At 46.9% G+C, this 62,500-nt stretch overlaps 4 protein-coding genes across 4 annotated transcripts; 3 read left to right on the top strand and 1 right to left on the bottom strand.

The window, feature by feature from the left end:
• The first annotated feature begins 2,124 nt into the window (after positions 1 to 2,124).
• LOC138367311 (putative uncharacterized protein ENSP00000383309) lies at positions 2,125 to 7,314 on the top strand. Its single transcript, XM_069328738.1, has 2 exons — positions 2,125 to 2,147; positions 6,423 to 7,314. Exons 1-2 carry the CDS (start codon positions 2,125 to 2,127, stop codon positions 7,312 to 7,314), a joined length of 915 nt encoding a protein of 304 aa, XP_069184839.1.
• Positions 7,315 to 27,339: 20,025 nt separating this feature from the next.
• On the top strand, positions 27,340 to 28,344 carry LOC123760701 (uncharacterized). The gene has a single exon (XM_045746485.2). It carries the CDS (start codon positions 27,340 to 27,342, stop codon positions 28,342 to 28,344), a length of 1,005 nt encoding a protein of 334 aa, XP_045602441.2.
• A 7,493-nt stretch (positions 28,345 to 35,837) lies between these two features.
• Positions 35,838 to 37,381, top strand: LOC123760703 (uncharacterized). Its single transcript, XM_069328737.1, has 2 exons — positions 35,838 to 36,217; positions 36,325 to 37,381. Exons 1-2 carry the CDS (start codon positions 35,838 to 35,840, stop codon positions 37,379 to 37,381), a joined length of 1,437 nt encoding a protein of 478 aa, XP_069184838.1.
• Positions 37,382 to 38,509: 1,128 nt separating this feature from the next.
• On the bottom strand, positions 38,510 to 39,217 carry LOC123760704 (streptococcal hemagglutinin-like). Its single transcript, XM_045746488.2, has one exon. The coding sequence runs from the start codon at positions 39,215 to 39,217 to the stop codon at positions 38,510 to 38,512; it is 708 nt and encodes a 235-aa protein (XP_045602444.2).
• Positions 39,218 to 62,500: the final 23,283 nt, after the last annotated feature.

Here is a 62,500-nt window from a genome sequence, read left to right as displayed (position 1 = left end):
CTAAATCATTTATTCGAATACCACTGACTATTTTCTGGGTGTTACTACTATGTGTGTTGAATGCCAGGAGTGCACCCTGCGAGTCACAGTACATAATTACACTGCCTTTGACTTCGGAAAAAGGAATGAGAGAGAGAGAGAGAGAGAGAGAGAGAGAGAGAGAGAGAGAGAGAGAGAGAGAGAGAGAGAGAGAGAGAGAGAGAGAGAGGGGGAGGGAGGAGAGGGGGGGGGGGAAGAGGAGCGAGTGAGGGGAGGTGGTGCTGGAGGTCTGAGGTCCGTCAGTTCAACCACAGGAAGCCGTCAAGCACTAACTGGTAATTTTCCTCCGTGACAAACCCCTGCCTTACCTGGTGGGGTTTCGCCCCCCACCTACCCACCACCCCTATCCATCCTAACTCACCCACCCTAACCTACCACTTCCATCCACCTTAACTCACCCACCACCCTAATCCATCGTCCAAACCAACACCCTCAACAGCCCCAACCTGCAACATAGGTCAGAAACAACACAATATTCTCGCAAGCGATGTTTGGGCTGTCTGCTATTGTCTGCCTCATGAGGTCTTCAGGCCTCTGGTCAGCGACCAGAGGCCTGAAGACTCTCACTTCTTCCTACGCAGCCTTACCACACGGCTGCAGCCTCGTTAAACACCGTAAAAAATGACGTTGTTGGTTATGTTGCGTTGTTGCTAACTAGCGGCTGTCCGGCCTTCCTCGATCATTGTGAATGGTCCTGTTCAACGTTGTTCAGATTAGCTGACGAAGCTCAGAAGAGGCCTAAGCTGCTTTTGTGTTAGACAGGCGGGTGTGATCCGGTAGACAGGCGGGAGTCAGGCGCGAGTCAGACGGTAGACAGGCGGGAGTCAGGCGGGAGTCAGACGGTAGACAGGCAGTAGACAGGCGGGTGTGAGGGGGTAGACAGGGAGGTGTCAGACGTTGGTTTAACGTGTCATATGATCATATATCTTAAAAGATAGTGTGTCGTTGGTCTGGGTCTTGACCAACGACACACAATGAGTCTCGTGCACACGTCACTGGAACGGTTTAATACAAGGAGGTGTTAGTGTGCTCGATCACACTCACCACATGTGTGGCAACATACACAACATACCACTTATAAACACTTACCCATCACAGCAATCACATATTTACGTGATAACATCACTATGTTTATGGGCAGCACAAAACGTGGACCAGACTGTGCGACACAGTGGTTGCCAGGACCAGGTTGGGTTACCGTTACCTGTGGCAGGTGGCTCCAGGTGACGGATCTCCCAATCCTGAGCACTCCAGGTGCAAACTCTGTGAGCAGGAACAGGGTCATGATCTCACTCCATTATTGCATGTCTAATCATTAGACCCTTGAGACCTGCTTGTATGAGGTACCTCGAGCTTTGTAATTACTTTATTAACTCTTGTGTTCTTGAGGATATCCTCATAATGCTCCCAGTGTGTGCCAGTGCTGGCTACACCAATCACATGCCCCTGTATGACTAAACAATCCTGCGAGATGGGGATGTTTTAGCGTCCCGTAGCTAGCTCATTCCACACACTGTGTATTTCATTCACTTGGGCTCTAGGAGACTCGAACCATGTACCCCACGCGTGTGAGGCAGAGACTATCCTACTGTGGCACTGTGTAACCCTTCACATTGTCTATGGTAGATACACAAGTGCGGATGGTCCTTGGCTAATAAAAACATGTATACAAAGGTGGCAAACATTTGTGTATGTATCAGGCACCTTGGCTCGGTAGTTTTCAACATGTTGTCATTACCTATGTTAGATAAGTACTAGGATATGTAGAATATGTAGAGAATATAAGTCCAGCAATATCAATAGACCTTAAAACACGGGAAGAGAGGACAAAACATAGAGGTCATGATCGCAACAGTCAAGAAACCGAGGGGGAATTAACAAGGTGGACAAAAACAATCTCTTTAAAGTGACAGAAAGTAGGACGAGATGACATAGGAAGATGGAAGCGCAAATGAGAAGAATATGTAAGATAATACTCGTAGCCTGTTCTGGTGGCCAACAAGTGGAATGCAGCACTGTAAGTTGTGGAAGCCACCTCCATCCACAACTCTAAGGCCAGAGTCGGCAAAGAATTCGAACGTGAAAATGGTTATATTATATCGCAAGAGGTACAAGAAGGCTAGTAGAAGGAGTATAAAAGAGCTATAGACCTCACATAATTGTAGTCATATAAGTAAATACCGATAGATAAGTAGCAGAGGCTCTTTCAATACTATCTACTCAACCTACGTCAGACCAATACTAGAGTAAGCAGTACTGGTAATCCGCACCAAGTAAATAAAAAAAGGAAAAATTCAAAGGTTTGATCAAAATTAGTGCACGAATTAAGAGACAGTGAGCAACTGGGACAGACGAAGGGAACTCAATATAAGACAGGCGAGAAGACGAAGCGGACGTAACCACGACATACAAGATACTGAGGGAATATATTGGGGGGGGGGGGAGCCTCTTTAAATTGAGAGAAAGAAGGGCATGAGGAGCTAGGTGGAAGCAGGAAACACGAAAGAGGATGAAAAGTAAGGAAATACTCGCAACCCACAATAACAACTATTGTCTATCTCCATTCACAAAGACTATTGAACATCCTTCCAAACAATATTAAACACGCATCCCAACACTATTAAACAACCATCAACCACCAACCCAACACTATTAAACAACCATCAACCACCATCCCAACACTATTAAACAACCATCAACCACCATCCCAACACTATTAAACAACCATCAACCACCAACCCAACACTATTAAACAATCATCAACCACCATCCCAACACTATTAAACAACCATCAACCACCAACCCAACACTATTAAACAACCATCAACCACCATCCCAACACTATTAAACAACCATCAACCACCAACCCAACACTATTAAACAACCATCAACCACCATCCCAACAGTATTAAACAACAACCATCCCAACACTATTAAACAACCATCAACCACCATCCCAACACTTTTAAACAACCATCAACCACCATCCCAACACTATTAAACAACCATCAACCACCATCCCAACACTATTAAACAACCATCAACCACCAACCCAACACTATTAAACAACCATCAACCACCATCCCAACACTATTAAACAACCATCAACCACCATCCCAACACTATTAAACAACCATCAACCACCATCCCAACACTATTAAACAACCATCAACCACCATCCCAACACTATTAAACAACCATCAACCACCAACCAAACACTATTAAACAACCATCAACCACCATCCCAACACTATTAAACAACCATCAACCACCAACCCAACACTATTAAACAACCATCAACCACCATCCCAACAGTATTAAACAACAACCATCCCAACACTATTAAACAACCATCAACCACCATCCCAACACTATTAAACAACCATCAACCACCATCCCAACACTATTAAACAACCATCAACCACCATCCCAACACTATTAAACAACCATCAACCACCATCCCAACACTATTAAACAACCATCAACCACCATCCCAACACTATTAAACAACCATCAACCACCATCCCAACACTATTAAACAACCATCAACCACCATCCCAACACTATTAAACAACCATCAACCACCATCCCAACACTATTAAACAACCATCAACCACCATCCCAACACTATTAAACAACCATCAACTACCATCCCAACACTATTAAACAACCATCAACCACCATCCCAACACTATTAAACAACCATCAACCACCATCCCAACAGCCATAGCTAAAAACAACTCTCCTGAAATATTTATTTGTTTATTCATTCCGTGTTGATGGTACTGTCGAGGTCAGATTTTCATAGGCGTGTTTATGTTATATTTTTTTTAGCTTTTAATCTTTAATTCCTTTATTTAGACAAAGGAATTTCTACAGTTATATTTTATTATTAGTATTATATCAAATAATAATGATAATTATTATTACTATTATTATTGAGTAAGTTGAGTGTCAGCTCTTGGCCTCAGGTTCAGATAATAATAAAAATGTCAACTTTTAAAATATATTATTAATGTAACACCACTCTAATGTACCACAACTATTATAATGGAACACCACAATGATGGATACTAAACAAATAATGTAAACACTACTTATCCTGATTAACACTTCCCCATCGGTTGCACTTGGTAACACTGTTATGAGCTGACATTCGATGGTTACACCGGAACTAAAAGGTACACTGCCAACAAGGAAATGCTAACACAGGATTAAATACGCTGCCACCATCTGCCTTTGACCATTGAGACTATATCAAGCAACGAGGCAAGAAACATTGCTTGACTTGGAGAGTACTTTCTATGACTGTCATTATGAAAACGGTTGTCAGCCACTATATCCAAAAGGCTAAGAGGATTCAACAATTGACACAGACGGGAAATTTAACATGAGTTTATTCAGACCAAAATTATGTCAATCACCACTTATAAATCCTACTCTAACACTGGCAAAAAGTTAAGAAATTTGGACATGGAACAAAACCTCAGAGATCACACACATTACCTTAAGACCTCTGTCTCTCCCCATGTTCTCCACAGCCCTCTCTGGACCCCGGTGTCCGGCACTCTGTTCCTACTAAGTCCCTACAGGACCTCTATATACAACTCAACAGGGGGGGGAGGGGGAGACTTTCTGTTGCTACCTACCCCAAGAATGTAAAAGATCGGCCACACGTGCACAAACACTTAAAAAATATTTCAATAAGCTTGTTTGACATTCACCATACACTCTTCAAGAGAGGAGTTATTAATTACGTGTGTGACTGACCTCTGACCTGGCCAAAAGGGGGAGATCCATGGATGTTTACACATGAGAATCTGGAACCTAATTCCATTGCAATCATGAAATATCACATACTTGAAACTATGCTGACTAAGACTAACCCAGGAATTTTTAATCAACATACAAGATGATCCAGAGGTCATCTGGGCTGACCTCTTGGAGAAGGCTTCCCTGAGTGAGAACTCTAAGGGGGGGGGGGGGGTCATGGGTGTTACAGCTCCCTTTCCCCGGAGTTAAGACAAAATCGGGTGTATGATAATTAAGCCCAATTTTGTCTTATCCTAACTCATCCAAAATACCACAACTAACCCTAAAAGAAAAAAAAATTGCCAGTGACATAATGATAAAAGTAAGCTAACTAAATTAACATGATGCAAAGTACATTATACAGTTACACTTCAGTAAGAACAACACATAAATGTACAATGAAAGAAACAAAAGTACAAAAAAAAATCTTGGCAAAAGTACAAGCAATGATACCGTCACACATGATACAATTCCCGCATCCTAATATGACAATAAGGTATATCAATGAAAAAAATGCAAATCCAGACTGCGCCCGAGGCAGTCCAGCAAGGCTCCCCCCGAAGGCTGGAAGACCAAAACAAAAATCGCCTTAAAACTAGCATGACATAAAAAAATAAAAAAAAAAAAATCCTAATGGAACAGGAAAATTACAAGTAACTAAAAAATAATATAATGTCAAAATACAAGAAATAACACAAGGCTACATAATACAACCCTGAATTACAATATATGGCAATAAAGACTACTATGAAACAATGACAAATTCTGCCTGCACACTAGGCAGGCTAGCCAGTCTTCCTCAGAAGGTCTGAAGAACAAAACATACAAAATAAAATGATCACCAACATGAAAAAATATATATAGAATATTCCTACTCAAACATTGGAATCTTAAGTAAATAAAGATAACAGGGAACGAAATAATCTAATTCAAGATAAGAAGCGCACAAGGCACAAGTCTCCCACGGGCCAGGTCTCAGCTGTTACCCAGATGCCCAAACTGTAAATAGTGCCCCCTCTCCCCTCCCCCTACCTCCCTTCACCGCGCCCCCCAGTTCCCCCAATTATCCTCCCCCACCATAAATATCCCCCCCCCCTTCCCCACACAGTGACAAATCATTGAGAAATCGATTTTGTAATCTTCAATATGTAACTGGGGGAAATAATAGCATAACATACAGAGTTCAGTCCTGTGTAGTGTCTTGTATTTAATGCCAGTGCCTTGAAACACAGGATGAACGAAATGTTTAGTCATCGTGGGTCCTGTGTATTGTGTATGCACACTGGTGTTTATTCACCGGACGACGTTACGGCGGAGTGATTGTATATACACCGGCGGTATTGTGAATTGACGGGGAAATGCTTTATTTGTACAATGATTGTTTATATACAATGGCAATGAACTGTTTTTTTTACGCTCTTTGTATATCGGACTGACTGTATGAATTCACTTTGTACACTGAACTAACTGTTTAAACATTGTGTTACATTGAACAAGCTGATTATTTAGTAAGATTTCCATGAATTGATTGAATAAACACTACTGATACACTGAATTAATTCGTGTATCAGTAGTGTTACCCGAATTAATGTGAGAGGTCCGACAACACTTCCCCCGACTCCGAGCTTACGGCACTTCCCCCGACTCCGAGCTTACGGCACTTCCCCCGACTCCGAGCTTACGGCACTTCCCCCGACTCCGAGCTTACGGCACTTCCCCCGACTCCGAGCTTACGGCACTTCCCCCGACTCCGAGCTTACGGCACTTCCCCCGACTCCGAGCTTACGGCACTTCCCCCGACTCCGAGCTTACGGCACTTCCCCCGACTCCGAGCTTACGGCACTTCCCCCGACTCCGAGCTTACGGCACTTCCCCCGACTCCGAGCTTACGGCACTTCCCCCGACTCCGAGCTTACGGCACTTCCCCCGACTCCGAGCTTACGGCACTTCCCCCGACTCCGAGCTTACGGCACTTCCCCCGACTCCGAGCTTACGGCACTTCCCCCGACTCCGAGCTTACGGCACTTCCCCCGACTCCGAGCTTACGGCACTTCCCCCGACTCCGAGCTTACGGCACTTCCCCCGACTCCGAGCTTACGGCACTTCCCCCGGCTCCGAGCTTACGGCACTTCCCCCGGCTCCGAGCTTACGGCACTTCCCCCGACTCCGAGCTTACGGCACTTCCCCCGACTCCGAGCTAACGGCACTTCCCCCGACTCCGAGCTAACGGCACTTCCCCCGACTCCGAGCTTACGGCACTTCCCCCGACTCCGAGCTTACGGCACTTCCCCGACTCCGAGCTTACGGCACTTCCCCGACTCCGAGCTTACGGCACTTCCCCGACTCCGAGCTTACGGCACTTCCCCGACTCCGAGCTTACGGCACTTCCCCGACTCCGAGCTTACGGCACTTCCCCGACTCCGAGCTTACGGCACTTTCCTAACGTCACAATATACTACTTAACCTGACCCATACACCAACAGCCTACTCATTACAAGTAGCCTGACCCGAATCACCAACCACAATAGTCTAACTATGGAATACTTGGACTCCGATAATGTAGGGACGGCGTCACTTCTCGAAGAGTGGCCTGTCTACTCCCAAATGGTGAAAGTGGTTGGGCACCGTTTCTTCGATCCGTCCACATACTAAGTGACGATGAGAGCGAATAACAGACATGAAAATTGATCAATTATGAGTATATATATATATATATATATATATATATATATATATATATATATATATATATATATATATATATATATATATATATATATATATAACGTGAACTTTGCATCATGACGGGGGGTATAAATGTGTGTGTGGGCACTACTGAGGTGGTGAGGGAGGAGGTGAAGGCGTTTTTTTATTATTATTATTTTCTACCACAGACGTGGCCACACATTTACAATGCTAACCAGCATATATACATTTTCTTCTGTCCTCCATGGACAGGGTTAGAGATGTGTTAAAACATATAGTTCAAGGGTTTATTGATCAACCACAGAAGGTGATTTGGTGCTTTTAAAATGCTAAGCTAACCTACATACGTAAATATGTAGATACACAGATTTACGTATGCCCTACATAAAGTGTTCGATGTGTCTTTTACACATCGAGGAGGAGGAGAGGAGGAGGAGGAGGAGGAGGGAGGGGGGGGTTGTAGGTAAAAGTGGTGGGGGAGGAGTAGGAGGAGTAGCAGGGAAGGGATGAAAAGATGGAGGTGGAGGAGACGAAGAAGGAAACGCTAGAGAAGGAAGGAGAAGAAAACGAAGAAGGAGAAAGCAAAGGCAAGCAAGGAGGGAGAGGAAGAAGGGGAATAACAAGAATAACAAGAAATAAGATGACGAGAAATAAAAACACGAGGAACAAAAATAAGAAAAGGAATAGAAACTAAATTAAATTAAATTATGAAGAACAGGGGTAGGAGGAGGAGGAGTGGGAGGAGGAGGAGGAGGAGGAGTGGGAGGAGGAGGAGGAGGAGTCGAACAGGAAGAGCAACAATGAGGATGATGATTCACAGTAGAGAGGTGACCCGTGTGCCAGTCACCATGTTCCCCCACCACTACCACAACCACCACCATCAACAACAATCACAACAGCAGCAACAACAACAATCACAGCAACAGCAACAGCAACTTCAACAGCTATAGTACCAGTACCAGCAACAACAACAGCAACTTCAACAGCTATAGTACCAGTACCAGCAACAACAACAGCAACTTCAACAGCTATAGTACCAGTACCAGCAACAACAACAGCAACAGTAGTAACAGTTGCAACAGAAAAACCCACCAATAATAGCAAAAAGCCACAGTAACAACTGCCACAGCAGCAGCAGCACAAAACAACAGCAACAACAGACGCCAGCAGCAGTTGCAGTACAGGCAGCAGCAGCAGCAGGAGGAGCATTCACAGCAGCAGAACCAGCTACAGAAGCAGTATTTGCTGCAGCTGTTGAAGTAGCATTAAAATCGGAGGCAACAGCAGCAGCAGCAGGAGCATTCACAGCAGCAGAATCAGCCACAGAAGCAGTATGTGCTGCAGCTGTTGAAGTAGCATTAAAATCGGAGGCAGCAGCAGCAGGAGCATTCACAACAGCAGAACCAGCTACAGAAGCAGTATGTGCTGCAGCTGTTGAAGTAGCATCAAAATCGGAGGCAGCAGCAGCAGCAACAGCAGCAGCAACAGCAACAGCAGCAGCAACAGCAACAGCAGCAACAGCAGCAGCAGGAGCAGGAGAAGCAGAAGCAGCAACAGCAACAGCAGCAGCAGCAGCAGCAACAGCAGCAGCAGCAGGAGCAGCAACAGCAGCAGCAGCAGCAACAGCAGCAGCAGGAGCAGCAGCAGCAGCAACAACAGCAACAGCAACAGCAGCAACAGCAGCAACAGCAGCAGCAGCAGGAGCAGCAACAGCAGTTGTACCCGCCGCAGCGGACGCTCATGATCGTTTCAAAAAAATAGGATAATATGACAGAACAAAATGGCGGTGCTGGCGGGGAGTGTTGATGGCTGGTTAGTGCTCTGACCTTTACCTCTTCTCTTCTTCCTTCTTTGTGTGTGATCTTCCTCCCTGTTTGGTGCCTTTCCGTCTGCCTTTATTGTTGCCCGAGTGACTTGAAAGGTTGTGTTATCAAGTGATAGTGGGATATAACTTCACACACACACACACACACACACACACACACACACACACACACACATGTCACTTATGTCGGGAGAATTGCCCAGTTGCTGGAAGGAGGCAAATGTCGTACCGATTTTCAAAAAGGGGGATAGGGAGGAGGCACTTAACTACAGACCCGTATCACTGACAAGCATCCCCTGCAAAATACTTGAAAGAATAATTAGGCTAAGACTTGTTGAGCACCTGGAGAGCATTGGGTTTGTAAACAAGCACCAACATGGGTTCTGGACAGGGAAATCATGCCTAACAAACCTTTTAGAATTCTATGATAAAGTAACAAGGATAAGGCAGGACAGAGAAGGCTGGGCAGACTGCATATTTCTTGACTGCCAAAAGGCCTTTGATACGGTACCGCACATGAGACTGCTATACAAACTTGAGAGGCAGGCAGGAGTAAGCGGAAAGGCCCTAGTATGGGTGAAGAACTACCTAACAGGAAGGAGCCAGAGGGTAATGGTAAGGGGCGAAAAGTCGGACTGGCGAACAGTAACAAGTGGAGTACCTCAAGGATCGGTGCTGGGACCAATCCTCTTTCTAATTTACGTAAATGATATGTTTACAGGAGTGGAATCATACATGTCAATGTTTGCAGATGACGCAAAATTAATGAGAAGAGTTGTGACAGACGAGGATTGTAGGATCCTCCAAGAGGACTTACACAGGCTGCAGAGATGGTCAGAGAAATGGCTACTGGAGTTTAACACCAGTAAATGTAAAGTTATGGAAATGGGATCAGGTGACAGGAGACCAAAGGGACAGTACACAATGAAGGGGAACAGCCTACCTGTAACGATTCGAGAAAGAGACCTGGGAGTGGATGTGACACCCAATCTAACTCCTGAGGCACATATAAATAGGATAACGACAGCAGCGTACTCTACACTGGCGAAAATTAGAACTTCATTCAGAAACCTAAATGAGGAAGCTTTTAGGGCGCTTTACACTGCCTACGTGAGACCCGTCTTAGAGTATGCCGCGCCATCATGGAGCCCCCACCTGAAGAAACACATAAAGAAACTGGAGAAGGTTCAGAGGTTTGCGACGAGGCTTGTCCCAGAGCTACGAGGGATGGGATATGAAGAGCGGCTGAAGGAACTGAACCTTACGACACTAGAGAAAAGAAGGGAGAGAGGAGATATGATAGGGACATATAAAATACTCAGGGGAATTGACAAAGTGGAAATAGATCAAATGTTCACACGTAATAATAACAGAACGAGGGGACATGGGTGGAAACTGGAAACTCAGATGAGTCACAGAGATGTTAGGAAGTTTTCTTTTAGCGTGAGAGTAGTAGAAAAATGGAATGCACTTGGGGAACAGGTTGTGGAAGCAAATACTATTCATACTTTTAAAACTAGGTATGATAGGGAAATGGGACAGGAGTCATTGCTGTAAACAACCGATAGCTAGAAAGGCGGGATCCAAGAGTCAATGCTCGATCCTGCAAGCACATATAGGTGAGTACATATAGGTGAGTACACACACACACACACACACACAGTTGATTGACAGTTGAGAGGCGGGACCAAAGAGCCAGAGCTCAACCCCCGCAAGCACAACTAGGTAAGTACACCCACACAAACAAAAATGGCTGAGAGCAAATTGGCTTCCTCTTATAGTTATGTCCTACCATCCTCAAGATGGAGACGGAACTGGCAGTTTATATCACACCAACTGTCCCGCCAGTCTGCGGAGCTTGATCACCTAGTCCCCTCCACCAGGTAACACTTGACCGCTTCTCATCCTGCACGGAATATATACTGTCACCTCTGCCACATTTGTCTTCATTTTCCTTTGCCTCCGAAGATGTTGAAGAGAGCTTCAGTGAAACATATCCCTTAGCGACTATACAATAATGTTGTGAGTGTATTTGGAGAGCTAATTTTTAACTTCCTTCCCAAATGAAGAACATCTATATCTCTAAAAGAGAATGTCTGTTTGTCCAAGGCTGGAGGCCAGACGCTTGGGGCTAATCTCACCCAACTTTTCAGGATGACACATGAGTGGTAGCGGACTGTCAAAGGCAGCTCAGTGTTAGTCCCTTAAGCAGAACCGGCACCAATTGCGACTCCTCTGCATTCTGAAGTGGTTTAATTCTCCAGAGAGCTTTTCATAAATTTTTCAATCGGGGCTGCAGTTAAGACTATATTGTTGCGAACCTTTAGGTCTGATTGGAGGGAAATTAGTCACCCAAACTGCTGAAAACTCTAGTGCACAAAGCTATGATTTGATAAAATCTGAATCCTATGTTTATGGGCAGCACAAAACGTGGACCAGACTGTGCGACACAGTGGTTGCCAGGATCAGGTTGGGTTACCGTTACCTGTGGCAGGTGGCTGCAGGTGACGGATCTCCTAATCCTGAACACTCCAGGTGCAAACTTTGTGAGCAGGAACTGCGGCATGATCTCCCACACTACATCACGGAATGCCCAGTTATCAGACCTTTCAGACCCGTTGGCACGAGGTACCTGAAGCTTTGCAATTACGTTATTTATTTAGTGTTCTTGATGTTTGAAACCTTATAAAGTTTGCTAGTGCACGCTACTGATAAAGCTCCATTTGCCGCTCCGTAAATAAAGCGACTGTCCAGGGTCTCTTCCGAAATGCAGATGTGCATGTTAATATTAATTAGTTTTTCATAATCATATACACAACCTCAACGTTTTTTAACGTTATTACAACGTTGCCACAAAGTGACAATATTACAAATAACGCTAAGTGTTTGCTGGGTGTATATACAGAGTGAGAGACCCGGGCCCCTACTGGTATACCATCTAGTGAGAGACCCGGGCACCTCCTGGTATACCATCTAGTGAGAGACCCTGGCACCTCCTGGTATACATCTAGTGAGAGACCCGGGCACCGCCTGGTATACCATCTAGTGAGAGAGACCCGGGCACCGCCGGGTATACCATCTAGAAAGATATATAGAGAAGATTGCTGTGTGAATCATTGATCTAATAAGGCCAGAATAGTCCCTTAAGGATTTGAACCAAAGCTGCCCACTTAGCAGCCCGGTACTATACCCACTCAGCCATCAATAACGTAAAAGTATTGAGAGTACTATAAAAAGTAGCAGCTCACAAATATTCACGTTTTCTATGAATCGTGTAGGTTAGGCTAGGTGGGTTGCTAAGGTTCGTGCGTTGCTAGTTAGTGGTTTGTATTTTGTATGTTCTAGCAAATCAAGAGAATGGACAGTGCTCAGACTCCCTCGGGTAATTTGCTCAAGATGACACTATTGATACCACCTTACCTTGCGATGATTTCGTGTCTCAACGTCCCCGCGGCCCGGTCCTCGACCAGGCCTCATGGTTGAGGACCTGGAGGCCTCTAAATAAAGGTAAAACCACAGATATCCCAGCTACACCAACAGGTGATTTTCCATTTTTTTTTTAAAGACAAACAAAACACTTCCTCTCCACAGAGACTGACTAGAGCTCTCAGGAGCCAATTCGAGGCAAGGGATCTCGCATCACGTAATCAAGCCCTCTGTTGATTGGTTGCTATTCCAACCATACACCAACCACAGCGAGCCTTAATATTACTTCTCCTTCTTTGCTTAAAAAAGTCACGTGACGCCAAAGTCTCGTTCAGCGCCATCTACAATTTGTCCTGGAAACTACATTTTTTTGTTTACATAGGGGAGCCGGTCGGCCGAGCGTACAGCACGCTGGACTTGTGATACTGTGGTCCTGGGTTCGATCCCAGGCGCCGGCGAGAAACAATGCGGCAGAGTTTCTTTCACTCTATGCCCCTGTTACCTAGCAGTAAAATAGGTACCTGGGTGTTAGTCAGCTGTCACGGGTTGCTTCCTGGGGGTGGAGGCCTGGTCGAGGACCGGGCCGCGGGGACACTAAAGCCCCGAAATCATCTCTCAAGATATAGGTTAGGATAAAGGCACTTTAATACGACCGTTTCTTGACGTTGGGGACGCTGGCGAGAACGGGCTGGGTTATTGGTTATGGATGACTCTCACGGGAGGAGGTGGGAGGCAGCGCCGAGGGTGGCAGTGATGAGAGGCAGCGCCGAGGGTGGCAGTGATGAGAGGCAGCGCCGAGGGTGGCAGTGATGAGAGGCAGCGCCGAGGGTGGCAGTGATGAGAGGCAGCGCCGAGGGTGGCAGTGATGAGAGGCAGCGCCGAGGGTGGCAGTGATGAGAGGCAGCGCCGAGGGTGGCAGTGATGAGAGGCAGCGCCGAGGGTGGCAGTGATGAGAGGCAGCGCCGAGGGTGGCAGTGATGAGAGGCAGCGCCGAGGGAGGCAGTGATGAGAGGCAGCGCCGAGGGTGGCAGTGATGAGAGGCAGCGCCGAGGGAGGCAGTGATGAGAGGCAGCGCCGAGGGTGGCAGTGATGAGAGGCAGCGCCGAGGGTGGCAGTGATGAGAGGCAGCGCTGAGGGTGGCAGTGATGAGAGGCAGCGCCGAGGGAGGCAGTGATGAGAGGCAGCGCCGAGGGAGGCAGTGATGAGAGGCAGCGCCGAGGGTGGCAGTGATGAGAGGCAGCGGTGGATCACGCGGGAAGGCCAGAGGAACCAACAAGGAGACACAGGAATAACACTGGCAGTAACGGCGATGGTGGGGGAAGAGAAAGTAAACAACAACACGAGGAAATACACAGTGTAAACACCGGTAATGTGCTGTTACGTTACCAACATCCTCCTCCTCCTCCTCCCTCCCTTCTTCCTTCCCTCGCTCACTCAAGCTCCCGTCCTCCACCTTCTTCCCATTTTCCTCACTCCTTCCCTCCTCCTCCTTCCTCATCTCCCTCTCTCCCTCCCTCCTATTCCATCTCACATCCTTCCTATCCTTGTCTGTCCATCTGCACCACCATCCGGCTCAACCCACGTTTCCCTCTACATTTATTTGCCTCCGCTTCCATCCGTCTCTTTCAACCTTCACTTCCCTCAACTGTCCCCTCCCCTCTCCACCCTCCTCCTCCTCCTCCTCCTCCTTCGCCTCCTCCTCCTCCTCCTTCGCCTCCTCCTCCTCCTTCGCCTCCTCCTCCTCCTCCTCCTCCTCAGGAGAACTACAATACGCTACACCGGTTATCCCTACAGACAAAAATCTGAAAATACAATTGACAATTTACTACAAAAACAAAAAAACGGCCAATTTACTCCTGAACACCTCCCCAGACACCCAACAGAACGCCCTGAAGGAAACCAACGTCGTCTTTACGCTATGCGTACTAGTGGCTTTCGGTAGTGCATGTACTAGCTCTATCTATAAATCCAACATTATCTTTGTAAAACAACTATCTATGTATTTTCCTGAATAAAATTTACTTTACTTTACTTTACATGCCCACTTGGGGACTGTAAGCCCCAAAGAACTCAGTATATAGGCAAGCCAACAACGTCTCTAAACGATTAACAGTGCACAAACAACAGGGCTCCACCAAAGAGCATATAATCTCCTCTCACAACCAGACCAACACCAGACACATCTTAACAAGCAACACTGAAATAATCGACAGGTATAACGGCAACAGAAGACTGGACACCAGCGAGGCGCTACACATCATAAAGTCAAGACCAGCAATCAACAACCAGTTAACACACAATTACATTCTACCCACTTCAAGACCCCGAACCAACACAGAGACAGTAGAAGCAAGAACATAAGCTGCTTATGTTCATGCATGTAATAGCCTATTAATATACATTATGTTTCATCCACTTGTTCATCTCAATCACGTCCTGTACCACCTTACTCCATGAGAATATAAGCACTTGCAAAAGCATGGTAAATTTGTCTTTGAAAATGTAAGGGGTGCCTTGCGAAACGCATCCCCTAGGCGTAAGAAAATAATTGTGAAAATGAACTTTGGAGAGTTAATTTGTCAACTTCCCTCGACGTGTATATTATATATATATATATATATATATATATATATATATATATATATATATATATATATATATATATATATATATATATTATATTTTTTTTTTAAACCTAGAAGGGGTATATATATATATATATATATATATATATATATATATATATTAAAGTTCATAAAGGAGTGAAAAAAATACCAAAGTAAAAAAAAAAAAACGCAAACAGAGGAAGTTACCAAAGTGTTGCTGCAACACAAAACAGATGGCAACACCTAACAACACAAGCGGGAGATAAAACGCATCTCAAGAGCAAACAACACAAAACAACAAACAAACAGGTGTAGTTTGCCTTAAGCAGCGGGGCTGTGTGTGTGTGTAATTAAATTTGTTACCGGATCCGAACGGCTTAAACTTCCCCATAAAAAAAATTATTCTTGATACTAACGCTTAACTTCCTCGTTGTTTGTGTCGGGTGCGTGACAGGTGAGGCGTATACTATTTTCGTGACGAATCTGACATCAGTAACACCTGAGCACGAGCGTTAACTATAAGACGAGAGTAAACAATAAAGAGGAACAAGCAATAGGAGACAAGTGCCAGCCTGATATACACACCTGCAAGCAATAGAAGACAAGTGTCAGCCTGACATACACACCTGTAAGCAATAGAAGACAAGTGCCAGCCTGACATACACACCTGTAAGCAACAGAAGACAAGTGCCAGCCTGACATACACACCTGTAAGCAATAGAAGACAAGTGCCAGCCTGACCAACACACCTGCAAGCAATCAAGACGATCAAGCACACACACACACACACACACACACACACACACACACACACACACACACACACACACTGGCACACAAGAGGCTAGTGCGAAAGTTGGAGATGCAGGCTGGAGTGAGAGGGAAGGTACTCCGGTGGATAGAGGAATACCTAAGCAACAGGAGACAACGAGTCTGTGTGAGGGGTGAGGCCTCAGATTGGCGAGACGTCACAAGTGGAGTCCCGCAGGGGTCAGTCCTTGGACCTATACTGTTTCTGGTATATGTAAATGATCTCCCAGAGGGTATAGATTCGTTCCTCTCAATGTTTGCCGACGATGCAAAAATTATGAGGAGGATTGAAACAGAGGATGATAGTAGGAGGCTACAAGATGACCTGGATAGACTGAGTGAATGGTCCAACAAATGGCTGTTGAAGTTCAACCCGAGTAAATGCAAAGTAATGAAACTAGGCAGTGGAAACAGGAGGCCAGGCACAGGATACAGAATAGGAGATGAAGTACTTAATGAAACAGACAGAGAGAAAGATCTAGGAGTTGATATCACACCAAACCTGTCTCCTGAAGCCCACATAAAGAGAATAACGTCTGCGGCATATGCGAGGCTGGCTAACATCAGAACGGCGTTCAGGAACCTGTGTAAGGAATCATTCAGAATCTTGTACACCACATATGTAAGACCAATCCTGGAGTATGCGGCCCCAGCATGGAGCCCGTATCTTGTCAAGCACAAGACGAAGCTGGAAAAAGTCCAGAGGTATGCTACTAGACTAGTCCCAGAACTAAGAGGCATGAGTTATGAGGAAAGGCTGCGGGAAATGCACCTCACGACACTGGAAGACAGAAGAGTAAGGGGGACATGATCACAACCTACAAAATCCTCAGGGGAATCGACCGGGTAAACAAGGATGAACTATTCAACACTGGTGGGACGCGAACAAGGGGACACAGGTGGAAGCTGAGTACCCAAATGAGCCACAGAGACGTTAGAAAGAACTTTTTCAGTGTCAGAGTGGTTAGTAAATGGAATGCATTAGGAAGTGATGTGGTGGAGGCTGACTCCATACACAGTTTCAAGTGTAGATATGATAGAGCCCAATAGGCTCAGGAATCTGTACACCAGTTGATTGACGGTTGAGAGGCGGGACCAAAGAGCCAGAGCTCAACCCCCGCAAGCACAATTAGGTGAGTACACACACACACACTGCTATGTCCAAGGAATCTCCACGAATTGAAGAAAGAAGTAAAAGAGGAGTTGAAAGTACCATGTACTTTCCCAAGTACATGTATTTTTCCATGTACCCCCACCATAACAAAGGAGTTTTTCAACTCCTTTGACCATGTCGTAGCTCAGTCGATTAAGGCAGCGTCTGGGATGCTCTCGGACGCAGGTTCGAATCCTCGTCACGGCCCTTGTGGATTTGTTCAAGTTAAAGAGGGCCACAGTTAACCGAACAATGCATACTGAAGCCATTAACAAAACAGCTACAGCAAAAGGTAAACGATTAGTTAAAACAGGAGTATTCCATCGTCCCCATCATTCTGCCGTTGTAACAGAAGCTCCTGTTACCCCTCTGTTGCTTCTCCGCATCCCTGTCGGCTTTCTGTCCCCACCCTTCTACTCCTCCCTAATACATGCTCTTAATAATTTAATCTTCTCAACCCTGACATAAACAGAGGGTAAACCCACCTTCCTCACATCCACCACAGCAGCCGATGACAAAGAAAATGTAAAACAAATTAAAACAGTGAAAAAAAGCCCAGGCATCAGAAAGTATGCAAATCGAAATGCAATTTATATCCCCAAGAAAAAAGGATCAAAATTAAGGGAAAACAATGATTCGAAAAATGTGGCGTGGTAAAAACAATAGATGGAGGGGGGGGGGGGGGGGAGAATATATATATAAAAAATCTGTTATTTACAGACAAAATTAATTAGATTATTTCATAAACTTATGGCGACTAGACACATTAATTAATATATAGTCAAAAGATTCACAGAAGTTATAGTTGACAAAAATCATAGATAATGGGCGAGGTTTGGGATAAACTGAGGAGAGAGAGAGAGAGAGAGAGAGAGAGAGAGAGAGAGAGAGAGAGAGAGAGAGAGAGAGAGAGAGAGAGGGGGGAAGATAAGAGAGCAGAGAGAGGATGGAGATAAGGAAGGAGAGAGGGAGAGAGAGAGAGAGAGAGAGAGAGAGAGAGAGAGAGAGAGAGAGAGAGAGAGAGAGAGAGAGAGAGAGAGAGAGAGAGAGAGAGAGAGAGAGAGAGGGGGGAAGATAAGAGAGCAGAGAGAGGATGGAGATAAGGAAGGAGAGAGGGAGAGAGAGAGAGAGAGAGAGAGAGAGAGAGAGAGAGAGAGAGAGAGAGAGAGAGAGAGAGAGAGAGAGAGAGAGAGAGAGAGAGAGAGAGGAAGATAAGAGAGCAGAGAGGATGGAGATAAGGAAGGAGAGAGAGAGAGAGAGAGAGAGAGAGAGAGAGAGAGAGAGAGAGAGAGAGAGAGAGAGAGAGAGAGAGAGAGAGAGAGAGAGAGAGAGGAGAAAGAGAGAGAGAGAGAGGGGGAAAGATAATAGAGCAGAGAGAGGGGAAGATAAGAGAGCAGAGAGAGAGAGAGAGAGAGAGAGAGAGAGAGAGAGAGAGAGAGAGAGAGAGAGAGAGAGAGAGAGAGAGAGAGAGAGAGAGAGAGAGAGGGTACACTAAGGACTGAAGCTTGTCGAGGCATTAACCCTCACGTCAAAGGAATACAAATCTATTCCCAACAAAGATATACATCATTTTACAGATTAAAAAGCTAAAAACATCATGAAACACGAATCCATAAAAAAAAGTCATTACAACAAGAAAAAAATAATATTAATGTGGCATGTCGTAAAATCTTTTCACCGAGAGCTTTTATTTATTATTTCCTAAGATTTATGGCGTATTAAACAAAATACATAAAAGCGTGACTGTTAAAAATATATGCAAATGGGGCAGCTGTTGGTCTTGGTAAACCTTTTACCAAGAGAAGTATTCTTATTCATATTATTTGTATCATTATTGTTATTTTAATTATATTTTATTTAATTATCTTTTAATTTATGAGTCCTGATATTATTATTATTATTATTATTATTTTTTAATAATTATTATATTATTATAAAATGAATCATTATTTAAGTAGTGGTATATCGTGTATTATTAATTAAAAAAATTATATATGTATTTTTTTTTTAATTTATGGGAGTTTGCTTTGAATTTTACAAGCTAGTCCAGCACTTTGTCGTTCAGATTTGTGTATTGTTTAAGCGTATGTTCTGGCCGACCCCCCCCCCCCCCAAGAATGTTCTGGGCGACCCCCCCCCCCCAAGAATGTTCTGGCCGACCCCCCCCCCCCCCCCAAGAATGTTCTGGGCGAAACCCCCCCCCCCCAAGAATGTTCTGGCCGAACCCCCCCCCCCCCCCCCCCAAGAATGTTCTAGCCGAACCCCCCCCCAAGAATGTTCTGGCCGAACCCCCCCCCCAAGAATGTTCTGGCCGAACCCCCCCCCCCCCACCAATGTATGTTCTGGCCGAACCCCTCCCACAGTCTTCCGTAAGGTGACGTATTTCGGGTGATAAGAACATTGCAAACGTGCAAGAGGCCACATCTGTCTACAAGTATAGAGCATGTCACAATACCGTACCTATTCTTCGGGAGGTTGTTATTGAGGCTTGTAGAGAAGCTAAATGGGATGGGTTTGTTGAATTTGTGAATTACACAGAATACTCACAGAATGCCTCCCACCTCCTTCACTCACCTTGTCTTCGAGTCACTTCCACAAATACCAAAGAGGAAGTGCTATAAGTGGCCAGACAGACGCTCCCTCTGCACGAACAGACCAACGTTGAAGACTTTATGACCCGCAATGTGCAGAAATATCAAACGCAGTTTAAAAACAAGTTGGCGATCAAAACATATTGTTGCTTCAACAAATACAAAATCTTGTAATTGTATGGCTGACAGCACACATTAGTATTCAATGGAAGTACAGAATTACATGTCTACAAATAACTGCAGGGAACATGCTCAGCTTTGGCTTGCGAAATTTAAACTTTAAAAAGTGAATTGAGAAAATAACTAACAATAACGAAACTAATAATGGTATTCTAACACAAATACACTCAAGCCCAACTACTTGGGCTGGACGGTAGATCGACGGGCTCGCTTCATGCAGGTCGGCGTTCAATCCCCTATCATCCAAGTGGTTGGGTACCAATTCTTCCCCCCCCCCCCCCTCCCCGGTCCCATCCCAAATCCCAATCCCTTCCCAATACTAAATAGTCGTAATGGCTTAGCGTTTTCCCCTGATAGTTCCATTCCCTTCTTCGTGATGAAATAGCATAACTAAGAGAATGCTCAATGATATTGGGGCCAGATTCACGAAGCAGTTACGCAAGCACTTACGAACCTGTGCATCTTTTCTCAATCTTTGGCGGTTTAGTTTACAATTATTAAACAGTTAATGAGCTCCGAAGCACCAGGAGGCTGTTTATAACAATAACAACAGTTGATTGGCAAGTTTTCATGCTTGTAAACTGTTTATTAAATGTAACCAAAGCTGTCAAAGATTGAGGACAGATGTACACGTTCGTAAGTGCTTGCGTAACTGCTTCCTGAATCTGGTCGTTTGGTTAGCAGCAAAAGTCCCGTCTTCCATTTTCTCTAAACGGTTGAGGATAGATGTACACGTTCGTAAGTACTTGCGTAACTGCTTCGTGAATCTGGCCGTTTGGTTAGCAGCAAAAGTCCCGTCTTCCGTTTTCTCTAAACGGCTCCCAATTTCCCTGAAACGTGTTTATAACCTGTCGTCACGGTAAAGACCAGACTACCGTCACCGGCCGCAGGTGAAAATGTCTGCACTAGGATATCAGAAACTAATTCACGTCTGCAATTTCAAAATATTCGGCATGAAAATCGTATTGAATGGACGCAGCTGTGAGACACGGTTACTGCAATGAGGCTAACAGTTTTTAAAAGCAAATCACTATACGTTTGTGTTTACTGTTGACCAACGCTGCAAGGTGATCCGTTGCACTCGTCCCTCTCCTGCTCTTTCCTCCGTTTACTTTGCGTTTTTTTGTTCTTGTTTTAAGCTGCGTTTTTCTTAATTTATGCTGCGTTTTTCCTGCTTTAAGTAGCGTTTTTCTTAATTTATAATTATATAATTATAATTTATAATTTTTTCTTGCTTTAAATAGCGTTTTTCTTAATTTATGTTGCGTTTCTTCTTACTTTAAGTGTTTTTTCTCAATTGCGTTTTTCTTCTTTGACTCTGCGTTCTTTATTGATTTTATCCAGAATTCGAACATACCGATTTTCCATATTTCATTCTAAATTAATTTATCTCTCAAATAATTTTAATATTAATAATCTCTCTCTCTCTTCTACTCTCTTTTCTTCACACCATCTTCCCACTCTTCTCCCCTCAACACCTTTTACCTATAACCTGAGCTTGTAAAAGCATCTTAATCTCCTTCAGTGGTTAAGTGTTTAATATCACACAAGTTTCTATAGACGCTATCTTACCCTGTCAAAGTAGGAGAGACATAGGTGTATATATATATATATATATATATATATATATATATATATATATATATATATATATATATATATATATATATATATATATATATATATAATGTGGATATGTGTATGTATATGTGTATATATGTATAAGGATGTGTATTTGTATACAGGATATGTGGAAGCTGTAAAAAGACACCTCGAACACTGTTAATGTAGGACAGACGTAAATCTGTGTATTTATGTATGTGGGTTAGATTAGCATGTTAAAATCATAACAATCACGTTTTGTGGTTGATTGTTTATTAAATCACTGAATTATATGTGTAACAGATCTCTAACCCTGTCCATGGAGGACAGAACAAAATGTGTAAATGCTGATTAGCATTGTAAATGTGTGGCCACGTCTGTGGTAGAAAAAACCTTCTTCTGCCCTCTCATCTTCTCTTCTTTCCCTCTCTCTTCCCCTCTTCCCTCCCTCCCTCTCTCTCTCCCTCCCTCCCTCTCTGTCTCACAACATGCAATATCTCGGTAAACTAATAATATAACCACAACGTTATTTTTACAATTACTTTATTGCAACATTGAAAAAAACGTAGTTAAACTCGTTACTAAAAGCGTTGTTACTCAGCTGTGTTACGAGGAGCCGAAAACTTGTCGAAAAACAAACGCCCATTTCATATTTCATAGGAGTCGTAATATGAGCCGATGATACTATTGAAAAATGTAGGGCACAAGGAGAGCCCCCGACCTGCCTATGACAATCACTTACCACCAATGTGTCATCCAGAAAAGTTGAGTTAAGTCTGAACAAATCCACAAGAGCCGTGACGAGGATTCGAACCTGCGTCCGGGAGCATCCCAGACGCTACCTTAATCGACTGAGCTACGACATGGTCAAAATGTTCATGTTCATTTGATGCATCACGTTATTGTGATTTCTGTGTGTAGTGAGTTAGGCCTCCAACCACGGACACACAAACAGTCCATCGAAGCTTGGCGGTAGAAAAAAGCACAATATGTTTAAGCTTCCTTCCAAACATAAATATATATATTTTCTCAAATTTCCTTCAAAACCACGAAAGCTCAGTTAAGAGCTATAGCTTAACTACAAAAAAAGCAAAACAAATATTTTGCAGCACAATATATATTAAGTGGAGAGCGAGGACAATTAACACGACAACGCGAACCATGCAAGTAACAACCAACGCTGAAAATTACATTATCATAAACAGGTTTTGGAAATGAGTTTATAAAATCAGTTTCTTGATTACATTTACAACGCGACCTGGACAAGTACTGCCAATAAAGCCACACCAACACTGCGGCTCGGGCCAAACTATTTAGACAGTTGTAATAACAGTTGTACCAGTCTGGACATGTCGAGAATTACGCTCTACATAAACAAATAAGTCGAACTTCCAGTGGTACATGCATACTTTTTGTTGACATTGAACAGCCACAGCCAGTTACAACCATAGCCACAACCACAGCCAGTTACAACCACAGCCAGTTACAACCATAGCCACAACCACAGCCAGTTACAACCATCGCCACAACCACAGCCAGTTACAACCATAGCCACAACCACAGCCAGTTACAACCACAGCCAGTTACAACCATAGCCACAACCACAGCCAGTTACAACCATAGCCACAACCACAGCCAGTTACAACCATCGCCACAACCACAGCCAGTTACAACCATAGCCACAACCACAGCCAGTTACAACCACAGCCAGTTACAACCACAGCCAGTTACAAACACATCCAGTTACAAACACATCCAGTTACAACCACAGTCAGTTACAACCACAGTCAGTTACAACCACAGCCAGTTACAACCACAGTCAGTTACAACCACAGCCAGTTACAACCACAGCCAGTTACAACCACATCCAGTTACAAACACATCCAGTTACAACCACAGCCAGTTACAACCACAGCCAGTTACAACCACAGCCAGTTACAACCACAGCCAGTCACAACCACAGCCAGTCACAACCACAGCCAGTTACAACCACAGCCAGTCACAACTACAGCCAGTCACAACCACAGCCAGTCACAACCACAGCCAGTTACAACCACAGCCAGTGACAATCACAGCCAGTTACAACCACAGCCAGTCACAACTACAGCCAGTTACAACCGCAGCCAGTTACAACCACAGCCAGTCACAACCACAGCCAGTCACAACCACAGCCAGTCACAACCAAAAAAAATACTCATATAATAAATATTTAACATTAGGCCAACACTTTCATATCCAGAATTAACACATTAACACAACCACACACACACACACACACACACAGTAGTGTTACCACGCCCGTATTCAGCCGTGTTAACACACATGTATCCAGCATTATAAAATGTTAAATGCTATTTATAATATTAACAAGAGCATAACACCAGCAGAAAGTCAGCGCCATTAACGTTGTCAGCGGTACTGAGGGGCGATGTGTATAGTGGAAAGTATTAACTAGATGTATCTTCTGGACCGCAGGGTTCAGAAACGGCACGAAACCACGTGAGACTGATTGGTTGAACGAATACCAAGGACAATGCGTTGCCGTGAAGCAATTGGAGGAAATAATGCGAATGACGTTATGGTGGTGAGCGCATACGCACGCGTGGATATATGCGTGCACGCGCGCACGAAACTAGCATAATTGTGTGATTTGTTAAATGGTTTTTAAGGGTCAACAGATGTGCACGGGTGCGCGCGCGCATATACTCACCAGCAAACATACATACACACACACACACACACACACACAGGTGGGGCCTAGTAGCCTGGTGGATAGAGCGCAGGACTCGCAATTCTGTGGCGCGGGTTCAATTCCCGCACCAGACAGAAACAAATGGGCAAAGTTTCTTTCACCCTGAATGCCCCTGTTACCTAGCAGTAAATAGGTACCTGGGAGTTAGTCAGCTGTCACGGGCTGCTTCCTGGTGTGTGTGTGTGTGGCGAAAAAAAAGTAGTTAGTAAACAGTTGATTGACAGTTGAGAGGCTGGCCGAAAGAGCAAAGCTCAACCCCCGCAAACACAACTAGGTGAATACACACACACACAAACACACATAAGAAGGTGGTGGAGGCCAAAACCGTCAGTAGGTTCAAAGCGTTATATGACAAAGAGTAGATGTATATAAGCCAACATAACACATACGCAAACAAACGATACATACACTTATGTCAACCCATGGTGGACAGGCCACCGAACTTTCAAACCTCCTCTCTCTCTACACCCGCATCCTCTTCCTGAATTTCATCCCCCATCCTTTCCAATCCCTTTGGACATCAAAGCAATGACAAAGAGTACAGGGAAGACGGAACACCACGAGCGTAGCTCTCACACAACACAAAATAAAAACCCTAAGGAATAATATTTATTAATTGAAAAATAAATAATAAAAATGACAATGATACATAACCGAGGCAGTAAAATGGCCTCCTTACTGAAGCAGTTTAAGAGTTGGTCTGGCAGCATGCTTCACATTACTATACATATAAAACTACAATATGCCCAGTAAAGACTTTATTTATGATGCTGGTTAATTTGGGTCAAACGTTTACTGCGGTCGGCAGGTGATGTGTAGCTCTGCTGAGCTACAGAGGTTGTAGCTAGGGGTTGAGCTGAGGGTTGAGCTCTGCTCTTTCGGCCGCCTCTCAACTGTCAATCACTCAACTGTTACTAACTACTTAATTTTTTTTCCACACACACACACACGCACGCACGCACGCACGCACGCACGCGCACGCACGCGCGCGCACACACACACACACGTGATTGTGCGAAGAAAGCTAGTGGAACATCTGGAGCGAAAGAACTTTGTAGCACAGCATCAACATGGGTTCAGAGATGGCAAGTCCTGCCTCACAGGGTTACTTGAATTCTACGACCAGGCAACAAAAATCAGAAAAGAAAGAAAGGGGTGGGCAGACTGCATGTTTTTGGATTGCCAGAAAGACTTTTGTACAGTACCACACAAGAGGCTAGTGAAAAAGCTGGAGATGCAGGCTGGAGTGAAAGGGAAGGTACTCCATTGGATAAAGGAGTACCTAAGCAACAGGAGACAACGAGTCAGTGTGAGGGGTGAGGTCTCAGATTGGCGAGACGTTACAAATGGAGTCCCGCAGGGGTCAGTCCTTGGACCTATACTGTTTCTGATATATGTAAATGATCTCCCAGAGGGAATTGACTCGTTTCTCTCAATGTTTGCTGATGATGCAAAAATTATGAGGACGATTGAAACAGAGGATGATAGTAGGAGACTACAAGATGACCTAGACAGACTGAATGAATGGTCCAACAAATGGCTGCTAAAGTTCAACCCGAATAAATGCAAAGTAATGAAACTAGGCGGTGAAAACATGAGGCTAGACACAGGATATAGAATGGGAGATGAAGTACTTAATGAAACGGAGAGAGAAAGATAAAGGAGTTAATACCACACCAAACCTGTCTCCTGAAGCCCACATAAAGAGAATAACGTCTGCGGCATATGCGAGGCTGGCTAACATCAGAACAGCCTTCAGGAACCCGTGTAAGGAATCATTCAGAATCTTGTATACCACATATCCTGGAGTATGCGGCCCCAGCACGGAGCCCGTACCTTGTCAAGCACAAGCCGAAGCTGGAAAAAGTTCAGAGGAATGCCACTGGACTTGTCCCAGAACTAAGAGGCATGAGTTACGAGAAAATGCACCTTACGACACTGCAAGACAGAAGAGTAAGGGGAGACATGATCACTACCTACAAAATCCTCAGGGGAATCGACAGGGTAGACAAGGATAAACTATTCAACACTGGTGGTACGCGAACAAGGGGACACAGGTGGAAACTGAGTACCCACATGAGCCACAGGGCCGTTAGGAAGAACTTTTTCAGTGTCAGAGAAGTTAACAGGTGGAATGCATTAGGCAGTGATGTGGTGGAGGCTGACTCCATACACAGTTTCAAATGTAGATATGATAGAGCCCAGTAGGCTCAGGATTCTGTACACCAGTTGATTGACAGTTGAGAGGCGGGACCAAATAGCCAAAGTTCAACACCCGCAAGCACAAATAGGTGAGTACAATAGGTGAGTACACACACACACACACACACACACACACACACACACACACACACACACACACACAGAGGAAGCAGCTCGTAACAGTTGTCTAACTCCCAGGTACCTATTTACTGCAGGTAACAGGGTCATCAGGGTGAAAGAAACTATGCCCATTTGTTTCCGCCGACAACCGGGACCGAACCCGGACCCTGGGATTACGAGTACCAAGCGCTGGCTATTCGGCCCCCCCATATACGGCCCTGTGTGCGTGCGCGCGCGCGTGTGCGTGTGCGTGTGCGTGTGCGTGTGTGTGTGTGTGTGTGTGTGTGTGTGTGTGTGTGTGTGTGTGTGTGTGTGTGTCATATTATCATGTTCTCTTCGTCTGCTACAACGTACAAAATACAGCGCTAACCTAACCTAACCTAACCTCCCAGTGAATAGAAAACGTGAATATTTGTGAGCTGTTAATTTTCACAGTACCTCAAGATTCGTGCGTAGAGGACAATAGCATACAAAATGAGACGTATTAGTTGAGAGGACGAGTTGGTGTATTATTAATGCGGGAGGCAGCCTCAAGTATTACCCTGGAGCACAAGCCTCAAGTATTACCCCGGAGCACCAGCCCCAAGTATTACCCCGGAGCACCAGCCTCAAGTATTACCCCGGAGCACCAGCCCCAAGTATTACCCCGGAGCACCAGCCCCAAGTACTACCCCGGAGCACAAGCCTCAAGTATTACCCCGGAGCACCAGCCTCAAGTATCACCCCGGAGCACCAGCCCCAAGTACTACCCCGGAGCACAAGCCTCAAGTATTACCCCGGAGCACCAGCCTCAAGTATTACCCTGGAGCACAAGCCTCAAGTATTACCCCGGAGCACCAGGCCCAAGTATTACCCCGGAGCACCAGCCCCAAGTATTACCCCGGAGCACCAGCCCCAAGTATTACCCCGGAGCACCAGGCCCAAGTATTACCCCGGAACACCAGCCCCAAGTATTACCCCGGAGCACCAGCCCCAAGTATTACCCCGGAGCACCAGCCCCAAGTATTACCCCGGAGCACCAGGCCCAAGTATTACCCCGGAGCACCAGCCCCAAGTATTACCCCGGAGCACCAGCCCCAAGTATTACCCCGGAGCACCAGGCCCAAGTATTACCCCGGAACACCAGCCCCAAGTATTACCCCGGAGCACCAGCCCCAAGTATTACCCCGGAGCACCAGCCCCAAGTATTACCCCGGAGCACCAGCCCCAAGTATTACCCCGGAACACCAGCCCCAAGTATTACCCCGGAGCACCAGCCCCAAGTATTACCCCGGAACACCAGCCCCAAGTATTACCCCGGAGCACCAGCCCCAAGTATTACCCCGGAACACCAGCCCCAAGTATTACCCCGGAACACCAGCCCCAAGTATTACCCCGGAGCACCAGCCCCAAGTATTACCCCGGAACACCAGCCCCAAGTATTACCCCGGAGCACCAGCCCCAAGTATTACCCCGGAACACCAGCCCCAAGTATTACCCCGGAACACCAGCCCCAAGTATTACCCCGGAACAAGCGTTGACGAGGTATTTGTCTGACTGGGACCGTCTCCAATATTTACACAGGCTCGCTTCCAGTCATTAAGAAACCATCAACTTTTTATGTGATTTTTTCTATAACATTATCAGTGTGGAGGGAGACCACCGGTGGCCCTGGGGGTGGCCATGGTCGTGGCCCTGGTCGTGGCCCAGGGGGTGGCCTTGGTCGTGGCCCCTGGTCGTGGCCCAGAGGGTGGCCTTGGTCGTGGCCCCTGGTCGTGGCCCTGGTCGTGGCCCCTGGTCGTGGCCCTGGTCGTGGCCCTGGGGGTGGCCTTGGTCGTGGCCCCTGGGGGTGGCCTTGGTCGTGGCCTTGGTCGTGGCCCTGGTCGTGGCCTTGGTCGTGACCCTGGTCGTGGCCTTGGTCGTGGCCCTGGGGGTAACCTTGGTCGTGGCCCTGGTCGTGGCCCTGGTCGTGGCCCATGGTCGTGGCCTTGGTCGTGGCCCTGATCGTGGCCCTGGGGGTGGACTTGGTCGTGGCCCTGGTCGTGGCCCTGGGGGTGGCCTTGGTCGTGGCCCTGGTCGTGGCCCTGGGGGTGGCCTTGGTCGTGGCCCTGGTCGTGGCCCTGGGGGTGGCCTTGGTCGTGGCCCTGGTCGTGGCCCTGGGGGTGGCCTTGGTCGTGGCCCTGGTCGTGGCCCTGGGGGTGGCCTTGGTCGTGGCCCTGGTCGTGGCCCTGGGGTGGCCTTGGTCGTGGCCCTGGGGGTGGCCTAGGTCGTGGCCCTGGTCGTGGCCCAGGGGGTGGCCTTGGTCGTGGCCCTGGTCGTGGCCCTGGAGGTGGCCTTGGTCGTGGCCCTGGGGGTGGCCCTGGGGGTGGCCCTGGTCGTGGCCCTGGTCGTGGCCCTGGTCGTGGCCCTGGTCGTGGCCCCTGGTTGTGGCCCCTGGTCGTAGCCCCTGGTCGTGGCCCTGGGGGTGGCCTTGGTCGTGGCCCTGGGGGTGGCCTTGGTCGTGGCCTTGGTCATAGCCCGATTCACCCGTGGTGGCCCACCCCGGGTGAGTCGGACACCATCTGGTGGCCACCCCGGGTGAGACACACACACCAGGTGGTGGCCACCCCGGGTGAGACACACACACCAGGTGGTGGCCACCCCGGGTGAGACACACACACCAGATGGTGGCCACCCCGGATGAGACAGACACACCAGGTGGTGGCCACCCCGGGTGAGACACACACACCAGGTGGTGGCCACCCCGGGTGAGACACACACACCAGGTGGTGGCCACCCCGGGTGAGACAGACACACCATCTGGTGGCCACCCCGGGTGAGACACACACACCAGGTGGTGGCCACCCCGGGTGAGACAGACACACCATCTGGTGGCCACCCCGGGTGAGACACACACACCAGGTGGTGGCCACCCCGGGTGAGACACACACACCAGGTGATGGCCACCCCGGGTGAGACACACACACCAGGTGGTGGCCACCCCGGGTGAGACACACACACCAGGTGGTGGCCACCCCGGGTGAGACACACACACCAGGTGGTGGCCACCCCGGGTGAGACACACACACCAGGTGGTGGCCACCCCGGGTGAGACACACACACCAGGTGGTGGCCACCCCGGGTGAGACACACACACCAGGTGGTGGCCACCCCGGGTGAGACACACACACCAGGTGGTGGCCACCCCGGGTGAGACACACACACCAGGTGGTGGCCACCCCGGGTGAGACACACACCAGGTGGTGGCCACCCCGGGTGAGACAGACACACCAGGTGGTGGCCACCCCGGGTGAGACACACACACCAGGTGGTGGCCACCCCGGGTGAGACACACACACCAGGTGGTAGCCACCCCGGGTGAGACACACACACCAGGTGGTAGCCACCCCGGGTGAGACACACACACCAGGTGGTGGCCACCCCGGGTGAGACAGACACACCAGGTGGTGGCCACCCCGGGTGAGACACACACACCAGGTGGTGGCCACCCCGGGTGAGACAGACATACCAGGTGGTGGCCACCCCGGGTGAGACAGACACACCAGGTGGTGGCCACCCCGGGTGAGACAGACACACCAGGTGGTGGCCACCCCGGGTGAGACAGACACACCAGGTGGTGGCCACCCCGGGTGAGACACACACACCAGGTGGTGGCCACCCCGGGTGAGACACACACACCAGGTGGTGGCCACCCCGGGTGAGACAGACACACCCGGGGTGGCGCCTATAGCAGCCATACAAAATAAAGCTAAAACCTCAACTTCAATATTCCCAGGCTTAGTATAGCACATATATATACTATATTAGGCCTCAGATAACGTGTATTAGGCCTAAGATGGTCAGGCCAGGTTTGATTAGCAACATATATAAAAACTTTCCCAGTTTAAGTTCAGTAACACAACAGTCTACTGTCTCCGTCACGACATAATTGTACTATGGTCCTCATCGGTGCTGTAAGTACTTTCATGTTAGGAGGATGGATGACACACTAACTCCCTGGTACATATTTACTGCTAGGTGAACAGAGGCATCAGTTCACCTAGCAGTTTTGTTTTCGTTTCTTTTTTTCGTTGAGGCATCAGGGGTGAAAGAAACTCTGTCCATTTGTTTCTGCCTCGGCCCGGAATAGAACCCGGGTCCTTAGGACTACGACCAATCGAGCGTTGTCCACACACCACGAGGCCCCTACATACACATGCAATGTGCGTGCGTGCGTGTGTGTGTGTGTGTGTGTGTGTGTGTGTGTGTGTGTGTGTGTGTGTGTGTGTGTGTGTGTGTGTGTGTGTGTGTGTATTCATCTAGTTGTGCTTGCGGGGGTTGAGCTCTGGCTCTTTCGTCCCGCCTCTCAACTGTCAATCAACTGATGGGCATATTCCTGAGCCTAGTGGGCTCTATCATATTGAGATATATACAAGAGTTGTTGCATTCTTGTACAGCCACTAGTACGCGTAGCGTTTCGGGCAGGTCCCTGCAATACGATCCCCGCCGCGAAGAATCGTTGTTACAACCAAGTACTCATTTTACTGTTGAGTTAAACAGAGGCTACAGTTAAGGATTTGAGCCTAGTAAATTCTCCCCGGCCAGGATACGAACCCATGAAAAAAGCGTTCGCGGAACGCCAGGCGAGTGTCGTACCACTACACCACGGAGACAAAACTATCTACATTTGAAACTGTGTATGGAGTCAGCCTCCACCACATCACTGCCTAATACATTCCATCTGTTAACTACCCTGACACTGAAAAAAGTCTAGGTGTGTGCCTACACTTAGATGTGCTTGCAGGATTGAGCTTTCTCAGTTAAGGGATTTTCAAACCATTTCTCATTAGTTTTGCAAGCATCTGCAAACATTGATATTAAAGAGGCAATTTCCTCTGTCAGGACGTTGATATATATATATATACTGTATTAGAAACACGATGGGACCTAGATCCGACCCTTGTGGTGCTCTACCCGTAAGTTATCTTCACTGTGATACCTCTCCCTCACTATAACCCTTTGCTTCCTGCCTGAGAGATGCTCTCTAACCCACCTTAGGACTCTTCCAGATATGCCAGCTTGCTTTTCTAGTTTGAGTAGAAGTCTTTCATGTGGGACCGTATCAAATGCTTCCTGGCAGTCAAGGAATATGCAGTCTGCCCATCCCTGTATCTTGTTTGATTTCAGTCGTCTTGTTGTATTACTCTAGGAAGTTTGTCAAGCAGGATTTTCTTTTACAAAAACCATGCTGGTGCCCTGACACAAAACTGATCTGTTCTCAATGTTCTACTAGCATACTTCGCCCCAGAGGGAGCCGGTCGGCTGAGCGGACAGCACGCTTTACTTGTGATCCTGTGGTCCTGGGTTCGATCCCAGGCGCCGGCGAGAAACATTGGGCAGAGTTTCTTTCACCCTATGCCCCTGTTACCTAGCAGTAAAATAGGTAGCTGGGTGTTAGTCATCTGTCACGGGCTGCTTCCTGGGGGGTGGAGGCCTGAGTCGAGGACCGGGCCGCGGGGACACTAAAAAGCCCCGAAATCATCTCAAGATAACCAGTCTCTCTAGCAACTTGCAGAGGACACTTGTTAATGATACGGGCCAGGAGTTTAACAGTTGCTGTTCTTCCTCTTTCTTGTAGCTTGATACCACATTAGCCATTTTCCACCAGCCATCAAGTTGTTCCCTTTTCTAGAGGGGAATCAAATATTACAGCAAGTGGCCTGCACTTTTAGTATCCAAAGCGATATTTTGTCTGGACCCCACGGCTTTTGTCATATCCGGTTCCTGCAGTTCCTTCTTCTATTGACACTTATTTCAGTGAGGCTTGCATGTGGAACTGACCGTTCAGTTTGGGCTCTAAGCTCAAATCAGGTTCTAGGTTGAATTCTTCCTGAAATCCTTTGTCAAGGTCCTCACACAGCTGGTAATAATTGTCGGTGTTATCTTCCTCTTGATATGACTATGGAGCAGTGTTGGTTCTGGCTTAGAATTGTATGTGATGCCATTCTCGTACTGCTTCTCTGCCACTCTTCTAGTTTATGTGTACTCATTTCCAGCCTCTTTGTATACAGTGTGTGTGAGTGTGTGTGAGTGTGTGTGTGTGTGTGTGTGTGTGTGTGTGTGTGTGTGTGTGTGTGTGTGTGTGTGTGTGTGTGTGTGTGTACGAGTGCGTGCATGCGCACGCGTGTGTACAACATAAAACATGCACCAATGAAGGTAAAACAGCCCTGCACACAACCAAGGAGTACCAACAGTTAGACGAAACATTAATCACACTCTTGCCACATATATAACAGTAAATGGACCGTGAGCCAGTGTTGTAGAACTTACTGCTAATTAACCCAGTCAGGTGACACAACACTGGTAGTGACCAGGTGACACAACACTGGTAGTTGGCCAGGTGACACAACACAGGTAGTTGGCCAGGTGACACAACACTGGCAGTGGCCAGGTGACAACACTGGTAGTGGCCAGGTGACACAACACAGGTAGTTGGCCAGGTGATACAACACTGGCAGTGGCCAGGTAACACAACAATGAGAGGGACCAGGTGACATGACTAGTAGTGACGAGGTGACATGGCGTCACATGATGCCCAACAGTCATGACATGCCATCAATCACACAACATATCTACAAAAGTCAACAGACCTGAGCAACTAAACTATTGTGTGATCGGATTTGTGTCCTACACTGAGCATCGTGCCATAAGTGGCCGTGGCATATTAATTATAAGTATGTAAGTATGTAATTATGCCATTATTTTTCTTTTCCTATATTCTCATACGCAAAGTAATAACTTACTGGATTTTTGGGGTCGACTAAAATAAGTTATAAATCTACAATCTTGCGTGAATAATAATTTTGAATTAGTGACCCATACAATGCAGGTCCGATTAAAATCTTCCCATTTTCACTTTTGTATGCACTTGTTAAGAAATTTATTTAATTCTTAGTCACGATAATGGTAGCTGGTTATATATTCAACTCGTTTTCTACACTATCGCCAAAACCGGAATTTGCCAATATCCTTTTTAAATCGGAATTCCTTCCATTTAAATTTTTGCGTACGAGTTCGTTATAAATTTCAGAATTTCCGATTTATAAAGCTTAAAGGCAAATATTGTTTTGGTAATAGTGTTGTAGATTGTTGTAATTATTTCCACTTCCAAAAACTATTAGTTTCTTACTCCCGACAGGACACAGACCAGTCACGACCATGGAGACCACTGAGACCAGTCACGACCATGGAGACCACACAGACCAGTCACGACCATGGAGACCACACAGACCAGTCACGACCATGGAGACCACACAGACCAGTCACGACCATGGAGACCACTGAGACCAGTCACGACCATGGAGACCACTGAGACCAGTCACGACCATGGAGACCTCGCAGACCAGTCACGACCATGGAGACCACTGAGACCAGTCACGACCATGGAGACTTCGCAGACCAGTCACGACCATGGAGACCTCGCAGACCAGTCACGACCATGGAGACCTCGCAGACCAGTCACGACCATGGAGACCACTGAGACCAGTCACGACCATGGAGACCTCGCAGACCAGTCACGACCATGGAGACCACACAGACCAGTCACGACCATGGAGACCACTGAGACCAGTCACGACCATGGAGACCTCGCAGACCAGTCACGACCATGGAGACCACGCAGACCAGTCACGACCATGGAGACCTCGCAGACCTGTCACGACCATGGAGACCACTGAGACCAGTCACGACCATGGAGACCACACAGACCAGTCACGACCATGGAGACCACTGAGACCAGTCACGACCATGGAGACCACACAGACCAGTCACGACCATGGAGACCACTGAGACCAGTCACGACCATGGAGACCACTGAGACCAGTCACGACCATGGAGACCTCGCAGACCAGTCACGACCATGGAGACCACTGAGACCAGTCACGACCATGGAGACCACTGAGACCAGTCACGACCATGGAGACCACTGAGACCAGTCACGACCATGGAGACCACACAGACCAGTCACGACCATGGAGACCTCGCAGACCAGTCACGACCATGGAGACCACTGAGACCAGTCACGACCATGGAGACCACTGAGACCAGTCACGACCATGGAGACCACTGAGACCAGTCACGACCATGGAGACCACACAGACCAGTCACGACCATGGAGACCACTGAGACCAGTCACGACCATGGAGACCACTGAGACCAGTCACGACCATGGAGACCTCGCAGACCAGTCACGACCATGGAGACCACTGAGACCAGTCACGACCATGGAGACCACTGAGACCAGTCACACCATGGAGACCACTGAGACCAGTCACGACCATGGAGACCACACAGACCAGTCACGACCATGGAGACCTCGCAGACCAGTCACGACCATGGAGACCACTGAGACCAGTCACGACCATGGAGACCACTGAGACCAGTCACGACCATGGAGACCACACAGACCAGTCACGACCATGGAGACCACTGAGACCATGGAGACCACTGAGACCAGTCACGACCATGGAGACCTCGCAGACCAGTCACGACCATGGAGACCACTGAGACCAGTCACGACCATGGAGACCACTGAGACCAGTCACGACCATGGAGACCACTGAGACCAGTCACGACCATGGAGACCACACAGACCAGTCACGACCATGGAGACCTCGCAGACCAGTCACGACCATGGAGACCACTGAGACCAGTCACGACCATGGAGACCACTGAGACCAGTCACGACCATGGAGACCACACAGACCAGTCACGACCATGGAGACCACTGAGACCAGTCACGACCATGGAGACCACTGAGACCAGTCACGACCATGGAGACCTCGCAGACCAGTCACGACCATGGAGACCACTGAGACCAGTCACGACCATGGAGACCACTGAGACCAGTCACGACCATGGAGACCACTGAGACCAGTCACGACCATGGAGACCACTGAGACCAGTCACGACCATGGAGACCACACAGACCAGTCACGACCATGGAGACCACACAGACCAGTCACGACCATGGAGACCACACAGACCAGTCACGACCATGGAGACCACACAGACCAGTCACGACCATGGAGACTTCGCAGACCAGTCACGATCATGGAGACTTCGCAGACCAGTCACGACCATGGAGACCACTGAGACCAGTCACGACCATGGAGACCACACAGACCAGTCACGACCATGGAGACCACGCAGACCAGTCACGACCATGGAGACCACTGAGACCAGTCACGATCATGGAGACCTCGCAGACCAGTCACGACCAGGGAGACCACACAGACCAGTCACGACCATGGAGACCACACAGACCAGTCACGACCATGGAGACCACACAGACCAGTCACGACCATGGAGACCACACAGACCAGTCACGACCATGGAGACCACACAGACCAGTCACGACCATGGAGACCATGGAGAGTATGGGGTGCATAATAAAGAAAGAAATTGAATTATAAGTTCAAGTGCTGCTCAACAGATGTACATGTTCGCTTACGGGCAGAACTGAGCGGCTATTTGTAGTGCAGGTGCAACCTGGAGTCCGCTGGTACAAGTGACAACCTGGAGTCCGCTGGCACAAGTGACAACCTGGAGTCCGCTGGCACAAGTGACAACCTGGAGTCTGCTGGCACAAGTGACAACCTGGAGTCCGCTGGTACAAGTGACAACCTGGAGTCCGCTGGCACAAGTGACAACCTGGAGTCCGCTGGTACAAGTGACAACCTGGAGTCCGCTGGTACAAGTGACAACCTGGAGTCCGCTGGCACAAGCGACAACCTGGAGTCCGCTGGCACAAGTGACAACCTGGAGTCCGCTGGCACAAGTGACAACCTGGAGTCCGCTGGCACAAGCGACAACCTGGAGTCCGCTGGCACAAGTGACAACCTGGAGTCCGCTGGTACAAGCGACAACCTGGAGTCCGCTGGCACAAGCGACAACCTGGAGTCCGCTGGCACAAGTGACAACCTGGAGTCCGCTGGCACAAGTGACAACCTGGAGTCCGCTGGTACAAGTGACAACCTGGAGTCCGCTGGCACAAGCGACAACCTGGAGTCCGCTGGCACAAGTGACAACCTGGAGTCCGCTGGCACAAGTGACAACCTGGAGTCCGCTGGCACAAGCGACAACCTGGAGTCCGCTGGCACAAGTGACAACCTGGAGTCCGCTGGTACAAGCGACAACCTGGAGTCCGCTGGCACAAGCGACAACCTGGAGTCCGCTGGCACAAGTGACAACCTGGAGTCCGCTGGCACAAGTGACAACCTGGAGTCCGCTGGTACAAGTGACAACCTGGAGTCCGCTGGCACAAGCGACAACCTGGAGTCCGCTGGCACAAGTGACAACCTGGAGTCCGCTGGTACAAGTGACAACCTGGAGTCCGCTGGTACAAGTGACAACCTGGAGTCCGCTGGCACAAGTGACAACCTGGAGTCCGCTGGTACAAGTGACAACCTGGAGTCCGCTGGTACAAGTGACAACCTGGAGTCCGCTGGCACAAGCGACAACCTGGAGTCCGCTGGTACAAGTGACAATTCAGCAACACAAGTGCCCTTCACGGACGGGAGAATGCTCCTCTACGAGTGACTTCAACTGAGTACTCTCGTTAAACATACAAAACATGGAGCAATTCCTCATATTAGCACGTCCAACCACTTGGGCCGGACGGTAGAGCGACGGTCTCGCTTCATTCGGGTCAGCGTTCAATCCCCGACCGTCCAAGTGGTCGGGCACCATTCCTTCCCCCCGTCCCATCCCAAACCCTTATCCTGACCCGTTCCAAGTGCTATAAAGTCGTAATGGGTTGGCGTTTCCCCTGATAGTTTCCTCCATTCCCCATATCATTTATTTTTTATTTTTAGTGTTAGGATGCTGGCTTTTAACTAGGTACAAGAACTGATAAGTCTTGAGGGACTTTGTATCTCTCGAACACGACTCGTCACACGCTTTGCATCAAGATACAGGAACCATTTATTTATGACTTCACTGAAGAAGTCCTTTCCGACATCTCATACTCACTTTTGTCTCCAGTTTTCATCTATGTTCTCGTTTTACTGTTCGATTTCAATACGAAGTCTCTACCACGTCTTTAGAATCTTTTATGTCGTTATCATGTCTGCCATACACTGTCTTTACTCTTAGTGTGGTGATGTCCAGTTCACTCAATTCACGAATGAGTCATGTTGAATCTCTTTGAACTTTTTCTAGATTTGTTTTGTTTTTCTTTAGGTAGGTGTTCTATGTCGGGGCTGCACACTTACAAGCGAGTCTCACGTTGGTTGTATATTAGCGTTCGGGAGATAGATCTCACCAAGTCCCAGAAGGCAAATACAGACGACGTTTGACCAAGCAGCTGACGTGATCCTCACCTGTGTCTCAGATCACAGACCTGGGGTTATGTCTACTTAAATCTTTTTCAATATTTGTGTGTATAGATTTTATAGTTGTGTTTGCGGGAGTTGAGTTTCAGATCTTTGGTCCCGACTCTCTGCCGTCACTCAACTGGTGTGTGCGTGTGTGTGCGTGTGTGTGTGTGTGTGTGTGTGTGTGTGTGTGTGTGTGTGTGTGTGTGTGTGTGTGTGTATGTGTGTGTGTGTTTATCTGACTGTGCGTCCGTACCAGAATGTCATTATCTGATTAACGGGGAAATTTTCATCATCGATAATTATGGATTCAAATAATTGAATTGTTGACAACAAAATTTTGATGCCTGGGCTAGCCAGTGTCACGATGGTGGGCTCCAGGGAAACGTTGCCTGCTGGCGTCGACGGTCATGCTGGCGTCGCCCGACATGCTGGCGTCGACGGTCATGCTGGCGTCGACGGTCATGCTGGCGTCGACGGTCATGCTGGCGTCGACGGTCATGCTGGCGTCGACGGTCATGCTGGCGTCGACGGTCATGCTGGCGTCGACGGTCATGCTGGCGTCGACGGTCATGCTGGCGTCGCCCGTCATGCTGGCGTCGCCCGTCATGCTGGCGTCGCCCGTCATGCTGGCGTCGCCCGTCATGCTGGCGTCGACCGTCATGCTGGCGTCGACCGTCATGCTGGCGTCGCCCGTCATGCTGGCGTCGACCGTCATGCTGGCGTCGACCGTCATGCTGGCGTCGCCCGTCATGCTGGCGTCGACCGTCATGCTGGCGTCGACCGTCATGCTGGCGTCGACCGTCATGCTGGCGTCGACCGTCATGCTGGCGTCGACCGTCATGCTGGCGTCGACCGTCATGCTGGCGTCGCCCGTCATGCTGGCGTCGCCCGTCATGCTGGCATCGACCGTCATACTGGCGTCGCCCGTCATGCTGGCGTCGACCGTCATGCTGGCGTCGACGGTCATGCTGGCGTCGACCGTCATGCTGGCGTCGACCGTCATGCTGGCGTCGACCGTCATGCTGGCGTCGACCGTCATGCTGGCGTCGCCCGTCATCCTGGCGTCGCCCGTCCTCAGGCTATTATCTCCCTCTTGTGACCAGGACACACTTGTGACCAGGACACACTTGTGACGAGGACACACTTGTGACCAGAACACACTTGTGACCAGAACACACTTGTGACGAGGACAGTTGTGACCAGGACACACTGGTCACCAAGACAAGTGTGTCCTGGTCACCAAGACAAGTGTGTCCTGGTCACCAAGACAAGTGTGTCCTGGTCACCAAGACAAGTGTGTCCTGGTCACCAAGACAAGTGTGTCCTGGTCACCAAGACAAGTGTGTCCTGGTCACCAAGACAAGTGTGTCCTGGTCACCAAGACAAGTGTGTCCTGGTCACCAAGACAAGTGTGTCCTGGTCACCAAGACAAGTGTGTCCTGGTCACCAAGACAAGTGTGTCCTGGTCACCAAGACAAGTGTGTCCTGGTCACCAAGACAAGTGTGTCCTGGTCACCAAGACAAGTGTGTCCTGGTCACCAAGACAAGTGTGTCCTGGTCACCAAGACAAGTGTGTCCTGGTCACCAAGACAAGTGTGTCCTGGTCACCAAGACAAGTGTGTCCTGGTCACCAAGACAAGTGTGTCCTGGTCACCAAGACAAGTGTGTCCTGGTCACCAAGACAAGTGTGTCCTGGTCACCAAGACAAGTGTGTCCTGGTCACCAAGACAAGTGTGTCCTGGTCACCAAGACAAGTGTGTCCTGGTCACCAAGACAATGATATTTTGAAATATACCAATTTCCAATGAGAATTACAGACGCATTAGCGTCTTTTCATTAACATAAAGTCACTAAAAAAAAACATATAAACACATGTTAATTTGATTCACATTAAAATATAAAAATGATCACAAAAGGTTTGGCAATAAACAGTTTTTCTATACTTACCTTTATACCGTAAATCACTTTCAAGAATGAGCGCCCAAAACATATAGTCTCGCAGCATGCTCTCGTTATAAGATCCTTGGCAACGGCACTCACACTCCAGGATATTCAGTGGTCACTTGCCTTGCTCCTCCCAGTACGTGTTCACGTTCTCCTTGAATTTATCAAGACGAGCATCAAGGGACATCCTTTCAGCCCATTGTGTTGTAGTTCTTCACCAGAGTCTCAACCAGCTCCACATAGTTCTCGGTCTTGTGATTTCCCAGCAGCCTGGAACCACTGTGTCAAAGCTGTTGCAAGCTCCTTTCTCTTTCCTGGTGAGCTTATTGACGAATTCCTTGCACTCTTGTCCGTCGTAAACACCGACTTTGACCTTTACCTCAGACAGGTTCGGGAAGAAGTCTTGTAGGTACTTGAAGGCTACCGACTTCTTACCTGGAGTTGTGACATCATATATGGCCTTATGTACATCATAAAGCCATATCTGAAGTGCAGTGATGGCATCTCAACCTCTCAGGGTTCACCAGTAGCTCCCACTTGATTTTGTTTCTCCCCTTAGAAAAAACTTCTTTGGCCAGTCTCGCCTGGCAGTGCGCCTTGATTTCCCTGTGCCCCAAAGACAATGATAGCAGGGAAACTTGATAAAATTACCTTGGAGATCCATCAGGAATGCCACTAATTTATAGTCTCTTATGACCTCCCAGCGGGACCCATCATACTTCATGGCATCCAGCGAGGTCTGGATGTTGTTGTAATCCTCTTTGAGGTGCACAGAGTGACCAGGGGGAGAGACGGGTACTTATTCCTGTTATGGAGCAGTATGGCTTGGAGTCTCCTGGATATGCTGTCAAGGAAGAGGCGCCACTCGTCTGGGTTTCATGCGACTGTAATTGCCTCGAACAGACTGGCCACATTGCAGCAGAGTCCATTTTTATAGGTGAAGAAGCTGGGAAAAAGCTTGGTGATGCTTCCTCTAATTTGCGACTTGTTCACTCTCATCCAAAACGTTCCGCTGTTTGAGCCTAGACGTCAAAAGCTCGACACTGGACGTGGTGAGACCAAGGTTTCTGGTCACGTCGTTGAGATCTTTTGTGGTTGGGCTAGTATGGGTTTCTCTCCTCAGCTCCATCTCTGAAATTGTTATGTGGATCTACAACGTCTTCCTTCCTCTCGGACTTGCTGCTCTCTTCTGAACAAGGCTGCTCTTTCTCTAAAGAAGTAGGCATGGAGTAGCTCAGGGCAGTGTGGCACCTGGGCGATGGATAAAGGTCAGATATAGTAGGCATATTATTGCCAGTACCGTGTTTGGAAAGGTCCACTATGAAGTAGTGCACCGTTTCTCGAGTGGTCAGTTTGTTCCCGCAATATTTTGAGGGTAGAGAACTTTTCCCCTCTGTACCATTCAACAAAAGAACAAAATACAATTGACATAATGAAAACACATTTATTTAATCCATGACTAATGTGTAAGAGATCTTCGCAACGTTTTCTATTATATATTTTTGTCAATAACATTGAAAAAAATTGATTAAAAAAAAAATTGTAAAAATAAATCATAACATTCTGGCCAACAATTGTCCATCTTACATTCCAGAGTTTTGTGTTGTTTGAAGTGCTCAAAGGTGAAATCCCCCAAGAGTTTGCGTTGATCCCTCACAGGCATGCCAAAATATGCCTTGTAGGCCTCACAGGCATGCCAAAATATGCCTTGTAGGCCTCACAGGCATGCTAAAATATGCCTTGTAGGCCTCACAGGCATGCCAAAATATGCCTTGTAGGCCTCACAGGCATGCTAAAATATGCCTTGTAGGCCTCACAGGCATGCTAAAATATGCCTTGTAGGCCTCACAGGCATGCCAAAATATGCCTTGTAGGCCTCACAGGCATGCTAAAATATGCCTTGTAGGCCTCACAGGCATGCCAAAATATGCCTTGTAGGCCTCACAGGCATGCTAAAATATGCCTTGTAGGCCTCACAGGCATGCTAAAATATGCCTTGTAGGCCTCACAGGCATGCCAAAATATGCCTTGTAGGCCTCACAGGCATGCCAAAATATGCCTTGTAGGCCTCACAGGCATGCTAAAATATGCCTTGTAGGCCTCACAGGCATGCCAAAATATGCCTTGTAGGCCTCACAGGCATGCTAAAATATGCCTTGTAGGCCTCACAGGCATGCCAAAATATGCCTTGTAGGCCTCACAGGCATGCTAAAATATGCCTTGTAGGCCTCACAGGCATGCTAAAATATGCCTTGTAGGCCTCACAGGCATGCTAAAATATGCCTTGTAGGCCTCACAGGCATGCTAAAATATGCCTTGTAGGCCTCACAGGCATGCTAAAATATGCCTTGTAGGCCTCACAGGCATGCTAAAATATGCCTTGTAGGCCTCACAGGCATGCTAAAATATGCCTTGTAGGCCTCACAGGCATGCTAAAATATGCCTTGTAGGCCTCACAGGCATGCTAAAATATGCCTTGTAGGCCTCACAGGCATGCTAAAATATGCCTTGTAGGCCTCACAGGCATGCTAAAATATGCCTTGTAGGCCTCACAGGCATGCTAAAATATGCCTTGTAGGCCTCACAGGCATGCTAAAATATGCCTTGTAGGCCTCACAGGCATGCTAAAATATGCCTTGTAGGCCTCACAGGCATGCTAAAATATGCCTTGTAGGCCTCACAGGCATGCTAAAATATGCCTTGTAGGCCTCACAGGCATGCCAAAAGTCATCTCAGCCGATGCTTCCTCAGAGAACTTTGTTACTCTTTGCTTTGATGAATTTGCCGCAGACACAGCAGAGTGCGTCCGGGGATACTTGGAGCCTCTGGATGTCAGTTCTGCACAAATCAGACATATATATATACTCTTGGGTAGCTGCAACTAAACTGAGCTGGTGACCTCTCGAGGCCACTGAGAGTTATATTACTAGTTATACTGGTTATATTACTGGAGTTATATTACTAGTTATACTGGTTATATTACTAGTTATACTGGTTATATTACTAGTTATACTGGTTATATTACTGGAGTTATATTACTAGTTATACTGGTTATATTACTGGAGTTATATTACTAGTTATACTGGTTATATTACTAGTTATACTGGTTATATTACTAGTTATAATGGTTATATTACTAGTTATACTGGTTATATTACTTGAGATTTATATTACTGGTTATATTACTGGAGAGTTATATTACTAGTTATAGTGGTTATATTACTGGAGAGTTTTAGAAAATTCTATGAGTTACTCCAGATTCACTCCGCACTGAATCTACCTGGAATGTTGTGTAAAATAGGTACATCAATAAATATCACTGTCCTTGTCACAAAAGCCAAGTTTTTGGACAAAAAAAATAGCCATTTCCTATAAAGTGGAGGCATAAGCAATAAGGAAATAACACTACCCTGGGAAAAATAATTATTACAGTCTTATTCAAAAATTGGCTAATAGACTCAAACAAATGACGATTGTGTAACAAGAGCGAGAAGACCCCGGGGGGGGGGGGGGGAGTAGAGGATGAGAGCAGAGGATGAACGAGAGAAAGCTCGTAAAAACAGATTATGAGCAAGATCTGGGGCCTCTAACCTGACGTCAGAGTCACACACAAGTAGAGAAAAAGTGCAGAATACATAAAACTGCCAATATACATTTAATATCCAGAAACCTTGAAAAAGAAGCTCCAGGAACAGCATATAAAAACTACGGAAGACCCACTTTCGAGTGTCCAGCTCTGGCTCAGAAACCCCACCCGATAAAACATAAAAATTATTAGAAAAAAATAAAGAGGTTCAGAAATAAGAGACAAGGGGTGTCCCAGAATGGAGGGGGGGGGAATGAGGTAGAAGACTGGGAGAACTGGACTGTGCCAAGCTTGCTCTCCCCCCCCCCTCCCCCCTTCCTTCGTACAGGTGGTGAGGGAGGGGGAGGGGGGTAATGACTAATGAATGGAAGAGAGTGTAATGATCGCCCGTCATGATCTCGACCTGATTCTGTTTATCTTGGCCTTCCTAATTGCGTCTTTTTCTCTGATTACTTTTTCTTATCTTTTGTCCATTTCTCCATCATCGCTTTCGGTAGTGTGTGTGTGTGTGTACTCACCTAATAGTGCTTGTGGGGGTTGAGCTCTCGCTCTTTGGTCCCGCCTCTCAACGGTCAATCAACTAATGTACAGGTTCCTGAGCCTACTGGGCTTTATCATATCTACGCTTAAAGCTGTGTATGGAGTCAGCCTCCACCACATCACTTCCTAATGCATTCCATGTGTGTGTGTGTGTGTGTGTGTGTGTGTGTGTGTGTGTGTGTGTGTGTGTGTGTGTGTGTGTGTGTGTGTGTGTGTGTGTGTGTGACTGACTTAATAATTCCTTTCCACTTGCACAACAAGTCGGATTTCCTAGAGCATCACCGTAAGGATCCGTTACATAAGGAATTTAATTTCACTAGCTGGGCCTCCCCCCCCCCCAAAAAAAAAGAAGAAGCTACAAATTAAACCATAAACTCACAATGACAGAAAATAACAATTTATGACAGTAATCTGAGGCCCAAACACGGCACTAATTAATATTCAAAGCTGTCGATTTTCCCAGGTTGGAAACCTCCAAATTACTTTTTTAAGACAAAGAAAACTCCCCCTTTTTCCCCACTGAGGTTACCATAAGGTTGCTGTTCTGTTGACTGAACCTGAGGTCACCTAAACACCCCGAAGTCTGCGAAGTGATCCCTCCCTCGGGCTACCTAACCCAACCTCGCTACACAGTTACGAGGTTACTCTAGATCGATGTCGGCTTCGAAGTCGCATTTTATTCCTGGGTTGAGTATCTCACCATACTGATTTATTTATCGGGGAAGGTTTCAAATGACTGAAGTTACCTCAGTCTCATTTGACTTAGATTTATAATTTTGTTAGTAACCAGATTATTTTCTTGTAGGAAATGCTTCCTTTGGCTGAAGAGCTGGTAAGATGGAGAGTTAAACGGGGACTTGATGATGTAACCAAAGTAGATATATATAGTTGGTGTGTGGTCCCAGATATTGTAGACATAGTGGACGTGTGGTCCCAGATATTGCAGTCGAGTTGGTGTACCACCTAACAATGTCCTTTCACCAAATACGTCGCATCTCAAAAGGAATCAAATCAATTCATTAAAAATGCGAGGTTTAGTGAAACGTACTGTAATATTGACTGTACTGTAACTGAGTGTACTGTAATATTCTCTAAGCATCGATCACGACGGGTGAGGCGGTTGCTTGGCTTTGTACGTTTCTAATTAGGGAAGAACGTTGTATTTTCATGGTGTCAAAACTGGAGAACGGGCCAGTTTTATAGGCAAAATCACTTTCCTGTGCCAAAGGTGCAAAGATTATGGATACAACGCAAAGATTTTCGCAATTTTATCCTTAGTAATAAGATGGTTTGCTATTTTATGCAGCGTGAGTTTAGAATTATCTCTAAATGGTTCAATTTTATCACAGTCTAAGATGAAATAGTGTGTGTCCCTGACTTTGTCCACACACTTTACACTTTACTTCATTTAGATCCCTATAAAAGTCGAACTGCCAGAGATACTTGTAGCCAGGTCTTAATTAGTCATGGCAAATGCTGTTGTGGTTATTATTGAAAAAGAGATCGATACAAGAATTGTGGCATGGCTATACGAAAGGATGCCCAGGGGTGAAAATTTTGCTCTTGGTCTTTCCAAGAGCATATCATGTAATATCATTCACTGATATTATTTGTCATTCACACACATCAAGGTCATTTTTAGTACAGGTTCTGCTAGTGCTCTCCAAAACACACACACACACACACACACACACACGCAGGGGGCTGGTAGCTGAATGGAAGGGGGCTGGTGGCTGAGTGGACAACGATCTACACTCATGGACCTAGGGACCAGGGTTCGATCCCCGGCGCCGGCGGAAAAAACAAATGAGCAGAGTTTCTTTCACCTTGATGCACCTGTTCACCTAGCAGTAAATAGGTACCTGGGAGTTAGACAGCTGCTACGGGCTGCTTCCTGGGTATGTGTGTGTGTGTGGGGGGGGGGGGAAGAGTTGATTGAGAGTTGAGAGACGGGATCAAAGAGCCAGAGCTCAACCCCCGCAAGCACAACTAGGTGAGTACACACACACACACTACACAGCCACTTAAACATTCCCGTCAGTTTAAATCATTTATGGCAAGAGATAAGGATCTTACTGTCCCCTCCGCCCCACTTACAAGCACTCCTTCAACTAGTAATTCTCATCTCCATTTCCAGCCCGGCCCTCCCCCCCCTCAACCTGTGGAAAAAAACCTATCCTCACGCCGTGTTTCCTGTGCTGGTGATCCATGCATCTGTCCCTGCTCTTCACTATACCCCGAGCTACACTCTTGACCTTCCTTCCTTCCCCACATCACTTTCCTACTATTCCATCTCCCTCCCTTCTGGTCCCCCCTCCCTTTATGCGTTCTCTTATCTCTACCCCCCCCCCCTCCCTCTGTCTCTATACATTACACCCTCCCTCACACCTCTGTGCCTCAACGGTCCCCCATCTCCCCATGCACCCCTCCTCTCTCATCTCCGTCTATACCTCCTTCACCTCTGTTTACCCCCCCCCCTCCCTTCTTCCCTACCTCTGTCTCCCCTCCTCTCCTCTTCCACCCCCCCCCCCCAAGCCACTCAGACCGTAATGACGACATTTATTTTTCAACGTTGCGTGTTGATCACATTCAGATACTGAGAGGATGTTCAGAGCCACAAAAAGATATATTTGTAATTTGTGTAAAGTCGTGCTCTATTATGAATCCTGTAATATGAAGATGGCGTGGTACAGTCTACATGCAGGTACAGTCTACATGCAGGTACAGTCTACATGCAGGTACAGTCTACATGCAGGTACAGAGTCTACATGCAGGTACAGTCTACATGCAGGTACAGAGTCTACATGCAGGTACAGAAGTCTACATGCAGGTACAGAAGTCTACATGCAGGTACAGAAGTCTACATGAAGGTACAGAGTCTACATGCCGGTACAGAAGTCTACATGAAGGTACAGAGTCTACATGCAGGTACAGTCTACATGCAGGTACAGAAGTCTACATGCAGGTACAGTCTACATGCAGGTACAGTCCACATGCAGGTACAGTCCACATGCAGGTACAGAAGTCTACATGCAGGTACAGTCTACATGCAGGTACAGAGGTCTGCATGCAGGTACAGTCTACATGCAGGTACAGTCTACATGCAGGTACAGTCCACATGCAGGTACAGTCCACATGCAGGTACAGAAGTCTACATGCAGGTACAGTCTACATGCAGGTACAGAGGTCTACATGCAGGTACAGTCTACATGCAGGTACAGTCTACATGCAGGTACAGTCCACATGCAGGTACAGTCTACATGCAGGTACAGAGGTCTACATGCAGGTACAGTCTACATGCAGGTACAGAAGTCTACATGCAGGTACATGAAAATACTGGCAAGTAGTACAAGTGTAACCTTACGATCTAAAGGGGTTAGGTGGGCCCCTGGAGGTAACCGCTGATCAACTAGTGATTACAGTAATGATGTTGTGTTTAAACATTTGGCAAATCACGTTAGCAATATTGATACATTTAGTCGGCGATCTGTAACGGAATCCTTGCTCAAGGTGTGGGAGGAGTCTCAAGGTATATGGCTCTAAGATATCTCACATGGTCTATCTTCGCCAAGATTCTCACCTCCCGAACGGTTCACTATGCCCATTATTTACATATATATATATATATATATATATATATATATATATATATATATATATATATATATATATATATATATATATATATTTCTTTATATATCCCGCGTGCCTTAACTGTCCGCAAAAACAAATGAGAAAAGACGTTGGAATCCTTGAGTTACGATTCGCTTGGCTGAAAGGCAACTGGCCCGCCAGACTGTTTGTGTTCCGTGTTGCATACAGCCGGCGTGCGCCGCTCTTATCACGGCTTCATTAAGTCTAGCAAATAAGAAGCCTGACTAATTTGAATTATGTTTGTTATATATATATAGATGGTCACTACACTAAACTGAGTCATCTTTAATCAGTAAAATCTATATAAGTTAACGTTTGGCTTTATTGACTTCATGCCAGGGTGGTGCATTTGCGGGTCTGGTAACTTTATTGAGTAATATGTACCTACTGCCTGCTGGGTGAATAAAGTCATCACGTGTCAGGAAACTCGCCCAAATGTCTCGCACTGCCCAGGAATCGAACCCAGCAGCAACCGGTTGTGACATTACTCCGCTACAGGTGGGAGGACACTGGAGTGCTGGCGGCGCATGCGTCACTATTTATATGGGCTACGGAAAAGGAAATAAATACATTAGAAGGACCATGTGCCGGCTAAACAAAAACAGAGAAATCCCGATTTAAGAGTCACAAGAAGGCATCAGAGTCCAAAACGGCAACGAAGAAATATTGGAAATAAGACCAATAGACTTACAGACAACAAGTCACAGTAACGGGGCTGAACACTAGACACCCAACCCACACCTGAATCTTAAGGATTTGGCGATGTTTCAGTCCATCGTGGACCATTATCATCACGTGACAATAGTCCACGACGGACCAAAAAGTCGTGAATTAATTTATTTTCAGAATTGTGGGTTGAGTGACCATTCTGGTTCTAGGATTCACATCTAGAAGCTTTAATAATAACAACGCCAATATTATCCCTTAACATTATATTGCCCTCGGATTATGCAGTGAAGTGTTGGCCAGCAAGCAACAGAATGTCTGCGCATTCTGAAGGAGTTTATGTATGGAAGGTTGACTAACTCACTCACAGGCATTCGATCTCTCTCGTATGAAGAGTCACTGTAAAAACTAATTTTACAATGCCAAGAAAGGCCTAGAGTAAAGGGGAGAAACGACTGGGATCGTAGGAAGCCAGTGTCACAACATGCACCAAGATGCAACTGAGATGCATTCCTGAATCATCAGAGTGTTCTAGTATGACTATGACAGGTGTTCCTGCAGGACACTTCATCGTTGACGGTTGGAATGATTGAAGTCGTACAAAGACAGTATCGCAACACGGGGCCAAGATGCAACTCAGATGCATTCCTGAATCATCGGGTAGAGTGTGACTATGATGTGTACTTCTGCAGGAGACATCATCGATGAAGGCTGGATACATAATAGCGTGGAGGATGGTGTTACCGCCGGTTAACAACTTAGTCGAGATATGCATGTTGTAGGTGCTCGGAAGCTGATAGCATTGGGGCAGGGAGCCGCAGATAACGCTCAGGGGCCGCGTGTCGGGGAGTCCACGAGGTGAGGAGAGTAGTGAGTCGTTGTCATGGGTCAGTGAGTCCACGAGGTGAGGAGAGTAACGAGTCGTTGTCATGGGTCAGTGAGTCCACGAGGTGAGGAGAGTAGTGAGTCGTTGTCATGGGTCAGTGAGTCCACGAGGTGAGGAGAGTAGTGAGTCGTTGTCATGGGTCAGTGAGTCCACGAGGTGAGGAGAGTAGTGAGTCGTTGTCATGGGTCAGTGAGTCCACGAGGTGAGGAGAGTAGTGAGTCGTTGTCATGGGTCAGTGAGTCCATCAACGGAGGTAATTAGGAAATCTTGGCAATGCAGCCTGGAAAGCAATTAACAGGTAAGAAGTAATATCCTGGCGACTCCGAGACGACCAATCCGAGTGATTATAATAACAAGCGATTCCTTCTGTAGCACCTGAAGAGATTACATTTAAATTTAAATTTTGCCCCGAGGCTCGAGTGCCACTCATCCTGTGAGTGGACATACCGCCATAGCAGCATGTACAACACTCCCCAATAGGAAGAAAACCCGCTGGGTTGTTCATCCTGTCACTCGTACCCAGACACAGCTGGGACTTGCTTGACTATCTCAAGTGAACAGCTCCTCAAACTAGAAGATGTCAACCCTCAAAATCAATTATCAATATTTGACAAATAGTGTTTTTCTGTCAACCAGACGTCTTAAGCGGGATGTAAGTTATGAAAATGATGATAAAACACACACACACAGTAAATAGGTACCTGGGAGTTAGACAGCTGCTACGGGCTGCTTCCTGTGAGTGTGTGTGTGTGTGTGTGTGTGTGTGTGTGTGTGTGTGTGTGTGTGTGTGTGTGTGTGTGTGTGTTAGAGAGAAATATATGTAGTAGATATAATAGAGGAAAAATTGATCGGTTAGAAAGGCGGGGTCCAAGAGCTAATATCTCGATTCTGTAGAGACAAATAGTAAATACACGCACACACACACACACATTATATATATAATGTGTGGAACACCACAATCACACTAATATATATATTAATTTATTATATACAAACATATATATATATATATATATATATATATATATATATATATATATATATATATATATATATATATATATATATATATTATGTGTGTGTGTGTGAAGGCGTCTGGAGTATCCAGCAACTGTGCAGTATTTCAGACAAACGTAGTCTCACAAACCTGCTGCAGTTCTGGCCACACTGATTCCAATTAACAAGTTTGCAGACTCAGCGAAATCTGAGCGATGGTCCTCAGCCTGCACCAACAACACAAGGTGCACCAACAACACAAGGTGCACCAACAACACAAGGTGCACCACCAACACAAGGTGCACCACCAACAACACATGGTGCACCACCAACACAAGGTGCACCACCAACACAAGGTGCACCACCACCAACACAAGGTGCACCACCACCAACACAAGGTGCACCAACAACACAAGGTGCACCACCAACAACACAAGGTGCACCACCAACACAAGGTGCACCACCAACAACACAAGGTGCACCACCAACAACACAAGGTGCACCACCAACAACACAAGGTGCACCACCAACAACACAAGGTGCACCACCAACAACACAAGGTGCACCACCAACAACACAAGGTGCACCACCAACAACACAAGGTGCACCACCACCAACACAAGGTGCACCACCACCAACACAAGGTGCACCACCACCAACACAAGGTGCACCACCAACAACACAAGGTGCACCACCAACAACACAAGGTGCACCACCAACAACACAAGGTGCACCACCAACAACACAAGGTGCACCACCAACAACACAAGGTGCACCACCAACAACACAAGGTGCACCACCAACAACACAAGGTGCACCAACAACACAAGGTGCACCAACAACACGAGGTGCACCACCAACACGAGGTGCACCACCGACACAAGGTGCACCAACAACACAAGGTGCACCAACAACACAAGGTGCACCACCAACAACACAAGGTGCACCACCAACAACACAAGGTGCACCACCAACACAAGGTGCACCAACAACACAAGGTGCACCACCAACACAAGGTGCACCACCAACACAAGGTGCACCACCAATACAAGGTGCACCACCAATACAAGGTGCACCACCAACACGAGGTGCACCACCAACACAAGGTGCACCAACAACACAAGGTGCACCACCAACACAAGGTGCACCACCAACACAAGGTGCACCACCAACACAAGGTGCACCACCAACACAAGGTGCACCAACAACACAAGGTGCACCAACAATACAAGGTGTACCAACAACACAAGGTGCACCACCAACACAAGGTGCACCAACAACACAAGGTGCACCACCAACACAAGGTGCACCACCAACACAAGGTGCACCACTACCAACACGAGGTGCACCACCACCAACACGAGGTGCACCAACAACACAAGGTGCACCACCAACACAAGGTGCACCACCAACACAAGGTGCACCACCAACACAAGGTGCACCACCAACACAAGGTGCACCACCAACACAAGGTGCACCACCACCAACACGAGGTGCACCACCAACACAAGGTGCACCACCAACACAAGGTGCACCACCAACACGATGTACACCACCAACACAAGGTGCACCACCACCAACACAAGGTGCACCACCAACACGATGTACACCACCAACACAAGGTGCACCACCACCAACACAAGGTGCACCACCACTAACACAAGGTGCATCACCAACACAAGGTGCACCACCACCAACACAAGGTGCATCACCAACAATACAAGGTGCACCACCAACACAAGGTGCATCACCAACAATACAAGGTGCACCACCAACACAAGGTGCACCACCAACAACACAAGGTGCACCACCAACACGATGTACACCAACACAAGGTGCACCACCAACACAAGATGCACCAACAACACAAGGTGCACCACCAACACAAGGTGCACCACCAACACAAGGTGCACCACCAACAACACAAGGTGCACCACCAACACGAGGTGCACCAACAACACGAGGTGCACCACCAACACAAGGTGCACCACCAACACAAGATGCACCAACAACACAAGGTGCACCACCAACACAAGATGCACCAACAACACAAGGTGCACCAACAACACAAGGTGCACCACCAACACAAGGTGCACCACCAACAACACAAGGTGCACCACCAACACGAGGTGCACCAACAACACAAGGTGCACCACCAACAACACGAGGTGCACCACCAACACAAGGTGCACCACCAACACAAGGTACACCAACAACACAAGGTGCACCAACAACACAAGGTGCACCAACAACACAAGGTGCACCACTAACAACACAAGGTGCACCACCACCAACACAAGGTGCACCAACAACACAAGGTGCACCACCAACAACACAAGGTGCACCACCAACACGAGGTGCACCAACAACACAAGGTGCACCACCAACACAATGTACACCACCAATACATGGTGCACCACCAACACAAGATGCACCAACAACACAAGGTGCACCACCAACACAAGATGCACCAACAACACAAGGTGCACCAACAACACAAGGTGCACCATCAACACAAGGTGCACCACCACCAACACAAGGTGCACCAACAACGCAAGATGCACCAACAACACAAGGTGCACCACCAACACAAGATGCACCAACAACACAAGGTGCACCATCAACACAAGGTGCACTACCACCAACACAAGGTGCACCAACAACACAAGATGCACCAACAACACAAGGTGCACCACCAACACAAGATGCACCAACAACACAAGGTGCACCAACAACACAAGGTGCACCAACAACACAAGGTGCACCAACAACACACGGTGCACCAACAACACAAGGTGCACCAACAACACACGGTGCACCACCAACACAAGGTGCACCACCACCAACACGAGGTGCACCAACAACACAAGGTGCACCAACAACACAAGGTGCACCAACACAAGGTGCACCACCAACACAAGGTGCACCACCAACACAAGGTGCACCACCACCAACACAAGGTGCACCAACAACACAAGGTGCACCAACAACACACGGTGCACCAACAACACAAGGTGCACCACCACCAACACAAGGTGCCTCAGCATCGCGAGATACCACTCTGGAAGGACTGGTTATGCTGTGCGACATCAAAAGCCTAACACAGCGAACTCACCAGTCAGTAACGACCTCGCTGAAAGAACTAACAAGAAAATTCAACATGGGAAAAACTCGATGCCGAGACGAACTCTATAGATGGCAAGCAAAAACATCGACAAATAAAATCAACTCTCATCTTGATGCTTGTCTAGTTTTGTCACCACATTATGCCCACTATAGTACCCAAACAGTTCTAGACGTGCTTGCAGTAACTGAGTTACAAATGGGATCAACTTTGTACATTTCTTAACTAGATATTATCTTACGATTTCACAGCCTCGCCTCCATGAGCCTTTCTGTGCAACCGCGCGATCATTATGTTCAACTCAAAGCCATTCACAGTTGGTATTTCAGAGTCAAAGAGCACCTCTCTAAAGCCCCGGAGGAGCTCACTCGAGCACAGAGTCCATAAGCTAGTCACAGCAACGTAGGTCCGGGCTCCGTCGTGGTCACAGCAACGTAGGTCCGGGCTCCGTCGTGGTCACAGCAACGTAGGTCCGGGCTACGTCGTGGTCACAGCAACGTAGGTCCGGGCTACGTCGTGGTCCCAGCAACGTAGGTCCGGGCTACGTCGTGGTCCCAGCAACGTGGGTCCGGGCTCCGTCGTGGTCCCAGCAACGTGGGTCCGGGCTCCGTCGTGGTCCCAGCAACGTGGGTCCGGGCTACGTCGTGGTCCCAGCAACGCGGGTCCGGGCTCCGTCGTGGTCCCAGCAACGTAGGTCCGGGCTCCGTCGTGGTCCCAGCAACGTAGGTCCGGGCTCCGTCGTGGTCCCAGCAACGTAGGTCCGGGCTCCGTCGTGGTCCCAGCAACGTGGGTCCGGGCTCCGTCGTGGTCCCAGCAACGTAGGTCCGGGCTCCGTCGTGGTCACAGCAACGCAGGTCCGGGCTCCGTCGTGGTCCCAGCAACGCGGGTCCGGGCTCCGTCGTGGTCCCAGCAACGTAGGTCCGGGCTCCGTCGTGGTCCCAGCAACGTAGGTCCGGGCTCCGTCGTGGTCCCAGCAACGCGGGTCCGGGCTCCGTCGTGGTCCCAGCAACGCGGGTCCGGGCTCCGTCGTGGTCCCAGCAACGTAGGTCCGGGCTCCGTCGTGGTCCCAGCAACGTAGGTCCGGGCTCCGTCGTGGTCCCAGCAACGTGGGTCTGGGCTCCGTCGTGACGCGTCTCAAATTGTACAGCGAGGGTCGACCCATTCATAATCTGAGAAGGTAAGTATGTTGACGAACAGCTTTGTCATATGACATTAGCCAGAATGACGCCTAACGACGCTAACCTGTAAATGATGACACTGCAACAGCCCCCCCCCCACCCCGCCGGTGGAGGCCGAGTGAACGGACATTATTCAATAATCCCACCTCCCATGACTAGTTGTCTGAACAATAATCCATTACAGTAAGCCAGCAACAGCAAGTAAGCCAGCAACAGTAAGCCAGTCAGCAACAGTAAGCCAGCAACAGCAAGTAAGCCAGCAACAGTAAGCCAGTCAGCAACAGTAAGCCAGCAACAGCAAGTAAGCCAGCAACAGTAAGCCAGCAACAGCAAGTCAGCAACAGCAATCCAGCCAGCTACAGCTTGATGTACTCGTGTGTGTGATTGCGGTGTTCCACCTTCTGAAGGATGGAGGAGGCGTTCTGTCAGTAAACAACTTCCATAACCACAGTACAAGGGAGGAGCTAAGAGTTGGCCTGGAGTAGGGCTGGAGTTGGCCTGGAGTAGGGCTGGAGTTGGCCTGGAGTAGGGCTGGAGTTGGCCTATAGTTGGCCTGGAGTTGGCCTGGAGTTGGCCTGGAGATGGTCTGGAGTTGGCCTGGAGATGGTCTGGAGTTGGCCTGGAGATGGTCTGGAGTTGGACTGGAGTTGGTGTGGAGTTGAGCTCCAGGCCTATCAACCGCTGGATGGTCATTAAGGCCACAACAACAGCTAACTAACAAGTCGCTAACTAATAACAACTAACGATCAACTAATAAGTCTACTGTAGTCCTGCACACAGTCTACGACAAAGGTAAACTATCGGTATATATTTTCTTATTGTTTCTAAATCTAAGCGATGAGAGCTGCAATTGCAAATTGGAGATTAAATATGCAAGATTATCTATAATTACGTACAATGTGTCACCTACTTACCAGTTTCCCCTGTTTCTATATCCAGACAAAATATTATGATCGAGAATGTCTCTTGGAACACCATGAAGCCGCTTTCATCTAAGACAATTTAGTTTTTGTTCAGGAGTTTACCCAGGGATCCTTGAGAGCTACCCAGGCCCCTCGGTGTCGTTGCCAGTTGACTTCACGCACATCTTCACTCTGCGCCGATATCGCAGAGATTAATTGCAATTTTTAGCATATCAGATGCATATCACTAAAACAATTAATTTTTGTACATAATTCTTGCATGTGTAATCATTATTGCACTTGCTTTGTGCAGGCTCCGAGGCCAGTGTTTCTGCTGCGTGTTTAGACCAGTGTGGGTCTAACACCTGGGGTCTAATACCTGGGGTCTAACACCTGGGGTCTAACACCTGTACCGGGATTAAAATTATGACGTCATAGTGACGTCACACCTCTTGCTCACCATGTATAGAACACAATTTGATCTCCTATTTTCGCTAGGTTAAGTAGGGTTATGTTTGACTGGGTTGGGTTAGGCTGAATTGGAGTAGGATAGATTAGGTTTGTTGAAACATTAGCAATGCCGTTGGGAAGTAATGACCCAACGGTCATTAATGGCGTCTGCTGGAAGCATTAACCATCCAGCAGTCCCCTCCTCACTAGAAAACTTGGAGCTGTCACCTAACATCCAGGCCTCGAATTAGACCTCAAGCTTCCAGAGCGGGACTGAATGCCCATCTAATTATTTATGATGCTCCAAGAATAGAATAAGTTTAAGAAAATTGTGTGTTCCTTGCTGTTCCTACCAATAACGACTGTACTACGTCATATTCATGCATGATCATATCAAACAAGTAATGTCGGTAGTAGTAGCACGCATCCATCAGTCTCGGAAGACTGATGAGTTGCGCTCTGGTTGTCGGTCTGGAGTGACCACTCCAGGGCACAAAGCCAGGGTAGGCAGATACGGGGGAGAAGCTGTCAGCCATGCAGCAGGTAATAACCCATGTCGGTTCACATTGTCATAGTGGTCGAGAGACGTAACCATCCCTGGTCATTCGTGGACAGGGTAGGCCTAGTGTTAACACCCAGAGGGCCACAGGCCTACCAGCAAGTCTTCATTTGAATCCATCAGCAGCAAAGGAAGGCAAATGCCTGTAACCATTTCATAACATTTTGAACATTTTCATTTCCATAGGCTGGTAGAACTCTTTCTATCTTGGATATAACTGGCACAGATAAACTTACTGTTAATTACCATCTTTGAGTATCATGAACGGTCTGGGTTTTCATAATGATCGGCCAGTCAGCTACAGCCCTTGATCATCTTTTATGATCATTGATGACTCTCCAAGGAATATTTAATTAATCTCTGCAAATACTAAGGAATAATTGTTGATCAATTTACGTGGATTTTCACTACAGTTTTCATACCACGATAGCTGATATTCAGTTCCAGGTATGGCCATTGGTTTTCCTCCATGAGTTATTGACAGATAATTATTAAGAGATATTAGAGTAATTTAATTAAAGTAATTAACTATGGTTGGCAAGTTTCATTTCGCGGAGATGGTGTGGCAAAGGTAATTAACTTTAAAGACAAGTGGCTCTTGGTTTTTCTGCCATGATAAGTGTTGACAACGGTAGCAGTTGTCCTCAGTATTACAGTGGTAGCAGCCGTGGTGTTACAGTGTTATAACATCTGTATCTGTGTCTAGCTTCAGACACAATTAGCATATCACAGTTATGCCTTGGGAAGATGAGGGCAGCCAAGGACGACAAGGAGTCACTTACAATTAATGTGTCAACTTTGGATTCATATACACGCTCGAGTGCAAGCATTATGGCAACCAATTCTGTTTGAAGAGTGGCGGCCCAGTTATTTATCCGCGCTCCACACTCAAGAGTAGGAGCCAACTCACGCTGTCGCAACAACTGCACTTCTAGCTGCACCATAGGACTGGTGCAAGGAGCCATCAGTGTAAATAATTTTGGAGAGGGAGCGTTTTTGACATACACATCAATTTGGCTTAAGGCTTCTTCTTTAATGAGCTTCTTGGGTGAGAAAGGTGTGATCTTCCCTCATGTTAAGTAATTTAGTCTTACGGGGAGCATCTGAAAATAATACTCATAGTTTCGTTTTGCATCTTTGCAAGTCCGCTAAGCATAGAGCAAGCATGGGTGCAGCATAATCGACCAGAGATTTAATATATGATAGATACATCATTTTGGCAATTCTCACACTTGCGCCATAGCTGGGGTGATAACCTGTCTTGAGAGCACGGAGCCTCTCTTTATATTGACGGTCCAATCTAGCCACAGCATGGCGGTCCAGTGGAACCTCACGACCAAGGTACTTGTATCTGGTTACATAGTCAGGCAGAAAGCCATCATACACCTGCAACTTGCAACTGTAAGTAATTTTTTAGTCCGCCACCCCGTCTGGGTGGGCGTCGATTCAGGATCTCCGTTTTTTCTACTGAAATGTCTAAGCCTAGTTCCTGATATGTTTAATACAGAGTAATATGTCAGTGGAACATATCAGAGATCCTGATATGTGTTTATACTTAATATTAGTATATTTTGGTAGCAGTCTTTCTTATTATTAAACATATGTTGTTGAATATTACCGAAAGGGTAAGATTAATGATTCTAACTCGAATCTTCTCAATATTTCTTATCTTTTTCTTCGCTGTCGAGGGAAGTTGAAAAATTAACTCTCCAATGTTCATTTTCACAATTTATGGTCTGACGCCTAGGGGATGCGTTTCGCATGGCACTCCTTACATTTTCAAAGACAAATTTACCATACTTTTGCAAAGGCTTATATTCGCTTGGGGTGAGGTGATACAGGACGTAATTGAGATGTGTTTCAACTTCAGCCATTATGTTTCCATTTATCCATTATGTTTCATCCACTTGTTCATCTCATTCACGTCCTGTACCACCTCACCCCAAGCGAATATAAGCCTTTGCAAAAGCATGGTGAATTTACGGGCTCACCATAGCCCGTGCTACATGGACATTTCGTTCTGAGTAGCTAAATCTAAAAACAACAACAACATCATGGTAAATTTGTCTTTGAAAATGTAAGGAGTGAAAACGCATCCGTTTGCGCAAAACGCATCCCTAGGTGTCAGACCATAATAAATTGTGAAAATGAACTTTGGAGAGTTAATTTTTCAACTTCCCTCCACAGTGATGAAAAACATAAGAAATATTGAAAAGATTCATGTTAGAATCATTAATCTTACCCTTTCGGTCATATTCAACAATATATATATATATTATATAACTGTGTAGCAGATATAGAGTTTTAATACGTGTTAGGTATTGGTGAACCCATTGCTATCAATCAATATATCATCCACGTAAACAGTACAGATGATGTCCAGTTGGATAGACAGCCTCTTATCCATCGTAGACGCTTTCTGTCAACATTCATTATAGCAAGTATATACTCAGAATGACGTGTCGGTTACCGATGTCAAAGGCTGCCTTAAAATCTAGGAAAGTGCTATATGACCTTTCAGTATGCAGGGTGAGGAAGACGGTAATACAGTGATGTACACTCTTTCTATGCGTGAAGCCATATATCAAGGGAGACAACAAGTTTCTAATTCTATAGAGGAAACGGTTTAGAACCATCCTCTCAACACACACAAAGACAACTAGTGAGGAAAATTGGGCGAAGGACACTTTGCTGGTTAGGTTTTAGGAATGAGAATAATACAGGTGTTGGTCGACGACTTTGGAACCTACCCAGTTACATAGTTAATGTTATATAATTCAAGGAAAGGATTTCCTGGCACTAGCAGAAGCATATGCAGTGCCGTAAGTAATTCCAATCCTCCCCGGGATTAAGCTTTGCCTTTATGTCGAGCAGAGTCTAGCTCGCATTCAACAAAATGCATGTTGCAGTCATCCTCCAGATGAAGCATGAATTCAAGGAACGGTGGAGGCTGACTCCAAAACAGAATTTCAAATGTTAATATGATAGAGTCCAATAGGCTCAGGAACCTGTACACCAGTTGATACACATACGAGAGGCGGGGCCAAAGGGCAGAAGGTCAACCCCAGTAAGCACAACTAGGTGAGTACACACACACACACACACACACACACACACACACACACACACACGGACGCTCGACGGTCAACAAAACGCTGCAATACGGAATCAACACAAGAGCACACTCCTGAAAATATAATGTGTGAACAAACACTGGCCATTTTTAATTATTAACTAATAATTGAATACATTAATTGAATAATGCATTAAATAATTAACTAATTTTTCGTCTCATTTCCCGACTGATTGTAATTATAAGTATGTAAATTATGGACGTAATTTGTTTAGTCTTCCGGGTTTTGGTGGGTTATGGCACCTGGGTGAATAGGGTAGTGGGGGGGGGGGGGGGGTTCTGGACACGGGGAGAGGTATGGGAGGGGAGGGGGGGGGGTTCCCCAGGGAGAGGAAGGGGAGGGGGCAGATACGGCGGTTGGGAAGTTTCACAGTGTATGGGTGGGGGGTGTAATGTTGGAAGGGATGGGGAGGGGGATATCAGGAGGGGGAGGGAGGCGACGGGTAATGGGGGAGTGTGAGAGGGGTGGGGCGGGGGGAGGAGGTGTGGGTGAGTCACCTCAATATTATTTACAGCTGCTACAAAGGCGCCTCTTTGCCATGTATATACGTATTATATATGTATATTGATTGTGTGTACTCACCTAGTTGGTCATCCTGGGATGAGTTACTGCTTGTTCTCACACCCCGCCTCTTAACCTTGTATACACACCTATTTGTGTGTGCAGGATTGAACTTTAGCTCTTGGATCCCGTATTTCTAGTCTCCTTAATGTTACTGGATGATGGTCCAGACTTTTGCCAATCTTCAGAATGCTGCTGACGTTGTTCTATTCACATGAGCCTCCAGAGTTAGGGTTGGTGCTTTGTCCACTCCCAGCACTTGTGTGTGTGTGTGTGTGTGTGTGTGTGTGTGTGTGTGTGTGTGTGTGTGTGTGTGTGTGTGTGTGTGTGTGTGTGTGTGTGTGTGAGCATAATTGTGAATACCACACTGGTATTCACCGTAGCCAGAGCATAGGCTACGGTGCATCAGAGACTAAGAAACCACCACACCACACCACACATACTGTTATCTCCAAGATATCTGCTATAAACTCTTTCGCTGCACCATCAACTACCCTTCTTCACATCAGCTACAACTACCACGTTAAATCAAACTAAACCTGCAATGATGTAGGTGTAAGTGCTGAGGTGCTGCTGATCTTGCTATTGATCAACCAAACATTAGGGAACCGGTGGCTAAGCGGACAGAACACTGGACACGTGATCCTGGGGTCCCGGGTTCGATCCCGGGGGCCGGCGAGAAACAATGGGTAGAGTTTTTTTTTCACTCTGATGCTCCTGTTACCTAGCAGTAAATAGGTACCTGGGAGTTAAGTCAGCTGTCACGGGCTGCTTCCTGGGGGTGGAGGCCTGGTCGAGGACCACGTCAAAACCACAAGTTGATATTGAATGTGAATTCACAATGTGACAAATAAGAAGCAAAATCAGAAATATTCAGGCACAGGCAGAAGTGGAGAGGAGAAGTATACTGTATGAGAGAAGTCAAACCATGCAACACTACATGTATGTGAGTCAAAGCACCCATTTCACTTATGGTAAAAGGAGAAATGCTTGGAGTGACTGTGTGTACATGCGGCTTAGGCTTGGGTACAAATATTACTGGGAATATGGGATAGGTGTTCTTGATAATGACACGAAGTGTAAACTATGTGGTATGTTAAGGTCTCACACCCTTGCCCATTATGTTCTTGATTGTCCGTTGATTAATGTACATAGAAACACTGAGATAAGGACTGTTCCGGAACAAATAGCCTGGATGTGTCACAACGGAAAGGTTGATGATATTCTTGAGAGATATAAGAATTTTGCACCAAGACTGTAATTTTTTGTTGAATTATCTGCATGTCTCTTGCAAATTGTCTATACAGTATACCTAGGTCATAAAAGTATTTGTGTACGTCTGGTACCATACTACTAGTGTAAAGGAGGAAATGTAGATGTTTATCTCTCAGAATGTTTGGTAATATGTTTATTGGTTTGTGATGTGTTTATATGTATGTATTAACACGATGTACTGAACGGGGTGAGAATAGCTTGAGCTACCTCATCCCTTTGTGTGTATTTTACCTCAATAAACTTATTTCAATTTCAGTTTCAGGACCGGGTCGCTGGGACACTAAGCCACGAAATTATCTCAAGATAACCTCAAGATGATAACCAAGAGGGAAACCCAGTGGCACCCTCATGACTGCAATATGGTCAAAATGACATAAAATATTGTTACTTACATGAAAAAGTTAATAGCGTTAGTCAGGTCTTTCTTCCCCCGGATATGTATTCCTATTGTTAACTGTTGGCTGCAACCCAAAGTATATTTACTTTGGGTTGCAATATACTGTAATTAAATTTATATTTTGTAAGGTTTATGTAAGGTTTATATTTTTGTTTTTTATATTTTGTAAATATAGTTTATATTCTGCAATATACTGTAAATAATATTTTTGTATATATTTTTTATATTTTATATTTTGTTAATATTACACTGCTACTTAAGAGCAGTAGTGTATATTAACATGTAGTGGTAGAGAGGTGTCAGGCAAGTGTTACACGCTCTCCCTCACACACACACACACGACCTGATAATGGTCTAGGACGGACCGAAACGTCGTCGATGCTTCATCTTCTGGGGCCAGATTCACGAAGCAGTTACGCAAGTACTTACGAACGTGTACATCTTTTCTCAATCTTTGGCGGCTCTGTTTACAATTATTAGACAGTTAA

The sequence above is a fragment of the Procambarus clarkii genome, chromosome 21 (genome assembly GCF_040958095.1).
Source record: "Procambarus clarkii isolate CNS0578487 chromosome 21, FALCON_Pclarkii_2.0, whole genome shotgun sequence".
NCBI classification, from domain to species: domain Eukaryota; kingdom Metazoa; phylum Arthropoda; class Malacostraca; order Decapoda; family Cambaridae; genus Procambarus; species Procambarus clarkii.
This window is presented reverse-complemented; position numbering and strand designations above follow the sequence as displayed.

Bases quoted from the DNA above. Each gene is read 5' to 3' on its own strand.
- LOC138367311 (XM_069328738.1), top strand. From the start codon at position 2,125: ATGGTTATATTATATCGCAAGAG. The intron at 2,148-6,422 runs GTACAAGAAGGC...TTCGTGTATCAG, and splicing joins GTTATATTATATCGCAAGAG to TAGTGTTACCCGAATTAATG.
- LOC123760701 (XM_045746485.2), top strand. From the start codon at position 27,340: ATGCGGGAGGCAGCCTCAAGTATTACCCTGGAGCACAAGCCTCAAGTA.
- LOC123760703 (XM_069328737.1), top strand. From the start codon at position 35,838: ATGGAGACCACACAGACCAGTCACGACCATGGAGACTTCGCAGACCAG. The intron at 36,218-36,324 runs GTATGGGGTGCA...TTTGTAGTGCAG, and splicing joins GACCATGGAGACCATGGAGA to GTGCAACCTGGAGTCCGCTG.
- LOC123760704 (XM_045746488.2), bottom strand. From the start codon at position 39,217: ATGACGGGCGACGCCAGCATGACGGTCGACGCCAGCATGACGGTCGAC.